The sequence below is a fragment of the Neomonachus schauinslandi genome, chromosome 1 (assembly GCF_002201575.2).
Source record: "Neomonachus schauinslandi chromosome 1, ASM220157v2, whole genome shotgun sequence".
NCBI classification, from domain to species: domain Eukaryota; kingdom Metazoa; phylum Chordata; class Mammalia; order Carnivora; family Phocidae; genus Neomonachus; species Neomonachus schauinslandi.
In genome coordinates, this window is record NC_058403.1 from 26,087,707 (window position 1) to 26,159,795 (window position 72,089).

The 72,089-nt window shown below is 36.6% G+C and overlaps 1 pseudogene; it reads left to right on the plus strand.

Moving 5' to 3' along the window:
- Positions 1-16,065: 16,065 nt before the first annotated feature.
- LOC110571171 lies at positions 16,066-47,406 on the plus strand (annotated as a pseudogene).
- Positions 47,407-72,089: the final 24,683 nt, after the last annotated feature.

Consider the following 72,089-nt stretch of genomic DNA (forward strand, 5'->3'; position numbering starts at 1 on the left):
AATCCTTATTATCATACTACTTTCCCCCAAAGCTAGAGGGGGATTAGAAACAGGGAAAGAGGAGGAGGATGACTAATGAACCATAGAAGTTTCTTAATGGTTTACTTAAATAAAATCTAATCTTATACCCCCAAAATTAAAGTTTCTAGATCTTTGAGGAACACTGTCATTGAAACACATGGCTTAGAGTGACAATATATAGCATGGGAGATAGAAAAAAATCACTGAGATCAAGAAGAAGATGAGAATATATTTTTAAATCTCATTAGGAAAAAGAAAGCAAAGGACATAGAGAAACATCAGCTTATGACTTTAAAAACTGTTATCAAGTAAGGCACACTGCTTCTAGAATTACCGACCTACCAATTTAGCACCAAGATGTTGGTCTGTTGCCTAACAGTCTCCTGAAAGGTGTATATATATTTTTAATGATACCTACTAAAAACAGAAAAAGGGATCAATCTAAAGTAGATTTCCAAACATTGTATAGCTCTAAGCGTGATAAGTTGAATGTCAAAAGTTTGATTTGGGCCAAAAGGAAATAAATTTTTAAAGCTTTGATTTGATAGTTAAATTCAAACCACGGTTGGGTCAACATTAAGCACACAAAATGTAGTTGTAATATAAGGAAAAAATGACTAATGAGATGTGTACATATTTTATTAATTTCAAAATAAGTGGTAATGTTGAACTCCAGAGGTGGTCTTTTATAAATTCTATTCGAATCTGCCTATAAAGCATAGATATAAATTTATCCATATCTGTGTAAGGATGATATTGGGAAAAGTGAAGAAGCAAACTAGTTCCAGAAAACGTAGAAAATCAAGTCAGGAAATGACCACCACTAGTGGTCACACATAATAACCAGTTGGGAAAAGAGTCCAACCATGTGTAGCAAGGTGATGAATTGGCACTTTTATGATGATGGTGGCTATCTATCTATCATCCACTATCCTCAAAGATGAAACTCCTGAATGAACACAATCATTGCAGGGAGATGTTAAGGGAGTTAAATAATGAACTGAAGTGGGCATCATTTGAGCAGCTGTGATAAGTGTGGCAGTGACAAAAGGAGACAGTGGAGAAAGAACCAGGGGCAGCGATGGAGAGAGAAGGGAAGGGTTGCTAGATCTCTGGAAAGGATGAAAGCGGAATTCCTTCCTAACTCCGTGACCTCGGAAAGGCTTTAGGCTCCCTGGTGAGTCATGGAAGGAAGTCAAAGTAGATGCTGCTTCCATGCTTTTGTCTGGTTAGTAGGGAATATAGCTCACTATGTGAGGTATGAGTGCAAAACAATCTTTATGGTAGAATTGATTTGGTTACAGTGGCTTGGAATTTTATAAGGGTTTAATGCTTGGAAAAACATGGAGGAGGGTCAATGAGGTTTTCTTTATAAAACATTTACCTATTTGACTCAATTCCTAGAACATAATAGATAATTAATGTTTAGTTCCCTCCCCTTTTACATATGTATAAATATGTGTATTTTTTGGTTATATTTATTAGTTATATACATAATTAGTTATATATATATGTATAAATATATATATGTATAGTTTTATATATATATTTAGTTCTAAGCAAGTCACTTAATCTTATGATCCCTAAATTTCCTCATCTATAAAATGTTTACTTATGGTGCCTTTTCTATGAATGAAATATGTGGCAATTTTTGAGTCATCTGTACTGTAGTTAGAAATCACGAATGAAAACACTTTGTGTTCCTCCTAGGAAAGATTCACTTTAAAGTTAGCATTGCTTCTATTGTATCTTTAAAGTGTCTTCTTGCCTCTGCAGGGTTTTATATAATCCAAAGTGCAAGCAAAAAGGAAAAAATTATGACCTAACCAGCAAAACAACGTTTAAGCTTAGCTCCATTTCATTACATTAAGGATTCTCTAAGAATAACAGACACCACAATAGTACAAAACTACCTCGACATTAAGAGATAATACAATATTCATTACCCTAGCTAAAATAATGCATAATAGACGCATTCAGCACTTTCTGTACTGGTTCACTTTCAATTTGGCTTATGGCTTTTGAACCATTGTTTATGTAAGTATACCAACTTGGAGGGAGATAATACATATTATTAAATCATTATCAGTGTGTCAGTGTAAGCCATCCACTTTTGAAAGGTCTAGTAGTGTTAGGCTTAGACATTTCAATTGAATTAATCATTTTGAGTTCTATCCTATAACATAGTAATTATTTGAAATATCAAAAACTGAAAGTTAGCTTTATTTTAAATTACCCTTTTACTTTAAAAACAAAGAAACCAATTGGGGAAATTTCTGTTATCAACATCCTTTGGATCACTAGTTGAATAACAACCAGGATCCAGCTCTATTCAGATACTGTGTCATCTGATATCAAACATAAGGGGAAAAAACCCTCCAAATGATTTGATCTTTACTTCTCTCTCTAGCATACCAAAAGAAAGAAAGCCATAATAGAATAAATAAGCATAGTCAAATGCATAAAACATGTTATTTTGCACAAATTGTGTCATTACAGACAGTAAATAATGATAACTCCTTCCTTACTAAAATTAGAAAACTAGAGAATGAGCTGCCATAGTTTTTATAATTGTCACTCACAGAATACATTTCTTCAGTGACTACACAGATTCTGAAGCTTTAGATTGTTTTGAATGGGTTCTGAAATATCAAATACATCTAGATCTGGATCCTATTTCTCAGCTGGGGAGAATAAAGAGGACGATAATAGGGATTTTCCGTTCTGAATTTGATGTAACCCACTCGTTATCTGAGCATCGCATAGTGAAATGGAAGCAGGGAAGGGAGTTAAGATAAAGAGAATGGTCATCATGGCCACGCTGGCAGGATAAGTGAGAATATAAATGGAAATGTTAGTGATTTTGACAACCAACAGTGCTTCGAAGAAAGACCCAGGAGTAAGGAGCAAAGCAGTTGAGATCAGGCATTTCAGGACCCAAATCTATGACTCTCGGCTTTCTCTCTATGCTCAACCCAGTGCATCTTGCCAGGGATATGGTAGCTCCTTTTTAAAATATTATTAAATCTGACTAGAGCTAGGGAAATTAAAATTTTTGAAAATATATAGAATTTAATATTCAGTGACATCTTGGAGAGTGTATTGCGCTCAGTTTATGAAAAAAAAGGGGGAAGGTGAAATTTAGAGGACATAGCCTAATGGAGGAAAATAAATTTAAGTAAAAATAGACAACATAACATAAAAGGTTTCATGAATGTTCTAGTGTCAGTATGAGTTTGATTCTAAAATTGGCAAGATGTTGCTGCCCATTCAAAACATATGGATAAAAGATAGAGTCATATAAATAACTTTTCAAGGAAAGGATAGTAGAAGATAATGTATATATGTTTAAATAAAACACTGAAAACTCTGGCAAGATTATATTTGATTCTAAAGTTTTGATTCTTAATTTTTCTTTCTTTTATTGCAAAATTAATATCAGTCCCTGGACTTCCACAAGGCCTGTTTGTTTTTGTTCAGGAAACCTCAAATTCAGGCCTGCTAATATGGCATATAATTGTCCACATATAATGGAATAAAGCATTATTGAAATGTTTAAATGATCCTTCAGAAGCTTAATGAGAAATACTGCTTAGCCATTAATGTCAGAGAATAGAAGTTCAAAACTCTTGGCTGAATTCAGCTGAATCTCAGCAAAAGTGTTTGTTGGACAATCTTCATTTATCTGCTTAAGTGATTCCTTTTTTTGCATACTGACCTTTATATTCATGACTAAGCAAAATTGAGCATGATAAAATGGTATTGGCCTCCAGAGTTTGTTTTTCAGTTTCCAAACCTCAAATATTAAATCGATGAATGCTCTGGCCCACTGCAAGGCATTACATTTCAGAGACAACTTATGAAAATCCATTTTGTGTCTAACAATTCTGTTGCCACTCAAATTAAACATTCTTTGGAAGATTTTATACTATGTAGTAAAAAAAATGTTTTAAATTATTTCCTGAAAGAGAGTTAAGGTAGCACTCTGTTTATTAGCACAATGTTGGTTTAGGTAATTTAATAAAATAATCTGGATACCATTGAATTTTGCTTCTGTATTCACAATTTTGTATAGAAAAGCAAAGTTATGTATATGTATGTATATGTAAATATATATATAAATGGATATGTAATATGTATATACATACACACACAAAGTTATGTCTATACATATATATACACATACATATACATATCCACATACGTACACACTCAGATATATGATAGATAGAGTTCTATTTAAGTGATTTTTGTTATATGTGTATCCTTTTTTTTAAATAACAGATGATGCTTCTGTCTATATATACCATTAGGATGTTGGAGAAATCTTAAGTTACCTAGTGTACTGTCACCTACCAGCATTGTATCATTTATCCTAGGTAGTTATCTACGATATCATAGACGATCAGAATTGAAAGTAATCCTTGAGCCCTTTTCTCCTTTATAAACATTGAATGATCACTGTAACATTCTGAACAAAGTTTAATCAAGTCTCTGTTTGAACATAACCAGTTTCGTTTTGAGGAGAATGCTCTGTCCAGGAGTCTGAGGTCCCATCTTCAAGCCCCCAGCCTTTGGCCCTTTTCCTCCTCTGGAGAAAGAGTGTGCTGGAGAGACAATTACTAAGATCTTGTCTGACTTGGATTTTATCAATATTTCACTCTCTGAGAGCCAGAGAATCTGTTCAAACCCTGTACTGGTCTTGCTGTTAGAAGGGTATTCCTTGCGTTCAGCTAAAACTTAGCCCTGTGTCCTGTCAGCATCCATTCTCTGAGTTATCCTTAGTCTTCAGAGTCTCAGAATCTAAATCCTTAACACTACTCAAGAACAAGTACTAAATTCTAAAACTCCTTAAGAGCCAGGGCATTCTTATCTATGTGTAACAATACTCTTTTGATGAAAGTGAGGCCAATCTTTGGCTCTCTTCTTAAAGAAGCTAAAACAAAAGAGGCCATCAAATACACTCTCTGCTGGATTACACAAACTATTATGTATGATGGAGTAGACCCCCATCAGTAGGCATGGAGATCACCTGGAATGTCCAGATGGTTCCTCAGAATGGGGGTTTTCAAAAGACCACTGCTAGACATATGTGTCTGGTTAGAATGTTTAACCTTCATGGTCTTTAATCATGTAGCATTATGTGAAATGCCACTGGCTGAATGGCTTGATGGAGTGTTTTGAGATTGTAGAGTTTCCAATCTCTTGACTGCCACCAGAGGCCCTGCCGCCACTGGGGGTGTGGTCCCTGCAGTCTGAATGCCTCACTATTGGTCTATGAGAAAAGAGGGCAGATGGGAGTCAGCCTTCACATTGTGTAGCATGGGCATAGGAGTGCTGTGATCAAAAAACAAATGAATTAGAGAAGGGGAGGGAGAGAAAGAGAGAGAGAGAGGGAGAGGGGAGGGAAAGAGAGGGAGGGAGGGAGAGAGGAAGGGGGAAGGAGAAAAAGAGAGAGGGAAGGAGGGAGGTTGATCGACTGCCGGGGAGGACAAGGGAATACCTGAAGTGCTGAGTTTATGTTCCAGTTCTTCCCTAATTGTTGATAATCTCAAAGATATTTTCTCCCCCAAATTAAATTCATGTATAGAAGATCCACTTTGGGATTTTTAACTCTCTGAGGGCAAAAAAAAAAAAAAAAAAGATCTGTTATGGAAGTTTATTACTCTACATACCATAAGTACTGATAAAACCAATGAAGATCAAAGCCACAGTTAATGATTTTCAGGGCAGCTGAAGTGTATGGGAACTGGTTTACAGTAAAGACATCTGCATCAGCCTGTTCTGAGCTCAAGTACTGACTCCACCACTATTATTAGCTGGAGCAAGTATCTGAACTTCTCTGAACTTCAGTATTCTCAGCTGTAAGGTTGGAATAATTTCAGGGTTGGGGTAAGAATAAGATAAGCCATGCAAAGGGCTTATCATGGTGCCTGAAAGTTGGTCAACTCATAAAGGGTAGCTATTATTAATTATTTATTAGGATTATAATGATCATATTATGCTTGTGAGTAATGATAATGCTTTAGCAGCAGAACTTGACCTACGACGCTTCTGTGTATGTAAATGCCTTGTCCTCTATGTGGTGACAACTTAGGCCATTTCAGTATTCATCTACCTATCTGACTCACAGTTCAGGCTTTATATTTTTTTCTGTTTCCATTTTTGTTGTTGTTTTTAAATATTGGTTACCAGACCTCACTGTGATACTTCTGAAGAGCACGGAAGCTTGATGGCAACATCTCTTGCTTGCTTTATAGGGCCCTGATTCTGTCCAAATAGAAGCATATGAGTTCTCTCTTTCATTTCTTGGGGGTCAGCATCTTTGTTGTTGTTGCTGAAACTCTGGAAAGAGACCGATCTGTGGGACTGTGCTAGCCAATTTGGCAGCGTGCTTTTTCAGCCCACTTGGCTGTGCACAATATTCTGTCTGAGTTTGGGAAGATCTGTCTGCTTTTTTCCTTTGTAGAGAGGCTATGAGGAATGAGGCAATGGATTTGTCTTATACAACAGCCTGGAAAAATAGGCCACGGCCTAACAAATAATGAGAGTTACATGGCTTCCTTCCAGGGAGCTCCTGGCTGGAGACTGGAGGACAGGTTGAGATGCCTTCTGATAGATTTTGCACTAATTGCCCTCTTTCCTGAAAGAAGTCCTGTTTAAAATAACAGGTGGGGGGGGGGGGTGGGGGGAGGTGTGGATTCTTATATAGTATGAGATCCTTTTAAGAAGACTCAATATTGTGCAGATTCAGAGGTCACAGGTCAAATTGTATATCCCAAAGCATAGCAGTAAAGCATATAATCCTCCATATATGGCAGTGAGGTGTGCTAAGGGACAGGTTTGACCTAGCCCCAGATGCTCTTCATTTGAGACTGGCCTAAACTGTTTCCTTGTCATAGGTCCTCAAAAAACCATACACTATCCCTTTTTGCTATATTTATCTATGCAAAGCCCTTTGTCCTCGTTGGGTCCCCCTGTTCCAGATGACTTGCTGTATTTTTCTTGTTTTTCAATCCAGGAGGAAGCCTCAGACGTGAACTCTAACTGGTGCTTCTCATTCTGTACTCCACCCACCTCTGTACACACACTGTCATTTTAATTACCTTTTCAGTGACGACTGAGTGATGTCTTTCCTATCGGGCACTCTTGGTCATTTTGGTTTAGAATTCGAAGAATGGGAGAGAGGCTGGTGGATCATCAGTCTCCAGAGGCAGCTGATCTGACTCAGCGTCTGCACCAAAAAATATTGCTCTGAAAAAGATGCATTCCCCTCATCCCTGCTAACACCCAGAGTTTCCGCACTCCTTGGGCGTTGTTCACTTAACTCCTTGACTGCCTGCCTTTATTATGATGGCCATGGACAGAATCTCCGTCTCTCCGTCTCAGAATTACGCTCCCTAGAGCTGCTTTATGGAGCTGTTCATAGATAAGAGCAATAACGAGTCCAACGGCATGGATTCCTTTTCTGTATTCTGTGACATTCTCATCTCAGCCGACTGTGTCTGGCAGCCACACAATGAGGCCCTGCATGTGTCAGGGAGATGGATGATATCTGCAGTGGCTGCATCTCAACACTGACTCCATGAGCTCCTGCTGAACCTTACCTCAGGGATGCTAGATTCTGTGCCATTGAATTAGAAAGACAAACCGCCCCCTTCCAAGAAATGTCTTATTTTCTCCCAATACAAAATAGTTTAATGGAAATAATGACACGCATTAGGTACTTTGATGGATAGCACGTTGTGCTTTCATCCTCAATATTCCTGATTATAGGACTCTTTTTGTCTTGTTGTTCCGTTATTATTTTTTTCAAAGCTAAAACAAAGAGTAGAGGTGGTAGTTCTTTATGTGCTTTTCACACACATCTTTGCTTTCTTCCACTGAATGGAATTGGGAAAAAGAAATTACAAATTATATTAATGAGCCCCCTTTCCTTATCAGAGAAGTAGCCAGTTAATTTGGGGGAAGTTGGTTCTGATCTGAATTGACTGGTTTTTGTTTCAGCGTGAAATCAGCTCTGAACCATGCACAAATGTGCCGCAGTGGGGTCTTTGGTAATGGATTACCAATAAAGTCCCAGTGCTGCTAGGACCATTTACGCACATCTGAGCAGAGTGGGATTATTTGGGATATGAACCAAAGGACTAACAGGACTATTTCTGCCACCTGTTTTCTAGGGTTGACTTCATGGACATGAAACGTGCACTGTCACACAGAGCCTTATGCTCAGATGGGTGGTTTAATGCTTTGCTAGCATCATCTTGAAATTCTTAATAATTTGTGAACAAGAGGAGCTGAATATCCATTTGTACTGGCCCAGCAAATTTGGTAGCCGATCCCAGTGCTATGAGTCCACCCCCCTTTTGTGGTTGGGAAGATAAGGACTCAAGGGGGACACGAAGGACGGATCTCTGACTCATGCCTGAGGAAGCTGCACTGGACTATGGCTTATATCCAACTCCTACTTCTGTAAGCTAAGAGAGAGGCTAAACAGAGGATCAAGGGAGGTGATCTAGTTTGTTGGAACAAGAAATGATGCTGTAGAGGTGGCCACGGGCCATCTGGAAGGGAGCCCTGGTATAGAATTATCTTAGGTCTTCCAAGATCTGTCTTGGGGCTTCTGGAGGCATGAGAAGATGCCAGGGGAAGGATGTTCAGTTGGTAAGTAGTAGCGGAGGCGGGAGCCAAGGCCCTACAATAGAAATGTATCCGCTGAGACCGAGAGAATCATGAGAGAGATTGGCCAAAGAGAAGATTTAAATAACTCCCTAAAGGGACCATGAGGATAAGGGTCAGCTGTAAACATTTGCATGGCCTTCCACTGATTGCTGCCAGACCAGAAAGCACAAAGACCTCAGATGTTACTTCTTTTCACTCTCTTCAACTTGCATTCCAGAACGCAGCTGAGGACTGGGAGAGAGGGTGAACCCAAAGCGAGACATACCAGAGCCCTTGCACTGTTGTGAGTTCCAGCCTGAAACAGGTGTCAGATAGTTGAGGGGTTAAGTTGCATGTTAAATCATATTTGGAGTTTCCACTCTTATATCAGACTAAACATTCTGGTGACTGAACTGAGCCTGTGTTTTCAATTTATAGTAATGGTCGAATACCCTTTAATGGGAGGAAAAGCAGGAGAAGCTGTCTGAGTGTTCCCTCCAGGGACAAGAGAAGGTGTATTGTCTCCCACTATCCCATGAAATTTACTCAGTGATCACAGTGCGCATACATCATGCTTGTCAACATATTGGTCACATCTTTATTACCCATTCAATCTTCCCAGTGTTTTGAGGAAAGTACTACCCAAATGTTCAAAAGAAAAAAAAAATAAGGAACACAGAAGTTAAGAAACCTTAGCAAATTAATAGATGACGGTGCTAGAATTTGAAGCTAGGTTTGTGTTTCTTATGGTTTATTCTTTTAGTCATTAGACTGATTTTCTCTCGTAAATTAGAAAAAAAGGACACCATTTATTGAGTACTGACTCTATGTCAGGAATAGTGCTAATGTCCTCACATTTATTATATTATTTACTTCTCACATGAACCAGGAGTTAGATGCTATTCTTGTTATCTACAGGAGGAAATGGGTTTTGATAATTTGTCAGTAACTAGTGGGAAACTACATGAGTAGTTCTTGTCTGCCTCACCCAAATCTGTGCAGTGTGTCTAGAGAGAGAGAGGTAAAGAGAGATTTTCTCTCTACTTTTCTTCTTGAATAAGTAATATCTTTGCTAAAACAAAATACGTACAGAGGTCCTTCTAATTAGATAGCCAGTGGTAAACACCCAAAGCAACAACAACATGATTATTCGCTAGACATAGTCCCACGAATAGGTTACCATAAGTACAGAAAGAGAAAATGAATGGTCAGGACAACCTTAGTCAAAAATGAAGTGACCAACCATGTGTCACTCACTCTAAGTGAAATTGTAACAGAGAGAGGGGTTCCCTCTCAGGTTTCCAGGAATATTCAGAGAAGTCTTCATAGAAGAGGTGAGTCATTAATAATAGTTTTATTTAGTTCAAGAACAAAAAGAAAAGCATCTAGGTTGGGGAGTGGCAGCAAAAGCTAAATCACAGAACTGGGAATAAATATAACTGATAAGGGGGAGAAGGCGAGGAACGTTTTTCTTTCAGAAAGACAGCCGTTTGTTCTAGAAGAGTGGGACATATGTTGTGGCTACATTATTTATGCAGAAAGCTGAAGTCAGACTGATGTATGTGAACATGCTGTGGTAGGAAATTAGAGTCCAGTGTAGGTTCTTCATCAAGTGATTAAGCAACGAAAGTGAAGTTTTTGAAATATCTGTCTGACAATGGTATGCTGGATGGACCGGAATTAAAAAAAAAAAATAGAGAATAGAGCCAGTGAGAATGACTGAAATTTGTTCAAGTTGTCCTAGTATGATATGGCATCTCATTCAAGTCTTTCCAGAATGGACTTTTGGAATTTCTCAGCTTTCTTTCCTGAATGAAAGGAGAAAGGAAGGGCCTGGGAGCAGAGCTATATAGAATAGAGATATGTAGATACGTAGATTCCAGATATGTCTATGTCTGCCAACCCTGAGGAGAGCCATGGCACTAAATTAAAATGGGGAGTCTTTATCATTCTATATTAAATAATGCATATATAAAGCTCCTAGCTCAATGAACCAAAAGAACAAGGTAGATGGCACATTTCCAATATTGATAATAGTGTAGAGAAAACTCATACTTGTGGTACGGGGAAGCATGATGCAGTGGAAATAGCAGGGACTTAAACAGAATATGTGTTTCCTTTAGAAGTACAGTATGGTTATCCGAAGAAAATTTCTCTTTCCTCTTTTCTTCATGTTTTAAAATCAGTGTACAATTGCAGTTTCTTACCTTCTGCACTTGTAGACAGAAGAACATTCAAAGAAAATGAATGCACTGAACTCTTATGGGCAAATGACTTCTATTTAAAATTCCCTAACATGCTGGCTCAGTCAGCAGAGCATGCGACTCTTGATCTCAGGGTTGTGAGTTTGAGCCCCATGTTGTGTGTAGAGATTACTTTAAATAATTAAAAACCTTTTAAAAAATAAAAAATAAAATTCCCTAACATGCTTTCTGGAGTTGGAATGCGAAGTCAAAACTTATCATCAAAGGCTTTGTTGCAAAAGGCCAGGATGCCATTGAATGAGGTAACAATGAGGCAAGGAGGGGACTCTTCATTTGTCCGGCAACTTCTCTTACAGTATCCTGATAATGAGGTTTGATGTTCTCTTGGGGGGAGGCTAGCAGGTGTTGGAGGGGCAGGAGAGTAAGTCATTGATGTGGTGCATTTTCCAAATCTCTCACTGGTGATATTCATATTATGGTTTCTGTTTGAAGTGTTGACAATGGAGGAAGCATCGCAAAGAATGGTTGTGGTGGATCAGCCCAGAAAGCCCGAATCGCCCTTCCCTTTCACATCCACTTGTCTAGTGTGTCTGTGACATGAAACAAAATCAACTCAGAAGGGGCAGAGTAGGGTTACCTAGGATCCCAGACAAATTTCTCTAAAGTTTGGCTTATTCTTTGAATGATTTCTTAAAAATTGACCTTTCCGTTGAGGCATTTTCTAGAACAGTAGGATGTCTTATTGAAGCATGCCTGTTGAGAGTCTTTGAACGCCCCCCCCCTTTTTTCTTTTTTTTCCACAGCTGCACAAGTATACTTTGGCTTTGGACCAGAAAAAACAATGTGATAACTATTTTTCCTCTTCTGGAATCCTCAGTTTCCATTCTCATGAATTATAATTTATTTGAAGTAATGAAATATAAATATCTTTGAAATCAGATGTTAATTTTTATTCTCACTTTCAAAAACACTTTTTGTCTATTTCCTTGCGAGTTATCAATCAGTTACATCCTTGTGGGCATAATGCACACATGACTGATTTCCTCAGGGATTTATATCTGGAATAAAGGCATGCTGCCCTCACAAACCTGCTCCTCAACTGGTAACAGATATATTCAATGATTTGGTCAAAATCAAAAAGCTCTCAGGAACATCATATAAAGTACTTGAAAGGCAGTTTTCCTTAGGTTGAAATGATGAATCTTTATGAAAACCCTCTAGCTGGCTCAAACATTTTGTTCAAAACATAGGGTCTTAGAGGTTTGATATTTCATAATTTTTATTTTTTTAATTGAAACAAGTCAAGGTTATTGAAATAAATATCATTTGAGAAACCTAACGGTGCAAATAAATATAAGTAGCTAGTGGAAGAAGATAAGCTGGAGTAGTAGCAAAGGAAGTAAAAGCATAAAGTGTTTTGATGAAAAACCATGTTAGAAGAAATCCAGACCTAAATGTAACTCTTGACAATAAGCTTTCTTACTGTCACTATCTACATTCATTCTTAGTACCTTTAAACACTTATGTCACCGTTAGTAACCTGTTACACCACAAAAATGTTCCATCTTGTTTTCTGTAATTATTCCTGAGCTAAACAGAAACCATGGAAAAACTAAACAAGATCCATACGAATAGCAGAATTATAATTCTCTTCCTATCACAGTTTTCCTATACTTTTTCATATTCAACTACTGTTCTCTTTCCAAGATTATTGCTAATGGAATATTTGACACTAATAATAGTCATTAGGAGTAACTAATTATATGCCTCTTTACACAAGTGGGAAAAAAATCATGAGTCACCCAAAATTATAATGGCAGAGGTAAAACAACTTTGGAAATTATTTTCAAGTCAAGATGACTCATTCTAATATTATGAGATACTATTTTATATTTGTCAAGTACTTTGTAATTATCTGGTTATGTGTTATGTGTATAAACATGCTGTTTTACAGAAATGTCCAATAAATATTTATTGAATATTTACCATATATCAGCACTATACTTGGTGATGAGCATATAATGATGGATATGAACCGTCCAATCTGGATATTGTTATCTCCTTAACCCTCTTCATGAAACAGGCAGGAGTAGTATTATTAGCTGAAGTCCAGAAATCAGATAACTTGCAGTCTTCAGAATTAGTGAGCTGGGAATAAGGTGTCCTTATTCCCAGCTCATAGTTATATTCAATACATGTACTCAAATACATGTTCTCAAATCATGTTCCACCATGGATATTCCACAAAGATAAGTTTGTACTGCCAAACAACATTAGAGATGTTTTAGGCTTTATCTTCTTAGGGGAGATTCAAAACACACATTAGCACATTAAACATTTTGAGAAACAATTCAGTGGAAAGGCATTATTTAGTGAGTCCCGAACTATTAATATCTCACTGTATATAGTTTTTGGATGCAATGTGTCACATTTGTGTTTTCAGAGACTAAGCTCATGAATACATTTGCTTAGTCCATTAAGTGAGAGAATTGTCAAACCCGGTTGGCTTCCTTGCTTGGCAAACCTTTGCCGTAGTAGCACTCACAGTCTTCACATGGTAACTCGATATTGAATAAATTTCAGAATGGTGTAATACATAAAGTACTGTGCCTCTTGTCAACCTTCTTCATCTCTTTGGAAAAGAAGAGAAAGTCTTTAAGGATTAGATATAACATTTTTAATATTTTAAATATTTTACAAGGAGCTTAATTCTTCAAATAGTAGGTGATGACGCAATATTTTATAATTTACACAATGAATAGTCAACGTAGAAAGGGCTGCCTCAAACTAATTGCATTTGGTTTCTTCGCCATTTGAGTGGTTGGGTGGGTAAGAGGAACCCACACCTTTGTGGAATAGTGCTATGCCTTACTATACATAACTTGATCCCACAAACCCATCCTAATGTTTGTGTTACGCAATCTCTGTAATAAAGAACCTCTCATGACAGCTTGTATCATAGTTTTCCATGAAGATGATAATGAGCCATACCAAATGAGGTTCCCTGTAGCAAAATTTCAGTATAGTGCAATATTTACTAGATTTATTAAATTGCATTATTTATTTATTTAAAGATTGTATTTGTTTATTTGAGAGAGAGCATAAGCTAGGGGGGAGGAGAGGAGGGAGAGGGAGAAGCAGACTACCCGCTGAGCAGGGAGCCTGACCCCGAGATCATGATCTGAGCCTAAAGCAGACGTTTAACCTACTGAGCCACCCAGGCACCCTTGCATAATTTATTTTTTGAAAATCACTTTATGGATGTATGATGGACATACAAAAACCTGCCATATTTAAGGTATATAACTTGATGGATTTGGAGATAAGTATACACTTGTGAAGCCATCACCACCATCAAGACCACAAACAATATATCCATTATCTCCCAAAATTTCCTTCCACCCTCTTTATTATTATTATTATTATTATTATTATTATTATTATTGCGTGTAATAAGAACACTTAACAAAAGATCTCCTCTCTTAGCAAATTTTAAATATACAATACAGTACTGTTGGTTAAAGGCGCAATGCTGTATTACTATAGAAATCTCCAGAATTTATTTATCTTGTGTAACAAACTTACTATGTTTTGACTGTCACCTCCCCTTTTTCCCCTCCTCAACTCCTGGCAACCACCATTCTATTCTCCCCTTCTATGAGTTTGACTATTTTAGATTCCACATGTAAGTGACATTATATAGTATTTGTCTTTCTGTGTCTGGCTTATTTCACTTAGCATAATGTCTTCCATGTCTATTCAGGTTGTCCCAAATGGCAGGATTCCCTTCTTTTTTAAGGCTTGATAATATTCTATTGTGTATATATACCACATTTTCTTTTTTTCTTTCGTTTTTTAAATTTTTATTATTAAAGAATAGTTGACATACAATGTTATATTAGTTTCAGGTGCATATCATAGTGATTCAACAATTCTACATTATGCAATGCTCACCACAATAAGTGTAGTTACCATACATTATTACAATATTATTGACTGTATTCCCTATGCTGTACTTTTCATCCCTGTGACTTATTTGTTTTATAACTGGGAGTTTGTACCTCTTATCTCCTTTACCTATTTTGCCCATTCTTCCAACCCTTTCCCCTCTGGCAAACACCAGTTTTTTCTCTGCATTTATGAATCTTTTTCTGGTGTTTTGTTGTTGTTGTTTGTCTTTGAGATTCCACATATAAGTGAAATCATATGGTATTTGTCTTTCTCTGTCTGATTTATTTCACTTAGCATAATTATACCACATTTTCTTTACCAATCATCTGCCTATGAATATAGGCATAGCTCCTATGTCTTGGCTATTCTGGATAATGTTTCCGTGAACATGGAAGTGCAGGTATCCCTTTGAGATTCTGATTTTAATTCTTTTGGATACTCAGAAGTGGCATTGCTGGATCATGTTGTAATTCTGTTTTTAATTTTTGAGGAACCTCCTTATTGTTTTCCATAATGACTGTCCTAATTTACATTCCCACCAAAAGTGTACCAGTGTTCCCTCTTCTCCAAATCCTTGCCAATACTTACTATCTTTAAAAAAAAAAATAACCATTCTAAAAGTTGTGAGGTGATCTCATTGTGGTTTTGATGTTCATTTCCCTGATGATTAGTGATGTTGAGCATCTTTTCATATACCTCTTGGACATCAGTATGTCATTGGAAAATGTCTATTCAGATTCTTTGCCATTTTTTAAAATCTGGTTACTTTTGCTATTGAGTTGTAGCAGTTTCTTATATATTTTGCATAATAATGCATTATCAGATACGTGGTTTGCAAATATTTTATCCTATTCTGTTGGGCGTCTTTTCATTTTGTTGATTGTTTTCTTTGCTGCACAGAAGTTCTTTAGTTTAATGTAGTCCCACATTATTTTTTGTTTATTTTTGCTTTTGTCGCCTTTGCTTTTGGTATCCTTTCCAAAAAATCATTGCCAAGACTAATATCAAGGAGATTTTTCCTGTTTTTTCTTCCAGAAGTTTTAGTTTCAGGTCTTATACTTAAGTCTTTAATCCATTTTGAATTGGTTTTTGTGTATAGTGTAAGATAAGGTTTCAATTTCATTCTTCTTAACGTGGATATCCAGTTTTTCCAACACTATTTACTGAAGAAACTACTCTTTACCCATTTTGTATTTGCGGACCCTTATTGAAGATTAGTTGACCGAATATGCGTAAGTTTATTTCTGGGCTCTCTGTTCTGTTCCATTGGTATGTTTTTATGCGTGTACCATGTGGCTTTGATTACTGTAGCTTCGTGGTATAGTTTGAAATAAGGAAGTATGATGCCTCCAGCTTTGATCTGCTAGCTCAAGATTGCTTTAGATATCTGGGGTCATTTGTGGGTCTACATGAATTTTATGATTGTTTTTTCTAGTCTGTGAAAAATGCCATTGGAATTTTGAAAAGGATTGCATTGAATCTGTAAATTACTTTGGATAGCATAGACATTTTGATAATATTAATTCCTCCAATCCATGAACATGAAATATCTTTCCATTTGTGTCTTCTCCAATTTCTTTCATCAATATTTTATAGTTTTCAGTGTAGAGATCTTTCACCTCCTTGGTTAAATTTATTCCTAAGTATTATATTGTTTTTGATGCTATTGTAAATGGGACTGTTTTCTTAATTCATTGGTAGTGTATTGAAATGCAACTGATTTTTGTATGATGATTTTATATTCTGTTACTTTACTGAATTTATTAGTTTTAACAGTCTTTTAGTGGAGTTTTTAGGGTTTTCTATATATAAGATCATGTCATCTGCGAACAGAGAAAATTTTAATTCTTCCTTTCCAACTTGGATGCTTCTAATTTCTTGGACCAGTGTACCAAAACGTATGAGATACAGCAGAAGCAGTTCTAACCTTCAGAGGGAAGTTTATAGTCATAAATACCTACATTAAAATAAAGGAAAGATCTCAAGTAAACAATCTAACCTTACACCTCAAGGAACTAGAAAATGAACAAACTAAACCCCAACCTAGCAGAAGAAAGGAAATAATGAAGATTAGAGCAAAAATAAATGATACACAGGGGTGCTTGGGTGGCTCATTCGGTTAAGCACCCCACTCTTGATTTCAGCTAAGGTCATGATCTCAGGGTCCTGAGATACAGCCTCACATCAGGCTGTGGATAAGGCGCTGTGCGGGGTATGGAGTCTGCTTGGAATTCTCTCTCTTTCCCTCCCTCTGCCCCTCCCCGGGCTCATGAACACTCTCTCTCACTCTCAAATACATACATAAATAAAATCTTTATAAATAAATAAATAAATAACTGACATACAGACTAGAAAACAATTCACAAGGTCAACGAAAATAAGAGTTGGTGTTTTGAAAAGACCAACAAAATTGACAATTTTTTATCTAGACTAAGAAGAAAAAAGACCTAAATAAAATTAGCAGTGAAAGAGGAGACCTTACAACTCATACCACAGAAATGCAAAGGACTATAAGAAATTCCTGTGAACAATTACATGCCAACAAATTGGATAACTTAAAAGAATGGATAAATTCCTAAAAACATACACGCTACCAAGATTGAATCATGAAGAGATAGAAAATATGAACAGAAAAATAATGAGTAAGGAGATTGAATGAGTCATGAAATATGTCCTAACAAAAGAAAGTCCAGGACCAGATGGCTTCACTAGTGATTCTATAGAACATTTAAAAAAGAATTAACCCAATCCTTCTCAAACTCCTCCAAAAAATTGAAGAGAAGGGAACACTTTCAAACTCATTTTACAAGGCCAGCATTAGCTTGATACCAAAACCAGACAAGGACACTGAAAGAAATGAAATTACATAATTTCTATATATAAGAAAAAAACTGTCTTGAATAATGATAACCAACCTGTGGCCCATGATCACATTTGATTCTTTGACTTCACATATAACCTTGGAAAAACACTTGAGGATAACCTAATCATTACCTATTGGACCGATAGTGTGATTGACTATATTATTTGTTTGAAATATGCTAAATGATCAAACAACATGGAAAATCAATTTATTCAGAAACAGAAAATTATAAGTAAACTTTTTAGAAAGAGAGATCCTAGAAGTCCTGAAAACCCCAGGGTTTCAAAAAGTATATTGACCAGGAGGAAATAGACCGAGATTTGTAGGGCAAATCTGCTGCTGGCTAGGCATGCAATGTTAAGTGGTTAATTTCCTTAACCATTTTAAGCCCAAGTTTCCTTATCAGTAAAGTGTACATATGAATACAACTCTGCTTAACTCAGGAATACCAGGAAGAAAACTTATGTTACTTATGTAAGAAATTTTGTAACTTAAAAATTACCATACTCTTAAGGTCATTCTGTTAAATAAGCAGAGGCAAGCAGTTTCACCGAATTACTCCATGAAAGCTGTTCTATCTCTTGATAGTTGAAAGCTAATGGAAAATTATTAGTAAAATGACCTATGTTAGGATAGGCTACAATATTCTGTGACAGCCAAAACAAATAAAACTAAACTAAACACAAACTATGGTTTAACACAGTAGAAGTGTAGTTATTGTTCATACTATATATCTAACATAGGTCAGCAAAGGCCTCTATGCACATAATCACTCAGGGACTGGGCTGATGGCCAGTATGACATCTCAGGAAAGATCTTCTGAAGTCTCAACAGCAGGGGAGAGAGACTGGGAAACTGTAGATGGGCTTTTCATTGCCTGAACTGCTCACTGATCCATTGGCCCTTAATTGCACTGGGGCTAGGAAGTAGAGGAGAGCAAATGGATTTTGTTAAGCATTATAGTTTTTATTATGGTACTTAATTTACTTTTGTGAGAGAGAGAGAGAGAGAGGGAGGGGGAGTGAGAGAGAGAGAGAAGGAGGGAAGGAAATTTCTAATAACAGTCAAAACAACATTGCAGGGGCACCTGGATGGCTCAGGTGGTTAAGCATCTGACTCTTGATTTTGGTTCAGGTCATGATCTCTGGGTCCTGGGATCATGCCCTGCCTTGGACTCCACACCAGGCATGGAGCCTGCTTAGGATTCTCTTTCCGTCACTCTCTGCCCCTCCCCGACTCACTCTCTCAAAAAAGGAAAAAAGAATTAAAAAGGAAACAACATTGCAGTTCTGTGATTCTTTGATTCTCTGACATTAGCTGAGGGTCCAACAATTCAACTGAATTCTGAAACTTAGTATCTGGAATTAGTGCAGTCCCCACTAGCTAAGGCCTTAGTCCCACAAGACTACCTGCACTTCATACACCAGAGTCAGAAGTTCCAGGGGCCACTTGTACCTCTCACCAATCAGCTATGAATTTGACGGTTCCCACAGCCTCATCCTTAAGTCCAATAATTTGCTAGAATTCAAAACAATATACTTATGTTTACTGGTTTATTATAAAGGATACAACTCAAGAACAACGAATGGAAGAGATGCATAAGGCAATGTATGGGGGAGTGTGTGGGTGCATGGAGCTTCTATGTCCTCTCATGCACATGACCTTCAAAAAATGTCAATATGTCACCAACCCAAGAGCTCTCTAAACACCATCACTTAGAGGTTTTTATGGAGGTTTCATAACACAAGATGATTGAATCGATCATTGACCATTAGTGATTGAATTGAATCTCCAACCCCTCTCCCCTTCCTGGAGGTTGTGAGGCGGGGCTGAAAATTACAACTCTCTAATCATGCCTTGGTCCTTCTGGAGACCAGTCCTGATTCTAAAGTTACTCAGGGGACCCCAGTTACTAGTCATATTATAAGCATACAAAAGGCACTCCTATCACTCAGGAGATTTTAAGACTTAGGAGATATGTTCCAGGAACCAGGGACAAAGACCAAATATATTTTTAATTATACTACATATTTTAAAACAAATAGAACTCACCCTGTATACAAAAACTAACTCAAAATGGATCAAAGACCAAACTATTGGACCTAAAACTATAAAACTCTTAGAAGAAAACTTAGGTATAGATCTTTGTGACCTTGGATTAGACAATGGTTTCTTAAATACGACACCAAAAGTACAAGCAACAAAAGAAAAAAATTGATGTTGGATATCAGCAAAAGTAAAAATTTACTTGCTTCATATTCAAATAACACTATCAAGGAAGTGAATGAAAACCCACAGAATAGCAGAAATTTTGCAAATCATATATCTGATAAAGGACTGGTATCTGTAACACATAAAGAACTCTTACAACTTAATAATCAGAACACAAGCATTCCAATTTAAAAAGGGCAAAGAATCTGAATAGGCATTTCTACAAAGAAGATACCCTAATAAGCAACTGGCACCTGAAGAGATGCTCAACACCATTAGCCATTAGGGAAATACAAATCAAAACCAGGGTGCGATATGTCTTCACACCTGCCAAGATGACTATAATAAAAGAAGAAAATAATAACAAATGTTGGTGAGTATGTGAAGAAATTGGAACATGTAAACATTGCTGGTGGGAAAAAATGTAGAAAAAGGTAAATGGTACAGTCTAACCGTTCCTCCAAAGGTTAAACATATGTTACCATATAACCTAGTTATTCCATTCCTAGGTATATACCCAAGAGAAATGAAAATATATGCCCATACAAATACTGGTACATGAATGTTCATAGCAGCATTAGTCATAATAGCTAAAATGTGTAAAGGACCCAAATATCCATTAACTGCTGCATAAATGGTGTATCCATACAATGGAATATTATTAGGCTAAAAAGGAATGAAGTACAGATACATATTACAATATGGATGAACCTTGAAAACATGTTAACTAAAAGAAACTCATGTAAGACCACATATTTAAGATTCCATTTATATGGAATGTCATATGGAATGTAGATTTTTGGCTGCCTAGGGTTGGAACAGGGAAGAGGAGAAGTTGGGGGGAAATGGGGAATGGCTATTAATGGGTACAGGGTTTCTCTGTAGGATGATGATAATGTTCTAAAATCGATTGTGATGATGGTTGAACAACTCTATAAATATACTAAAAACCATCAAATTGTACACTTTAAATTAGTAAATCATATAATTATATCTCAAATAAAGCTGTTTTAAAAAATAGCCACAAGAGAGTAAAAACTAAACACTGGGGAAAATTGTGTTTGCTCTGAATTCTCTTCCATTCTATTTTCTTATACTTTAGTATAAGTGTGTTTTTCAACATAGCCCTATCATATTCTTTGTAGAGCATAATGCAGATACTAAAAGAGAACATTTTTAACTAATGGTTTCTAATGTGATGATATAACAAAATAAAACTTTTGTTTATATTCATTTTACGTTAAGATAAAAAAGAAAGAAGTCAAGTTTTATGGAAATTTAACATGCACATTGGCATGGACATCCCTACTTGTCCAAGGTGGGCTGAAGGTCTCAGGCACTGATTGACCGATGACATTCAGGATATTTTGGAGGAAGAGAGTGGAAGTTCAGCAACTCAGTGGCACCTTTAGATTCACCCACCTTTCTTTCCTTGGAATATATATGGTAAAATATATATCTGAATTTGTAGTTTAGATTATAGCCTCTTAAAAATAGGTTTATTGCCTTTTTTAAAACTGTCTTATTGGAAACTTTAAACAGTAAGCTAGATTTTGTACAGAATTTTGTACCTGAGATTGATTGATTGATTGATTGATTTTAAGGATTTTATTTATTTATTTGACAGAGAGAAAGAGAGCGCAAGGAGGGGGAGCAGCAAAGGGGGAGGGAGAAGCAGACTCCCCGCTGAGCAGGGAACCCGATGCAGGGCTCAATCCCAGGACCCTGGGACCATGACCTGAGTGGAAGGCAGACGAAGGCAGATGCTTAAGCCACTGAGTCACCCAGGGGCCCCTCTAACTGAGTTTTAAAAAAATCTTCCAAGTGGACATCTTTTTTTAAAAATTTTTAAAAATTTTTTATTGTGATGTTAATCACCATACATTACATCATTAGTTTTTGATGTAGTGTTCCATGATTCATTGTTTGTGCATAACACCCAGTGCTCCATGCAGAACGTGCCCTCTTTTTTTTTTTTTTTAAAGATTTTATTTATTTATTTGACAGAGAGAGACAGTGAGAGAGGGAACACAAGCAGGCAGAGTGGGAGAGGGAGAAGCAGGCTCCCCGCTGAACAGAGAGCCCGATGCGGGGCTCGATCCCAGGACCCTGGGTTCATGACCTAAGCCGAAGGCAGATGCATAACAACTGAGCCACCCAGGCGCCCCATAACGTGCCCTCTTTAATACCCATCACCAGGCTAACCCATTCTCCCACCCCCCTCCCCTCTAGAACCCTCAGTTTGTTTTTCAGAGTCCATCGTCTCTCATGGTTCATCTCCCCCTCCGATTTCCCCCCCTTCATTCTTCCCCTCCTGCTATCTTCTTCTTTTTTTTTTCTTAACATATAATGTATTATTTGTTTCAGAGGTACAGGTCTGTGATTCAACAGTCTTACACAGTTCACAGCGCTCACCATAGCACACACCCTCCCCAATGTCAATCACCCAGCCATCCCATCCCTCCCACCCCAAACCCCACTCCAGCAACCCTCAGTTTGTTTCCTGAGATTAAGAATTCCTCATATCAGTGAGATCATATGATACATGTCTTTCTCTGATTGACTTATTTAGCTCAGCATAACACCCTCCAGTTCCATCCACGTCGTTGCAAATGGCAAGATCTCCAAGTGGACATCTTAATGTGAGTTTGTGAACTAAGAGTCACATCCAGTGGTGGCATTGGTAAAGTTGTGGATGGAAAGCTAGGAAAGGAGAGAGAAGAGTGGGAACGTGGGGGACACAGACAGAGAAATGGATTGATGAAGAGACACAGCACAGCAATGATTCAACAGATGGGATTCGAGAACATTACATACAAATACATTGTGAACATTTTGAGGATGTAAGAAAGAACACAAATGCTTTCTGTAGTCATAGGATACATGGTTTGACATTGAGCTTTGGGGTTTTGAATAATTATGAAGTATGATAAAAATGAATTTAATACCTGTAATTAAATAATTATAAGATAATGGAATCTAACTAATGGAAAAGTGAATTCACTTTGCCTGGAGAAGTCAAGGTAGGATTCAAACAGTGGTGATGCTGGGTTTACTGTTGCTGGCTGAGAAGACCTTTTGTAGGCTGAAAAAAAAAGAGGAAATGGGACTACAAGCCCAGGGCTACTGTGTGCAAAGGTATAGAAGAAGATATTTGGTGGGTATTTTCAGTGTAGCCGGAACTCTTAGTATTTGATGGAGTGGCTAGAGATTCTGGGACATTCCACAGTCTCTGGATTAGAAAATACTTTGCATTTATCATACATTGAAAATGACAACATAAATAATCTATCACAGTTGAGTAAACTGTCATATTCTACAAACGCCTTATAAATAAACCTGCTCTTTGGCCCCAGCAGCATATTCCTTCCAGTGCTTTGCCCTTTGCCTTGCCTCCTCTTTTACAGCTGAGTTCAATGAAACATCTTGATTTCAGCCGATTTCTTCTAAAATATTTTCATTTGCAAATTTCTAGGTATTAACTTGCATTCCAAATATTTGACAGCCATTTAATTTCACCACTTGACTTTAAAAGCCATTTGACCTTAGCAGGAGATTGCCAGCTCTCAAAAAAATGTGTTCTTGTAAAGAACAAGCCACTTCTAAGACGTAGAACCATAACCTGTTTGTCTGCAGTCATTTTCCTCGCAGATAAAGGGATCACTTTAGATAACTGCAATAATAGCTGTTTAAGGTAAATATTATTAACATTAGAAGTTAAGCTATCTTATGACTTAAAAATAAATTAGATGTATAGAGTAGCAGCAATGGGCGCGCGTGCACACACACACACACACACACACACTTCCACTACTCTAAAGCTTTCCAAAGAAATTAATTAATTTCAAATATTCTGATTATTTGTAGCTCGAGGAGGTCAAGTGAGTGTCACAAGTCGTCATGATTATGAGCATCAATCTGTCTTGGAGCAAGAAATTTCTATATGCCTCTGGCACCAAAGAGGATTTTGTAAGAAATACGATGTCTGGATGTCATGACTTCTTACTCAACTTTCAAATAATTATAGTTCAAGTATGAGTTCTAGAACTAACTCAGCCAGAAGGGTGAGGGACTCCCTGCCCTCACCAGTGTGCTTGTCCTCCCAGCTGTCCCGGTGATTCCATTTGGCTCAGGACAAGTTCATTAGAACATCTTCTGAGACATAGAGTTGCTTGGAATTGAGAAATCTGCCATGCTTGGACACCTGATTTCCCTCCTGTGTCATGATTTAATGTTAAGACTACATCTGTGCATCACGAAAAGTAGAGCAGATTTTTTAATAAATATTTAATTACTATGCCAATCTTTTGTCTCATTTGCATGGATACTTGAGAGTGACTATTTGGATTATTTTTAAAATACTTTAGCCTATTAATGGCTTTGCTATCTCATTTGAATGAACCTACATTATGCTAAACGTCTGATAGAAGACTTCAGAGAATATATTAAAGACTGTATTTACATTTCTGAACTTAACTTAGAATATAATAAATTGATAGCCTGTAAGTGAAAACAGAGTTTTTGAATAACCAAATATTATTTTGCAAGAACCAAAAAGAAATAGGTTTTATTATAGTTTTTATATATAAAAGATCAAAAATAAAAAGATCTTTATCATACAGAAATACAGAATATCTAAATTTACATCATGGGAGATTTCTTTGATGGAGTCAGGGATGAAAATATGATTGTTAGGAAAAACAAAAATACATTTAAATTACTTCTGTGTTTTAAGATAAGCTTATTATCATAAGAATACTCTCTCAAGATGGTTATATAGCAGTCATGTCTTCCCTTTTGGCCTTCATAGGGAGATTAAGAATGGGATATTTTATAATCTTTGAATTTTTGTTGAGTTTAACATGCCAAAATTGTAATTATGGAGGAAAAACATAAAAACAACAACTTGGTATCAACAGTGTCTCTTTGAAAAGTCTCTGTGACTTTATCAGGCAAAAGTAGAGATGGGATAGCATTTGAGGTAAAAGTGATACAACTTTTAATTACCTCTGCCTCCCCAGAAGCTCCTTACTGGAAATCAATTCAAAAGAGAATATATAAAAACCAGTGAAATGATAACCCTTTAGAAATATTTTTAGCACTACCCAATAAAATTTCTACAGGTCCAGAAAACATTTTGTCTAACACAAAAATAACATAGTAAGCAGATGCCTTATGAAATTTACCTGAGGCAATTTACATGAGTTATTCAGGCAGTGAGGGAAGAAGAAAAGCAGGGTTCCACCCTGCAGGAGGAATTAAATAAGATGACTTAAATGAAATCCTATGAGGGGACTGAGGAGATGACTGATGATTGAACAGGATTTTCCTCAAGAGCTAAAAATATTACGGGGGTACCGTACTAGAAGTTGGAATATTTAGTACTTACCATCTGTAATTATTTTCATATTTATATGTGGATGGTTAAATATAATCTATTTAAATATAGTATCAATAGTTTAACTGCAGTAAATTGTTGTCTTAGTTTTGTCAATTTAATAACTATTTAACTAGAATGAATTGCTCAATTGGGCCAATCTCTAAGACACTAGAGAAGCAGTTTAGTATCAGAGTAGAGTAGATAGAGTTATGTCCCATCCTGGGTGGAGTGGGGCAGAGCATGGTAGAACGGAGTACAGACATTTATTATAAACATGGGCTGAACCACCCCCAATATCTGTGAAGTCTGGGGGAAGGGTACAAATGGGGGCACATATACATTATATCTAAATATTTAAAAAATTATATTTCTAGTTAACCAACTGTGAAGTAAAATGTTTTATCATATACAACTGAATAATAACAAACCAGAAAACATGTTTAAATCTATGGTTTTTGAATGATTGGGCCAAATACCAGAGATTGCTAAATTTAATTATTAATGTATATGGCTGAATATTCTGCTGATTGAGGATATCTGGATAAATATAAAATAACACATAATTCATAAATTTTTATATATGTATTCCAAACATTTATTTATGCCTTTGTTTCAGCAAAATCATGAATTGTGATATTATTACCAAGATTTTCACATAATTTGTATTCTAATGATATCTAATGATGTAAAGAACTAAAATAATAACACTTAATTATATTCAGAGTTCATAATAGTCGAATTATCTTCATCAAGAAGCATACATTAAAGCAAATTTAAAAATTAAATTACTTTAATTGCCTTTCCTATGTACTTCAAAAAGTTATTTTTTCTCTAAAACATCTGATATTATCTACTAAAATTATGGGCAAATACAAATTATACTGGATGGATATAATGATTTCAAGTCCAGATTTTATATACAGCTGAGTTTTTAAATTTAATTAAAAAATTTTAATTGAATCCTCCTAAATTAGTTTATAAAAATAAAACTATTTAGAATTCTAACATTCAGTAGTAACCCAGATGGCCGGGTAGAGAATAACTTTACATGCCACATAAAATTATTGCAAATATACTCCTTCATGAATACCCCTCTCCATATTACAAATTAGAACACTGAGAAATATTTTACTAGGTAAGAATTTGTTGGCGCCACGCTCTCTGAGAGAAGGACTTGGCAAGTTTCTTTGTCTTTTTTGCTTGCCTAGGGGTTTCAGCACATTACCTTCCCTCCCCCAATACTCTGAGTCAGTCAGTGTCTGTCTTCTGTGTCAGCAGCCCACCAACCCTCAAGCATGGCTTTGGATAAAGGACTCTGAAAAAATGATGTGGAGAAGTATTTTCTCAGGACCCAAGCAGTATACAGTCAAGAGAGCAGATGGTTTGGCTTGTAGATGGTGCTGTGCCAGAAATAGAAGCATCCATGTGTTCTTTAATAATTTTGTTTCTGGTGTATCTTTGTGACGTATGTCCTGCCAAAGCACTGGGTGAGAGTCACTGTTGCCCAGATTGAAGGGTGACACTGACTACAAGATCTAGAGTCGGATCGCTAGCATCTGAATTAGGATTTCACCATTTATTTGAGGGACATATCAAACTTCTCTTATGCACCTCTGCAGATCCTTTCAGCCATACCTTCTCCAGGGCTTTTGACTGTCATTCCATCCACCCTGCTGCCACAGTCTATGCACAGGCTTCAAAATGGCTCCAGAGGGAAATGAATCAACTGTACCTTGAATCATTCCCCTGCCTCCTCTAGTGTATCCCTGTTGATGAAAGGACGTAAAATGCCCGGGGATCCTTTCAACAGCTGTGCTTGACCAGTCCAAAAATAAATGCGGCAAAAACATTTAACTGATTGGACACATGAACCCATGGATGATTCTTCCCCTTTACTCTTCTTCAACAGATAGACAGTTCTGAAATGCATTCATTATAAAGCCCCTCAGAAGATGGTCCTGAGAGATTCAGAACGGTTGATACCAAGTGGTGATCAGCTCAGTAATGCGACCTTATATTGACTCTCCCCTCCATAGTCTCAGTCCCTTTTCCCTAACTCCTGCTTCCTTGGTTTTGTACTCTCTAATAACATTTTAGCACATAACCCTTTGCCTCAGGCTCTGCTTTCAGAGGAAACCAGACGAAGAAAATGTATGATTTTAGGTACCTAAACTTCTCTATGTTTCAAATTTCTTAACATGGAAATGGATACTAGTAGTATTCATCTCTTAGGATAATTGCACTGACCAAATGTATTCATACATGAAAAATGCCTAGAACATAGCCTGACACACAGAAGGCAGAATCCAAGGAAAAATTTTAAGTACCAATCACTTTTACATCTCTTTTCCCAGCTGCAGAATTTTTTCATTCATCTACATATGTTAAACATAAATGTTGGGCCACACACTACTCTATATACCAGAGATTTAGATAGGAAGGAAGCACTTACCTGAAATGAGAGGCTTGAAAATTCGTTTTAGGTGAAATTATAGCTTAGCTAAATTTTGAAGGGTACTGGGATAAGTAAAGCATTGAGGTCTTTTTAGAGAGAAAGCAATGAATGAACAAGCATTCAGGAGACATGGAAAAGAAGGGTACATTCAGGTGTTGCTATCCTAAACTGCTAAAGCTGCTCTATCTACATTTTTGTACGTAAAGCTCAAAGTGGGGAGAAAGAAAAAAATAACACTAACAGGGAGCAAGGATAATCATGAAGAGTTGTGTATATTATCTTAAGATGTTAGTTTTTATCCTGAAGTCATTCAAGAACCATAGTGGGAATTTAGACAGAAGGGATGGACGTTTAGAAAAAAATCACTCTGTCGTGGTAGAATGAACTGGAAGGGGCAATGCAAGAGGTTGAATTCAGTAACTCAGACCAAAAAATGACCCAAACCCCGGCAGTGGCAAAGGTGATGGGGATAGAGAGGAAGGAACTGATTCGAATTTTATTAAAGAGAAAAATAGACCTATAGGTAAACAAATACATGATAGATAGATATTATCTATAGGTGGTATACATGGTAGCTATTACAGATAGTTAAGTATTTGCATCTACATAAATATATAGAGAGATGTCTGGTGACTTATGGAGTGGCAGATTGAGAGAGAATTCCACAACATTCTCAGATCTTGGGTCAGAAGTGGTGGAAGATGGCACCAATAATCCATATAAGGCACAGTAGAGGAGGACTCAGTAGGCATAGGGTTTGGAGAGTAGAGGAGGGGTTCAGTTTTGAATATGCTGGATTTGAGAGGTCTGTATGACGATCAAGAGCAGAGACCCAGAGTTCCGGAGCAGAGAAGGTAGGCAGTTGCACTGAGTTTCTGGTGAGAGAAGGGGGAAAAAAAAAAGACAGTGCTTATAAAACACTCTTAGAGCATTTGAAGATTTGTTCTTTTGAAAATCTTCTTATAAAGTTTAATATATAACTAAGTATAAAGAAATGCTAGCTGTTTAAGCCCTTTGACCTTATATATTCAGCTAAGAAAATTGGAACGAATTTGCTTTGTTTTCATTAATCTTTCCTAACATTCTACAGAGTCAGGAAAGGGAAACAACTTCAAAATGCTAATAGACAATTAGCTGAAGTCCTCAGAGCAAAAACAATAAGAGCAGTTGACAGTTTCCATGTACTTGGGGCATTTAGAAATATGTTAATGTTAGACATCATATATGAAAATCTGTTACGACTTAAAATAATTTAAGGTGCAAAATGTGGTGGAAGCTACATAGATCCTTCGGGAAAGGTCTCTTATGAAGTAATATTTAAGCCAAAATCTGGAAGACAAAGAACCAGTCGTGCAAAGGCAAAGGAATGTCATGTAGCGAGAATCATGTTATATAGAACATTGAACTGAAATATCTTTAAAAAAACATATTATTTTATGGAAATGATTCCTTCTACAAGGAAATGCTCAGAGACCAAATTATTTCAGTAGCATGGCTTCAAGGAACTGAAGCCAAGGACTCAAAAATAAAATTCAGCTTCTTAATCATATTCAAGAATTGAATGCTTGGGCAAAAGACCAACTTAGAACTGAATCCCCAGACTTTGGTTAATTATGAAATGTCAGAGTTCCGTAGACTATGGCATGGAAGTCACCCACAGGCTTCATTAGAACTAACTTGTGGTATCTATTAGGGTATTGAAATGTCTCAACAGTATGGGAAAACACAAATTAAATATATTTTAAGACATATAATTCTATATCCCAGAGTATATGCCAAGGATTTCATTTAATCTGTATCAAAAACAGAGGGCTATTATCAAATGAAAAAACTCACTGCCCTGTATAAATTCTGACTCTTACATATGTGGGAGAAGAAATTAGAAAAATTTAGATAAGTTTGTTACAGCCGCAAGTTCGCGGCAGCCAAATGAACCCGCTGTTTGGAAATGTGAAGTTTCAGCACTGCCATTTTCCTTGGCAGGGACGGGATCGGTTCTAAAATAAATACCAGTAAACAGTCTTCCCCGTTAATTACATGCGCAACCACCAGCTGTTAGTCTAAATTAAGGTCCATTTTCTTTTAGTTTTCTATGCCCCAATCCCACGATCCCTGAAATAATTGGAAATAATTGAGGAAAGATAACAGCAGTAAAAGACTCAAATACAAAACCCATCAACGTAACTCCGTACCGCAGTATGGTGTGACCTACATTCTTCTAACACCTATTCCCCATCTAGCTCCAGGTTCGTCTCGAAATGCATATAATATAATAACTAGCACCTTGTGGGCATTTGTTGAATGGGCTACCACGATGAAAAACATACAATAGTAGCCCTCAAAGAGCTTTCAACCAACAAGCTTCATTTGAAGTTCTTGGGGCCAATTCTTACAAATTTAACAAAAGACGGTCTAGTCTCTTAATGGTTTATTGGTGATCACAGGCATATTTAGAAGCAAAGTTAGTATATTTACTTAGATACTGGCCAGCATCTGAAAGTCTCTGATTAAGTTAATTAGGGAATCTGAAGTTTGGAGGCAGGGTAAAGATCTATTGTAAAGATAGGGGGTTAGTGAACATTAATTAGTCAGTGCCTTAGATTTTCCCATTATAAGAGCCAGCTGCAATAAACATTAGTACATATACTGAAAAAAAAACCTTGATCCCCACACAAATATCCACCCCCCCCAACAAAATTAGTTTTAAGTTTTTATGCATTTCTATTTATTTATGCATACATGCTGAAAAATGACTTCTATGACTTATTTTATTTTATTTTTTAAAAGATTTTATTTATTTATTTGAGAGAGAGAGAACAAAGGGTGGGGAGGGACAGAGAGAGAGAGAGAGAAGAGAGAAAGGCAGACTTCCTGCTGAGCAGGAAGCCTGGTGCAAGGCTCCATCCCAGGACCTGGAACATGACCTGAGCTGAAGGCAGATGCCTAACCAACTGAGGCACCCAGGCCTCCCTGACCTGGAATAATTTTAGATAAGATTCTCATTCTTACCAGTTCCCAATCATCTTTGAAATCCTCCTTGGTTAAACCTTGCCGGACAAATTCCTCCCAGCAAGCAACATCCTCTCCTTTCCTCATGCACTGCTACTTAGGTATTTGTGTGTGTGTGTGTGTGTGTGTGTGTGTGTGTGTGTGTGTGTGTGGCTTTAGCGAACACTTACATAATGCCTAACACACACCAGCTCTTCTTTACCTATCTTGACTTATATATGTGCGAATCATATTGATTCATTTAACGTTCACTTAGGTTATAAAAGGCAAATGCATTATTATTGTCCCCATTTTATAGATGAGGAAACTGAGAAGTAGTTTAAATCAGCCCAAAGATACCCAAATTGTAAGAGAATGGTAAAACAAGCGTTGAACAGAGGCAAATGGCTCCAGAGTCCATTCCCTTTGCTACTACACTCTGCCGCTTTTTTCTGACCCTTGTGTTTTATACAGCACTGAAATATTATCTTTTCCATCATGCTTTCCTCTTCTCGCTGGCGTTCACAACAAAAGGTTCCATCTTTTTCATCTTTGTCTTCAGAGCCAATTACTGCATCTGTTACCTTGCAGATGAGCAAAAGTATTCATTGAATAAATGAATTCACTTGCTTGGAAGGGGCATTCTTGTCAAAAGTACATAGTTTTTAAGGTTTCCATAAAGAAGTGAAATTAGCCAACACAATAAAACTCTCAAGATAAAGTATTGATTCTTGAAACATTTCTTTTTTTTAAATTTTTTTAAAAAGATTTTGTTTATTTATTTATTTGACAGAGAGAGAGAAACAGCATGAGAGGGGATAGGGTCAGAGGGAGAAGCAGGCTCCCCGCTGAGCCGGGAGCCCGATGTGGGACTCGATCCCAGGACTCCGGGATCATGACCTGAGCCAAAGGCAGTCGCTTAACTAACTGAGCCACCCAGGCGCCTGATTCTTGAAACATTTCAAAATGCCTATCTTATCCAATGGTGATTTACTAATGGTCAACCTTCTATAACAGTAATAAAATGTAGCAGAAAAAAGTCCATTTGCTATCTGAACACAATTTTCTAAACACTGTTTTCTTTTTTTTATACATTTTTTAAAATTTTATTTTATTATGTTGTTAATCACCATACATTACATCATTAGTTTTTGATGTAGTGTTCCATGATTCATTGTTTGCGTATAACACCCAGTGCTCCATTCAGTACGTGCCCTCTTTAATACCCATCACCAGGCTAACCCATCCCCCCACCCCCTCCCCTCTAGAACCCTCAGTTTGTTTTCTCAGAGTCCATAGTCTCTCATAGTTCGTCTCCCCCTCCGATTTTCTCCCCTTCATTTTTCCCTTCCTACTATCTTCTCTCTCTCTCTTTTTTTTAACATATAATGTATTATTCGTTTCAGAGGTACAGGTCTGTGATTCAACAGTCTTGCACAATCCACAACACTCACCATAGCACATATCCTCCCCAATGTCTATCACCCAGCCACCCCATCCCTCCCACCCCCCACCACTCCAGCAACCCTCAGTTTGTGTCCTGAGATTAAGAATTCCTCATATCAGTGAGATCACATGATACATGTCTTTCTCTGCTTGACTTATTTCGCTTAGCATATTACCCTCTAGATCCAACCACGTCGTTGCAAATGGCAAGATTTCAGGGTTTTTTTTTTGATGGCTGCATAATATTCCATTGTATATATATACCACATCTTCTTTATCGATTCATCTGTCGATGGACATCTTGGCTCTTTCCATAGTTTGGCTATTATGGACATTGCTGCTATAAACATCAGGGTGCACGTACCCCTTTGGATCCCTACATTTAAACACAGTTTTCTATCAAATATTTGAAGACAATTTTTTGAGTTATATTTTCAATCTGGCACAAACTCTAATTCTTTTTTTTCCCTTAAATTCACCATCAGTCTAAACTCTGATGAAGAAAAGCCATTCTATTTCCAATGACTACAAGCCAGGCCAGTTTTTTTTTTCTTTCCTGCCATTATTTTCTGAGCCGGTTAAGCTGGCATTTTGTTGCTTTCAGCTGTGAAGTTATCTGCTTCCCAAATTGTCATTCATGCCTTAAATATAACCTGTTCAATAAACTGTGTATATTCTCGACTCTCAATTCTTTTGTTTTTTTAAAGATCTATCTATTTATTTGTATTTTATTTTTTTAATTATTTATTTGAGAGAGAGAGGGTGTGGGGGGAGGGGCAGAGGGAGAGAGAGAAGGAGAAAGAATACTAAGTGACAGGACACCAGTTCTTTCTCAGGAAATAGGTAATTCTGTAAGTATTTTTTCGCACTCAAAATATATTGAATGACTGCCTAATTTTTCTCAGCACTTTTTGAAATTTCTGACTTTCCTGTTTCTACTGGCTGTATCAAGGAGTAATAATTCAATTAAGTGAATATGTTTTTACCTACACTGAAACTTCTGATGGGGTCCAAGCATAGGGTTGCTTTGTAGCGGCAAGTCAGTGAGAGATGGGAAGGCTTGAACTGTGGCTACATCACCAAGTCAAAGACAGTGAAATCTGTAATGGGCCTTTCAGGCATACAGTTAATATTTGGTGGAGAGAAAGATTTTAGAGTGAAACCTGGATGGACTCCTGGACAGTGGGACTATAGAATAAATTCTGTGTGATGGGATTTTTTTTTGCATTGATTTTTTAGTTATAAAATAGTACTGTGCTCTTTATAAAACATTTAGAAAATATGGAAAAGTACAAAAGGGAAAATGAAGATAACCTGTAATCCTACTACACACAAATACCCACTGTTAATACGATATATTCTTTAAAGTTATTTTATGCATAAAATAAGACCTATAAATATCTTTTATTATCTATTTTGTTCACTTAATACTGTGAACAATTTCCCAAAACATTAAATATTCTCCTAAAACATATTTAAGTGGCTGCAAAATATTTTGTCATATAGGCTATACACTATAATAACCAAACTCCATTTTTGTGAATATTTGGTTTATTTGGTTATTTCTCAATTTTTGAACATTATTTAAAAATAACCACCATAATTAGTGCCTCAAATGCTTCTGATGTCCCACCAGCATGCTCTGGACCTCACCATTGATTCTAGCAACAACCGTAGTAGACACTACTGTTTGGGCTTTAATTCACTGTAGGCCAACAGCATCTCTCCTAAAGCAATATCCTTCTCTCACTATGAGGCCAAGAGTGCCCAGGAATTGGCACTAATCCATGCAGAGTGTAGGGGGATGGAGAACAAAGATAATGCCTGCAGAGCAGCCCTCAACCAATGGGAGATGAGCCCTTATGGATGAATGCTTCTTCCAGTTGATTGTCAATAGTAAAACTCTGAGAGGCATGTTATAGGCTCTTGAGGAGATCCCAGGTGGGATGAAGCCCCAATTGGTGACCCTGACAACAGGTACTTTTTATGTTTTTTTTCTTCCATCCTTCAGCATCTCCTGCCCTTCATTCCTGCTGGCTCGTATTACCACAGAAATGCAAGTCCTTGTCTCAGACTGTGCCTTGGGGAGTGGGGAGAGCCAGGCAGCACAGTTAGTAGCCTTTCTATAATTCTTTGTGCATATTTCTAATGATTTCCATTGGATTTATTGCTACAGGTAGAATTGGTGAGGTGAAAGCCAGAAATTAAACAAGGATTTTGATACATGTTGCACCCTGGTACATTTTAGTTAAACAGAAAAATACCCATGCCTAATTGCCATGCTTCTTCTAAATTGACTTATTTTTATTTTTTAGCTTAAAATTTTTTCTATATTTATTCAGAAGACAGCAATTTTATTATCTTTGGGATTATCTTTAATCTTAGAAAAGCCATCCAAGGAAGAGATATTTGTTGTTCAAACTCCATGACGGTGCCTCTGGTTTCTATGAAATCTTTTGTCAACCAAGAATTTCACTGACCTTTCTTTCAGACTTTAACACAACTAATTCCTCAGAAAGAATAAAATGCTATAATAAAAGCTGTCAGCATTCCATTTTGACTCTTTTGGAAAATCAGTAGAATTTACCTTAATTCAGAGACATCTCTTGGTAAAATTTTCCATTTGCCAATTCTCAATCGCTTACTATTTAGTTTATAATATAATCTCTCTCTGAAATGTATTCAAGAGCAAGATATTTGTTTGACTAACTATGTAAGTGCTGTGCTTCCTTTGCCTGCAGAGGCCTAGCCTAATCATCCCCTAGACAGCTAAGGTGCAACACCATAATTTTTAATCCACCTCCTCTGGCTCACATCCAGTGATTCTATGATTATATCACATCCCCATCCTGCTAAACTGTTCCATGTATTCTGGTTAGAAATGTTTTATAACAACTGCTGCTGGGTCCCAAGGTTAATGAAGGCCTTTCCCTAAGAAAATTGGCTCTTTTTACTGGAGAGAGAATTCAACTGTATATAGTCCCTTAGAATTTTTTGAGCCTGGTTTTCATTGTTGCCCTCATTGTGTGTTTTAATAAGAATTATGTGTGGCATTAGGTAGTCCATATATAAAAACAAATGCTCTCTATTTGACGTTGTTGAAAGTGGATATCTTTTTAGATAACATATTTGGACATACAGTTTTATTTCACTAGGTCCATGGTTATGTATTCTTTGAATTCTTTATTGCATCCTTTAACTATAAGATAGCCCATATTGTTGATTGCATGTTTAATTTTATCTTAATTATATATATTCTCTTTCCCTCAAGGACTTAAGGTATTTCACAAACAAGGCATGGTATCAGTGGAAATGGAAAAGGAAAATTAAAATGATGGTAAAGAGCAAAATGTAAATTTACCACTCACAATGTTTATTATGGGTGCTATGATCACTGGGGTGTCATTAAAGCCAAGAAAAAAAAAAACTGTTTCAAGAAGGAAGTAACGGTAAATCTTGTCAAATGCTGCTAGGAGACTTAATAAGATGAGGACAGAAAATATCCTTTGGATTTAGCATTTTGTAGATTGTAAGTTGACCTGGGCAAGAGTAGGCTAAATGGCATTGTGTGGACTGTGCTTGGGAATGAAGCCAGATTGGTGTGTGAATAATGGTTGAGAAAGGAGAGACAACAAATGTAGATAACTTTTGAGGTTTGCTTTGAACAGGGTTAGAGACAGATGGGAGTATAGTGGAAAGATGGTGGGGATCAGGGGCACTGAGCATTCATTTTTAATTTGGAAGAGACTAGAGTGTGCTTGTATGAGTGTCTATCATAAGATAGTTTTCTTAATGACCTTCGATAAAGGTCAAACACATACCTTTCAAAAATTATTGAAGCAAACAAAAATATCATCGGATTCTCCTTTTAAGAAATTTAGTATGCAGTTTTAAAGTCAAGTAAAACATTTCATTGCAGTTAGCTTGAGGATACCCAGTAGAACATTTAGGACATACTGGGGTAGACAAAAGAGGAAATAACCCAAAAGGAGATATCATTTGACTTTTTCCCCCACCATAAACATACTCCTGATCCATGCTATCCCCTGTGGCCCTTCAAGTGGACAGAAGTTATCAACCCAGGAGTCTTCTAACTCCAAATGCCTTTCTTTAAATCCATCTTTCACTCTCTCATGGTCCATTGACCCAGTTGTATGTTAACCATCCTCCACCTCTGTGTCCTGGCATCCTTGTATAAGAAACCAAAGATTTCTGTACTTCAGAGGCTGAACTTTCAATGAAAATATCCACAATCTGGCCTGTGATTGTCTATCTTACCGTCTTCTCTCATACTCTATGCTGGAGATGTCTATGCAGCAGTGGAATACAATTACCTTTGTGCATTCAGTACAATCTTATTTACAAATACATATAAATAGATATTCTTTTTTTTTTTAAAGATTTTATTTATTTATTTGACAGAGAGAGACACAGCGAGAGCAGGAACACAAGCAGGGGGAGTGGGAGAGGGAGAAGCAGGCCTCCCGCTGAGCAGGGAGCCCGATGTGGGACTCGATCCCAGGACCCTGGGATCACGACCTGAGCCGAAGGCAGATGCTTAACGACTGAGCCACCCAGGCGCCCATGAATAGATCTTCTTATCCCTGAATCATTTTCTCTTATCCTAAGGATAACTGACTTCTCAACCAAGCTTTCTTTGCATTCCCATTGTACTTATTATGATTTCCATCATAGACATGCAGTAAAAGAGAGAAAACAAAGCCTTAATAAACTATCTCTCATTCTAAGATGTAATTTCATTCTTAGCAAAGACTACATGTTATTTATCCCTATGTTCTCTGAACCTGTACCTAGTAACACTCAAAATGTACTAGTTAATGAAATAAAAAGAATTAATGAAAATTAATTTGAAGCATTTTTCAGTGTTTATAAAATGGTTATTTTCTTATCTTCTTTAGTCATCCAATATCTTCTTTTAAAAAAAATTTATTTATTTGACAGACAGAGACACAGTGAGAGAGAGAACACAAGCAGGGGGAGTGGGAGAGGGAGAAGCAGGCTTCCTGCCGAGCAGAGAGCCCTATGCGGGGCTTGATATCAGGATCCTGGAACCATGACCCGAGCCGAAGGCAGACGCTTAACGACTGAGCCACCCAGGCGTCCCCAATATCTTCTTGTTTAATCCATTAAATAGATTCAGCTATTCATTTAACTCTTCCATAGGCTCTCACCAAATCTTTTATCACTTTTTTCTTTCTAATAAAAATGAATTGAAGATTTTTATTCTTTTTCTATCACGGTTATTTGCTTACTTTCTCTAATGTTTTATATTCAATGAACAGTGACATTTATATGTTTCAATGACCATGACATAATACATTTAAAATATCTCTTCATCTGTTACATTTCTATATTATTTTGTGAGGAAATAATCATACAACTATTCAAATATGGTCTGATGTGACTTTTGAATGAAGGAATTAATTATGAGTCTATGGAGGCACCATAGCAGGGCCAAAGAAAAGATGCTATTAAAATACCTGACAAGTAGTAGAATAGCCCTTGGAACTGGAGGACTGGCTTAGGAAAGAGAGAGCATTCATAATTATTTTTGAAATTAAAGCTTTCATTAACTCAGAAAAAAGGTATAGTAATGAGATTATTTGGAAAAAATACTGCATTAGAGTCAACATGATAAGAACACATAAAATAACTACATTCTAAATCTAATATAACTTGTGTAAACCACTAAACAAGGAAAGAAGTTTAATAAGGTTTTCTTTAGTCAACCGATAGTGATTTTAAAGATAAGGGTTGACAGGTACATATCAAAATGAGAATACTCAATGATAGAGTAGTTTGGAAGCAATGAGATCTCCATAGAATGGTCTCCTGTGATGAAGGTAACATTTTCCAGGGCAGACATCAGGTCTGATACTTGCTCATAGGGAAAAAATTAGATGGGCTTCTAATAGTAGAAAGAAACCTTAAGGAAACAATCACAAGTTGATGAAATTGAATTCCTTTCCCTAAGGGAATGGAATGGAAATGTCAGCAAGATTAAGAAAACTAACTTCAGGAAGCTAATTGTATCAAGTTTAAAGACTAGTACAGTGAATCTTTGGGTTTCTCTTAGAAAGTGGAGTTCAAGGAAATTGGCTATCAAAAAGAATATACTTCTGCCCATTCAAAACAAATCATACCAGGATATCTGAATACCAAGCAGAGAAACAAGCCAATATGACTAAACCCAGAACTTTGGATGAAGTTGAAGGGCAATTGAGAAGATCACACATAGTTAAGTTTAGAAACAACATTACAAAAGGGAATAATAGAATCAGCATAAATTAAATACCTAATAATTTGATATAAAATATTTAGAGAGAATTCTTTTTTCAGAGAGGCATAAAAAATCACAACTAAGATAACATACATATTTTCCTCATTTATTCATTTCATAGATATTTATTGAGAGCCTACTGTGTATAAGGTATTGTTTTAGGCACTGGATATTCACCAGTGAACTGAACAAACAATATCCCTCCCTTCTGGACTTAAATTCTTAAAATATTATATCATAAAAATTCATTAAAACATCTTCCAATATATTTTGTGATATTGTAGTAGTTCAGTTCTCTACACTTTTACATTATTTTTTGTAATGATGATTCATGCTAATGCAAATTGATAACCCTGGGGATGAAATCCTTTACAAATTCTATTTACTCAAGTAAGAAGAAGTAATACATTTTAGAATAATATTCAACAATAAAGGTTGAGATCCAAACTATTGTTACTGTTCTTTATTCACTTAACCATATCATCATGATACAACAGACATTACTTTTTCCACTCATGATAACCTTTCTTTTCTTACTTTCCTGATTTTTTTTTTTTTCAGGTAACTACTACTGTACACCCAAGACCCAATGGCTAGATATCTTGATGAGGTAAATCCCACTCTCCCTCCAGGAATAGAATGATGGTCCAAGAGGGAATCCCATTCCCCTTGCCAATGATTAGCTCAAGAATGGACATGTGACCCTACTTAGGTTTTTGAGGCATTTACTCACCAAGGCACCCAATTATTCTTCAATATTTAAGTGAAACTATTGACAATGACATACTTGTCATCACTTAACAAATACATGAAAGGGAAAATAAACCTTCCTTTAATTTTGTCCCTGAAAATAAAGCAAGGCATATTTTAGAACCTCGCTTGAATGGGTTTGTTGATGTTTCTTTTTTCTCATATATCAGTTAAATTAAAAAAAAATACAGCTAGTATAAGAAGGTCATGATTGCTCAGTGGAACTGTGTTCCTAGGTGATTTACAGTTGATTGATGTTCCATTGGATAGTCCTTTTCTAACTGATTTTACTCACACTTCCCAAATAGTTCCCAGGAGACCTATGACCCAAACCCTGGACCCTCTTAAGTTTCAGATTTACACCGTCAACCATTTCTCTGAATGTAAAAAGCGTGTCTTGTTCATACAGCAAACCTAAAATGTCTCAAACTGAGCTTATTAATTTCTTCCCCTCAGTCAGCCTGTCTGCCTTTGTTTTCTACTCTGCTTTATACAGCACCACTATCCTCTAGATTAATCAACCAGAAAGCACTCCTTCAATTTCCTCTGTCTCATTTATTCCTGAAAACAGATAGACTATTATGACCTGTTATTTCTAAATCTAATTCTTCTCTCAAATTAATCCACCCCATTTCCCTCTCTATAACCAATGTGCTATTTAGGAACTCATCCACTTTCCTGGACTTCACAGTGGTGATATAGCTGGTCTCTCTCCCTCCTTTCTCTCCCTCAAGCTACCATCAAGTTATTTTCTTACCGTGTGTGTGTGTGTGTGTGTGTGTGTGTGTGTGTGTGTGTCTATGTGCATGTGTCTGTGTGTATCAGTACCAAAAGCTTGGCAGAACATCAAGGTCATCCAAGATGTGAACCTTACAACTTTTTCCAGACTTGTCCTCTGTTTTATTCTTCTTCATAAAACCTTGTATTACAGTCAACCCAGGACATTCATCATTTCCATAACATGGCTTTTATTCTTTTCCTTGGTTCACAGTATTCTCTGAGATGCCATTTCCTTAGATCTCTACCTATTGAAATACTACATTCATTCCTAAAATCTCAAAGCAAACTTTGCCCACACTGAGGAATTTTGTTTTAGATTTCTGAGATCAATCATTCTCTTCCTCCAGGTTTTACCACCAGGTTTTCTTTGGGCTCTATCAGGCACTTACCTGCTTTCTCTGCAACTCATATGAATATGAATCATTAATGTATTGTTATTAGGTAAAAAGCCAGCTTGTTTCTAGAAATATCACATTCAAGAGCCAGATAATAATACTTGTTCCATATACTATTTTAATATAATAATAATTTTAATCCCACTTTGTCAGTACATTTTACTTGAGTACATTGAGCTTACCAATAAATCAAAAAGGGCATGGAAATGAAAAGACAAAAACATTTATTAAAAAGGTAGAAAACACAAGAGAAAGACAATATTTTTTTTTAAGATTTTATTTATTTATTCATAAGAGACAGAGAGAGAGGCAGAGGGAGAAGCAGGCTCCCCGCTGAGCAGAGAGCCCGATGCGGGAATCGATCCCAGAACCCTGGGATCATGACCTGAGCCGAAGGCAGACCCTTAACCATCTGAGCCACCCAGGCACCCGAGAAAGACAATATTAAAAAGCCAGGGATTTAGCAGGACCCATTGCACCCCGCCCCCCCCTTTGCAGGTCTGTAAATTGACTAGGCTACTAGAAAAACATTTTCACAAAATCTGTGCCTTCCCTTCCCACTGCCCTTGTGTGGGCCTATATCTAAGAGTTTGGTAGCGTTCAGTTCTTTCCATTCCCGGAACCAAGATTCCCTTGATAGGTGTGACCCTCTGAATATATGGCATAACTCAGAAGAAGACATACAAAGACCTGACTCAAGGAACTTAAGATAAATATTTATTAATTTCAGATGGTGCTTGTCACCTTCCTTCCTGCTGGTTTGGAGCAGACAAGGGCGGAGTTCTTAGCCCTTCGGGGCTTGTAGACAGAATTCAGAGGATTCATGAACTTGGATGGGAACAAATTATATCCTTTAGCTAGCCTCTAACTGAAAGCATTTCTTTCACTTGTGATGGCAATCAAATAACCCCACTAGTACTAGTAATACTTGTGATTTGGTTGCCAGTCAAAATCACAGATATTTTATATCACATTTCTACTGCTACAGATATCTTGAAATATTATTTACCCTCATCACTACCTCAAAACTATGGTGGTTATTAAAACTGTAGTGCTAGATCTAGTTAATGCTAATTAAAAAGCGCATATATTTACTGTGTCATAAATTCATTGTACACACATTTTAATAAATTATGTCAATATAATTGCTTTCCTTTATAATCCCATATCTTTTATGTACTTAAAAATGTTATACTTAGGGGTGCCTGGGTGGCTCAGTCGTTAAGCCTCTGCCTTCAGCTCAGGTCATGATCCCAGGGTCCTGGGATAGAGCCCCGCATCGGACTCCCTGCTCGGCAGGAAGCCTGCTTCTCCCTCTCCCACTCCCCCTGCTTGTGTTCCCTCTCTAGCTGTCTCTCTCTCTCTGTCAAATAAATAAAATCTTAAAAAAAAATGTTATATTTAGGCTTTACCAGAGTGCAAGATGGGTCCATGGCAACACACACAAAATGAAGGACCCTGCATCGGAATTGGCATCAGAAGAAGTAAGGAGTGTGGGTCCTTGAATTACCACACGAGGAGAGCTGCCAACTAAAAAGTAGCCCCTTCCTTCAACTATTAAGGGTATGAGAAAAAGATTTCTATTGTTTTTGATCCTTTGTTTATTTGGAGGACTATTTCTTAATGCCGTCTATACTACCAAACTAATACTACAGTATTATCTTCAGTCTTCAATCCCTATGTCATAAAACACTATAAACCAGAACGAAGTGGGAAATAGCAAAAATGTTCCAAAGAATTATATGGCATGAACAACAACAACAAAAAAGAAATATACTCATCTAAGTATTTTAGCTCTTCAAGGCTATTTGGCTTAGGCCTGATTTATTATAACCCCATTTGTATAATAAGGTTTCTTCTTATTATTGAGGGCTTCCATCATATCAAGTCTCTGAGAACATTGCTTGCTAATTCTCCTTCATAGTTAGAATGGAGAATTCTATTTTTGTTACAAGGGAGAAAAAATGGTTCTTCCCACTATGTGCCTGAAACAGCTCTGCCACGTGGTGACATGTATCCAAATGTCAGCTTTCGTATTTTTTGCTGGTATTAAAACTGCAAAAACAATGGGGTAATGTCCATAATATCAAAAGTGCATCTCCTTTCCTATCCTTTCTTCTGTACCAAGCCAGCTAAGGCATTTTTACTTCTCTTTTTATATTGAATGTTTTAAACTGGCCACAATTTCCAGAAAACCAGATGTGATTCATTTTGGACAAGATATAAACATATAAATTTCATATGAGTTTAGAGGCCACTGAAGTCATGGAAGAAGCATCTTATGACTTGTAAACATGACCCATTCTGGGCGAGTGACCAGTTAAGGCGATAAGGGCAAGAGAACTATCTGAGAGCACTTAAGGTGAACTATTCTTGACTAAACTGTAAACTAAATTCATGGTTATTTCAGATTGTTATAAAATTGCTTTTTTAATTTAATACAGCAAAATTTGATTGATTATTATACTCTCTCTTACTATAGCCTCTTTTGTAGGTGTCACCCTATGTGTTTGCACAAAGTCCAAATATCAGTCACATTCCAGGCATTTCTTTTGGCTTTGTGTGTTGCTCTTCTCTCTCCACCCATCTGCCCAAGCCTGTTTTACCCTACAAGAGTCAGACTTTTACAATTTAAAAATGATAAAGCTCTTTAGAAGCTAGGTCCTTAATAATTTTAATATCAAAACAGGTTTCATCATGTGGGGGTTTGAGAAATTATTTGAAACTAAATGTGTGTGTGTGTGTGTTTCTTTAAAGAAACAATCTTATAACCGAGCGATTTATTTTTAAAAAGAATTATTGTTATAAAATTCCCCAAACTGTACATTCAGGAAAAAAAAATTGACTCTACCTAAGACTCTATCAAATTACATCACTATTCACTGTCTTTAAAAATAATGGAGATACATATTTTAGATTTTTGATTGGGAATTTTTTTTTTACTTCTTAGCTGCATGGGGTAAGTTCAGTGTGTTAATTAGAAAGTTCTTATTGTGAGAGAAATTACTTACAACTAGATCATTTACTCATACAGTTGGATGGTAAAGTCATGTGTAGGAATAAATTTTTTAGAGACATTAAATATATCAAATTATTAGTACTTTAAGTGTAATAGGACACTTATGAGTGCAAGGGTATGACCCATGATGATGGAAATTTTATCCGTAACAGTCTTCTATATTGTGCAAGGCTATTTCCTGAGGATAAAAATGTGAATTTTGGGTTGTGTTTGTCTTACAGTGTGGATGACATTTGCTTTTGTGAAAGTTTTTTTTTTCCTTGATTCTGAGTTTTTTGTGACTCAGAACAAGATACATGTGGGACATGGTTGAAGAGGAGTTTAATTACCACAAGCATACTATGACTCATGAACTGATTTACCTCTAATGGTCCTGCGGTATGTACCCCAAGAGTGAGGCTTCATTGTAATAGCTGTAATTGCCATTCCTTTGTGTAATTAAAGCACAAATAAAGATCTGATATGCCAATTAAATGAAAAATAGAACATAGTAGGGTTGTTTCTAAGATTAAAATCTCATCTAATTAGTGTGAAGAAAAATTAGAACTGAAACACTGAAGGATTTCTTGGTATTTTTAGAGCTGGGAGGATATTCTCATTTAGAATTATTTGGCAGTCATAGCTCTCGTCACATATTTCGAAAATCTTCCTTGTAAAGAATCTGGTTAGTCCACAGATTCACATGAATGTTGTGTACATTCTAAGAATGAAAAATTGTTCATTATAATTTGAAAATTTCTGAAGTAAGATTTGTCCTTGCTTGTCCTCTCATATTCTCCTCCACTTCACTGCCAGAAATAATAGCAAACACTTCCACAAGTTTAGAGTTCATTATTCCAGTATGGCACCAAGTAGCATACATTTAAATGTGAATGAAGGGTAAGGACAAGGCACTGGACTTTGGTCTAGTTCACCAAGTTAAAAGTATTGGTTCAAAAATATTTAAGTAACTTATATATATAAATAAATGTCTATGAATAAAATTAAATTTATCTCACATAAAGCTACTGTATGACATGAGGATGTCTGGGAAATCTGTTCTGTTGATTTGGGAAAAATATGTTAAAGTCTTTATTTAATAATTGTTGAGTTTTAAATTTCTCTTGAGTATTTGTCAGTGTAACTTTTTTACCAAAAAATTCTCTTCGATTTGAATCTTTGAATCTTACACAGTATTACTGATATTAATATTGCTCAATGTATAGTAGTTTGATAAATATTTGCCTGGCCTATTGTTTCCCATCCTTTTTTTTTTAAAGATCTAAATTTATGTATATTTTAGAGGCAGGGGAGGGCCACTTAATGGACTGAGCCACCCATGCTTTTATTTTCAATATTTTTATTATATTTGTCTCCCTTGTTTCTTTGCTTTCAACTGATGATTTGGAAATTATAAATCCTATTTCCTTTCTTCCTATTTCCCTTTTGAGTATAAATATTTAACAATAACAAATATTTAACAACAGATAAATCAATATCTGAAGTTCACCAAGAACTATAATTTCTGCCCAGATAAAGCAAGAAATTCATCATGCTTTCATTTGCCTCCTATGTCACTTCATTCTTACCAACACCCATGTCCAGATCAACTGGCTTTTTAGTTTTAGTTTAGTTAGTTAATCAGTGTTATACATCAGCATTTAGATGGTTCTGTCTTTATTTGCCATTTTCCTTTGTATTCCAAGTCATCTTGAAATTTCTTATTGTTTATTTTGTTTTGTTTTGCTTTAGAAATGTTTTTAGAGAAGACTTGCTATGGTTTTTCTCCTCACACTCCTTTATCTGTTGATTCTGAACTTAGAATGTCCAGGAGCTATTCCTCTATCTAATAGTAGTAAACATTCTTAGGACTTAAAAAAAAATGTTTTTTAAACTAAACCCAATGTCAAAACGCATGAGTATACCTTAAAACTATCTAGGTAGATTCAAATGCTAGCAAAACTTTCATAATCATTAGAAAAATCTTCCAAAAAGCAAGTTGAGTTTGTGAGTTAGAAGCAAGAACCCTGTGCTAAAAAGAGACAGAAAACTTCATTCTGGTGCTCAATCTACTAGTTAGTTCTGTGAGGTTGAGAAAATTGATAGATTTTTATGAATCTAAATTTCCTCATTTGAAAAATGAGTGACTTCTGACTTAATATTTTCTAATGTTCTTTGCAAATATAAATTAGATATGCACGATATTAGGCAAGTTGCTGCATTGCATTAAAATATTACTTTACTTGGATATCTAGGACTGGGTCTGCTCTAATTTAATGTTTCTATGTTTTGATATCTTAAATTTTAAAGAGCACAATAGTGAAGAATAAAAAAGATATTGTGGTAGTTAATATATTTACATAACATGGATATATGATAGGTAGTCTAAAAGTTTATAAAGATTTGTTCTAAACACCTTTTTTTCTGTAAATATATCATAAAGTCAATTGAAGCCTATATTAAATGTCCAGGTTTTTTTTTTTAAGATTTTATTTATTTGCGAGAGAGAGAATGAGAGACAGAGAGCATGAGAGGGAGGAGGGTCAGAGGGAGAAGCAGACTCCCTGCTGAGCAGGGAGCCTGGTGTAGGACTCGATCCCGGGACTCCAGGATCATGACCTGAGCCGAAGGCAGTCGCTTAACCAACTGAGCCACCCAGGCGCCCTGTCCATTGTTTTACATATATTAAAATATCAGGCTTTGACTATAAATGGGGCAAAAATAAGTCATGAATTTTTAATAAACTTAAAGCAAAATATAATTGCACTGCAAGTCTTTCATTCACTTTAAGCTATTTGCAATATTTACTTTTTTCCTTCAAAATGGCAAGAGGCATTGTGCTTAATAACAAAAAAACAAACAAAACCGACAGAAACTTTATTAACCAAAGAATCCTTGATCTGCAAATAGCGCTGAAGTAAACTCACTTATCATCAGGAATACTTCTAACAGCATCTGCAGAAACCAAAGGCAGGATGATGTGACAGTTCCTTTGAAAACATCCGTCAGTGTCATCTGCTTCCTCTTGTTATGTCTTTCTTTTTCAAATGTTTCTTTCGGCTTGTACATTTGGAGGGTCTCCAGCTCTGGACTAAATTATCTTCATTTCATGAAATCCATGCAATTTTTACAACACTCTCAGTCGTCATTAAAATAGACAACACCCTGTCTGGGTCACATAGATTGGGCCACTGAGTGAACACTTATCATTCATTATTAGCCCTTTTGATAATGGATAATGCCACTGCCACAAACCTTTCAGCTTATTTCAAATAGGTAATACATCATATGGTTCACAAATAAAAATGACATAAAAAGAAATTTTGTTCCTACCTGTTTCCACACCTTGCCTTGTTTCTCGTCTATTCTTCTGGCTCCTGATAGCAAACATTTCAGTTCTGCATTTTTATAATTAATTCTTGAATCATTACAATGCCAGAGCTATTTTTTAATGCCTGATAATTTTTTAAAAATATTTAAAATATATATATATTTGGAGGCCTTTCGCCTCTGCCCGCGGTCTTGAGAAACCAGTAACTCAGGCTTTCTCGGTATGGGGGTGGGGGTGGGTACGGCTCCCCATCCCAAGACTCAGTGTGTAGATCTTTCAAGATGGTGGTGACGAAGTCCGAGGCCGGCAGGGCTGCTTCCGCCTACTTCTTCCGGCCAGATGTTTGCCTTCGCTGGTCACCATCCTGGCACTGGGCTATTTTGCGTGGGTTGTCTTCTGGCCTCAGAGTATCCCTTATCAGAGCCTCCGGCCGCTGGGCCTCTTCACTCAGTACTTGGTGGCCCATCATCATACCCTCCTGCACAATGGGTATTGGCTTGCCTGGCTGATTCCACCTGGGAGAGTCCTTGTACGCCATGGTTTTGTGCAAGTCTAAAGGCATCACGGATGGTTGGGCTCAACTACTCTGGTTCCTACAAACTTACATCTTTGGGATAGCATCTCTCTCCATCTTGATAGCTTACAGACCAAAACGCCAAAAACAAACTTAAAGAAGATATCCAAAAGCTTTCTTTACACTTTTGACATTCAACTTCACTGTTTTGGGGGTGGGGGAGATGCTGGGGGATGCTGAGTTTACTTGATTTCTACTTTCCAGAATTTTAAGGCCCTCTAGTTATTCATTATTCTTTCATACGCTCTGGTTGAGCTTGACTAGATGATAGGAAAGGATTTAAGCTTCCCAGTTCTACAGACTGATCTATTTGTCCAAGGGCTTCCAAGCTACCTACTTGAGGACCTTGGCCATGTTGGTGCTCCTTGTATCATCTGGTTTAAGCTGTGTACTAAAACTGCTTTTTGGTATAACTTTGCTCCCACCTTCTGACTAAGACATCTTATCCTTACCACCACATCTTAGCTCTCCTTTCCCCCAATTTTTTCCATCTTTCTGAACCAAGACAAAGTGACATTTCTGCAACACATCAATTCCACATACACTAGGCACCTGGGAAGCAGGATCTTATCCTCTCAAACTTCCATTTCTCGCACACCAAGAAAGATAAGGAAGATAAGCAAGTGCCTGGAATGGGCCAGGACGATCAGTAACCTAGAGGCACAGAGGACACGCTGAGTACCTAGAGGAGAAGATCGGTAATGCCTTCCCGGATAGAGCCAGCCAGAAGCCATCCTTCTCTCCACTCAGCCCCAAGGACACAGCACTCTGGTGTGCAGGGGTCTGATAGCCACTGCTAGATGGCTCCTTCTGGTCAGGACCACATCTTAGACAACTTGATTTTTTTTTTTTTTCAGCACCTGTCCCATTGCCTTGCACACAGGTGTTCTGTCAGTGTTTTCTGAACCACAGACCAAAACTGAATTAACTTTCCATTTGTTCGGTATCATTCCAGTTGTTATCTGAAAACTGCAGAACCCACTCAGTGTATTCTCTTCTCAAAGAAAAGCACAGAACTGCCCTTGACTTGTGGTAGCCCCTTTCTGTGGGTCCCCTGGTAGGAAACCTGTGTCTTTTTCACACTTGCCTATTCTTAGTCATTTTCTCTAGACTCAGTAACATCTCCCTCCAGCTCCAGCTTACTTAAACACAGACGTTCCTGAGCTGGAGATTCTAACTGGAAGCTAGTGACTACCTCTCCCATTCACCTGACTAGACCTTTTTACTACTGACTGGTCAGGGCAGGAGGGTCACTGACTCTGTCCCCTGACCTTGGCAGAATGACTGTCACCTAGGAGCCATTAGGATTCCTTTCTCGGAGGACCACCTAGGGAGTCCCTAGTTGTCTAGGGACTAGACCTTATTTTCCTTCTATGATGCAGTAGGGCATGTTCTCTATTTTAAGCAAACATTTATGAGAGATAGCCCCTTCGCCCCAAAAAGAGACCCCAAGTAAAAGTACAACCCTGAAAGATTATGGACTATGAATTGTTTCTGGTGGAGATGACTTTCTACAACTATATCTCAGTTTTTCCTGTTTCTCTTGTCATGAAGGGGTTGCCTTTTAGTAGAGAAAAAAATTTTTAAATCATCAAATTAAACATCATGGAAATCCAACCCAGATTTTTTAAAAGCATGGTCCTCTCAAAAGAGAAATAGTAATGACAGTAATATTAACGGTGACAGCAACAATATGGCAGATTATTGAATGAAATGAATTAACTTGAATAAATGCTGTGAATTGTCTTCTTCATTAAATATATATATATATATATATATATACACATATTTGGATACTTCTAATCTTTAGAATCCTGAAAATGAACTTCTACTGCCATTTATTTATAGGCTGAACCAAAATAAAATAACTGGTCTTGACTTTTTTATTTTTTAGATTTATTTACTTATTTGAGAGAGAGAGAAAAAGAGTGGGAGCAGGGGAAGGGGCAGAAGTAGTGAGAGAATCTCAAGCAGACTCCATGCTGAGCCTGGAGCCTGATGCAGGGTTTGATCTCATGACCCTGAGATCATGACCCAAGCCAAAATCAAGAGTTGGACGCCTAACCGACTGAGCCACCCAAGTGCCCCCTGGTCTTGACTTTCAAATGTTATAGATAAATATCAAACAAATGGTTAGTTTTCCTTATAATCCATAGTAAAAATAAGAATGTATTATTGGAAACTAAAAATGTCAGCATAAACTTTTATCACAGTTGGCCAGGTCCTTTTAAAAGAAGATGGCAAATGTTTGGGTCCATTTATGCTGATTTGCTTGCATTGGCTTCAGAATGATAAAGGTATAAGAATATGTGTTCATACACACACACACATACACCCCACATCTTATTTATCCATTCAATCATCAGTGAACACTTAGGTTGTTTCCATTTCTTGGTTATTGTAAATAATGCTTCAATGAATATAAGGGTGTATAGTGCATACAGATGTTGAATTATAATGTACAGCTGAAAAATAATGTTATATACTAATTTTACATCAATAAAAAAAGAATATGTGTTGCTAAGAATGAACATTAAAAAAATACAATAAATACAACTATTTATTATGTGGAAGAGAAGTCTCAGGGTCAGAAATAGAGTGACCACCCAGTATGTGAGCTTATAAAAAAAAATTAGTATAAAAGAGAAGGCACAATATCACTATATCAAGTCATAAGGTCTGACCACTAAGATGTACTGTTTGTTAGAACTACAGGGAGAAAATGGCTCAGGATGAACTATCCATCCTCCTTTGACTATTTGAAGTAATACAACACCAGTAATATTTCAAAATGAAGTTATAGTACAGATAGTCCAAGTCCTGTCTCTTTTAAACTAAACAGAATCAATTACCACATGTGCTTCTTAGTTACTTAACCTGGGTCTTTGGAAGCAAGTAAATTCAGAGTGAACAGTTAAGTTCATCAACTAAATCTTCAACCTTTCCCTGTGTCTCTGTATAGTTAATAATACAAATCTGCCTCTTTAACCGGAGCATAATTTTCTTCAAGGTCTGTAATAGCAGGTCTCCAAATAGCAGGTAGAGAATCAACTGCTATGTTGACAGCCTTAATTGAATATTCTCAACATTAGATTAAAAAATTAAAAGTATCATTTTCTTCACCTTGCAGGGATGTTTTAAATTTAATTACATAAACTGAATAAGAAAAAACAGTCAGCCTCATCATACATTAGGAATTGTTTTCATCATTGCCCATCATTCAATAAGAATCATGTCATATAATTTATTCCCTAAGTATTTAAAAAATTTTCTTTTTTGTCACAGTCCATTACTAAACAGACTATCTAAAAGATGCTAAGATTGTCTCCTTGCCATGGAATTTAATTTGGCCTATACGTTTGAATGAAGAAACCAGAAGTGATTTATTTTATGCTATACTACTGTGGAAGGAGAAAGAGTAGACATTAAGTGAAGAAAAAAATATCCCCTCCTTTTGTGCCATCATATGGCTCAAGTTCAACACTCTAGAGTGCTTTGTATTTCCCCATGGGGCCAGGACCCTAATTTCACTTGGGATGTGTTTGCTTTTCAAGGCAGGAGATGAGATTTTCCTTTTTTATTGTTCATTTTTAATGTCTTTAAAATTCTTTTCGTTGAGATGAAAATACTTATTGTTTTCTTTATTCATAGTCCACCATGAGTGCTTTTAAGATTCTATAAAAGTAATCAATGTATATGTATTTTTCCAGATATTAAAATCTGTATAATGAAATTCAGCAATCTCCTGCCCATCCTATCCTTACTTTCTGGTTTTGATTCTCAATGGTAATTGCCTTCATCAATATATTTGATGAAGAAAGTTGATGAATTGAATTTGTCTAAGTGGAAGTGTCCAGAAAACTGTTGGATGTATGGATCTGAAATTTATGAGATAAGCTTTGGACACACATATTGCATTGGGAATTTTCAATATATAGGTGGTATTTGAGGCTATGAAAATAACATGTATGTCGGAGTTTGCTTTTTCAAAAGTGTGTATAAGAACCATTTGCAAAAGTATGCTACAAATGTAGACTATTCTTACAGAATAAATAGGTGTAAGTGTGGCACCAGGGAAGCTTAGTAGTAATAAACCTTGGCAGGCTATTGTACATCTTGAATGCAAGGAGCTAGAGGCAACAAGAACTGAGAGATGAAGCACCCAACAGTGTGAAGATACATAGCTCAAAAAAGAGCAGCAGGAGAGGGATGGAAAAGAAACTGGAACCCAATCTTACGTTTCCTCAAAGCTAAATAAACCCAGACTTCCTGTCTTGCAGCAGTTCAGAAGTTGGAAAGAAGAACACGGGGATAATGATTCTTTACAGAGCTTTGCTGAATGCTGCATAGAATTTTTCATGGAGATGGACATAACCAAAATAGAATATTCTTACAAATTGGGCAGTAAGTAAAATTTATCTTTGCTTCTTTCATCCATAAATGCCTTTTATTGTTATACTTGGCTTTCCCAGAATTCTCTGCTTCGGTTGTCTACTTAGTTTTACCCCTTAGGGCGATGTTCCTTTTTCTAGAAGTCTTATCATCACTTTCATCAACACTCACATGAAATTCCACTACTATGCATGAAAGTTTAACTGCTGTGGGAATTATCTTTCTGTCAAAACATTTATAAAATGAGACAAAATATTTATTTAAAAAAAAAACAATATCAGGCATTGGACAATAGGCAGTACCCAACTGTGATCTCTGAGATTAGGAAAATAAGTGAGGTGAATCCTAAAGTTTCCCTACCTTATATTCCCTGGGACAGTTTGTGGATCAGAGTACATGGAGGGGGAATTCAAACAGGACTGAACAAGCTAGCTGAGTTGAAGACAGAGATTACAGCTAAGGGAGGAAGTTGGTTAAATTCTGTGGGGCAGAATACCCAAAAGGAAGGGGTTACACACACACACACACACACACACACACACACACACACACACACACGAAATCTACAGAAGTATCTTCTTGAGTCTTTGATTGAATAGAAATCTAGAATGCATGGAGTAAATTTTCATGAAGCCAAGTTAAACACCAACTAGAAAGTAGTACATTGAAAATTCTCTGGAGCTCATCTAGGGAAGAATTTGTGTTCCCGCCAGCCAGAGTTGATAAATGTCATGATACATGCAGCACTGGCTAGAGTATTTAGAAGAGTCATGCCTATGTAGTATCCTTAGAGTAAAGGCTGTTCTAAAACTTTAATAAAAAAGTGAAAAAGCATGCCTCAAAAGGATCAAACTTATTCTAGGTAACTTCATACCAGCGAAATTCAAAACTATTTAAGAAAGAAAATCACCATTCAAAACCACACAATTCACTATTTCTTGCATCTAAAAAAACAATAACCAGCCTCCAAAAGTGCAGGACTAAATGACCCATAGCCAGTAGAAAAAAATAATCAATAAAACAGACCCAGGTATGACAAAAATGTTGGAATAATCAGACAAAAATGCCTTAAGCACCTAGTACAAAGTTTATAAATAGATTCAAGGATATTAGGAAAACATGATGAGATAAGAAACAGAAGATCTGAAAATGAAAACTTTAGAATTTATAGAGATTAAAAATATAATATCTGAATGAAAACTTGGAAGGAATTGCAGATAAAACTTACAGAAGGATGGGGCAGCTGGGGGGGCTCAGTCAGTTAAGCATCTGACTTTTGATCTCAACTCAGGTCTGGATCTCAGGGTCATGAGTTCAGGCCCCACATTGGACTCCATGCTGGGGGTGGAGCATATTAAAAAGAAAAAAAAAAAGGAAAGAAAAGAAGAAAACATCAGTGGGTGGACTTGAAGGCTTACAAATACAAAGAGAAACTATCCAAAATAAAGCACAAAGAGAGAAAAGAATGAAAACATAGACTGGCCCACTAGGGACCTTTACGACAATACCAAGTTGTTAAATAAAATAAAATTGGAGTCCAGTGTATGAGGGGTGATATTTGAAGAAAGAATGAACAAAATCTTTCAAATAAAAAAAGGTTGCATTCAAAAATAGCACCCAAGCTGAATAAATACAAACAATACTACACCATGACACATTATAATCAAATTATTGAAAACCACTGATTAAAAAGTAAAGAGAAGACAGAGAAATAGCTCACACACAAAGAATCACATGCAAAGAGATAACTTTTTCAGGTGAGGGAAGGAAAGGTTCTGTACTTGATTGGAGTGACAATGAAAATTCCGTTCACATAATCTTATGCAAACTGTTCTTCAATAAAGCTGATTATTTACAAATGTTCAAGTGATCTGTGTTCTATTCTTTATCTAATTGACGAAGTATAATTTTATTAAGGTTCATAAAAGATAAATAAACTTCTTTTCTAGGGTACTTTAATTTCAAAACAGAAATTTTGGAGTAAAGGTTTTAACCTCAAAGAAGAACTTTTAATGTTGCTCCTTTTAAGGGCTGTGATGAAAGTATTTGGGAGCAGGATAGATTTTCTAGAACTTATCAGATCTCACCATAGGACCACGTGAATAGATCCAGTCCCACACAAACAAACTGGCCTAATTTTAAAATGTCAGTTCAGGCAACAATAGGAAGAAAAACCTTAAGCTATTAGTTTCAGCAATTCAGTCACTTCTCAATAATTTGTTCTAATGAAGAAGAACAGTGGTGCTAACATTCCACAATAGCCTCAAGTCATGAGAACATTTCTATTTGGCATTATAGTGTATCATATGACTTTTAGCAAAAATTTTCCAAAAACTCAATTTTCCATGACAATGTAGTAATATCAAGCATAGAGCAATTTATTTTCACAGAAGGGAGGGAAATCAATATGACAACAAACATTTTAAGCATCCTCCATGATAGGGCTCTGTGAAGGACACTGGAAGTAAAAAGACCTATTGCCTTAATTTTAGTAATTAGCAGAATGCTTAACACATGTCAATTACTCAATGTCATTTATGGAATAAATAAATATAATAAAAGCAATATATGTCTTGTCTTCCACGGAACCACACAGTCATGCTGGTTTGGGGTATTACAAAGAGGAGACATTTCTTTGGATAACCCATCACAGATTTTGGATGTCCATTTTTTCATTTAAATAAATATTCTCCTTGAGAATGTCTGCTTCCCTTTGATGCTCATCCAAATCAGCCTGGTATGAAACATTTAGTTTATAAAATCTACAAAGTATAAAATATGCATGTGAATTCTCAAAAATAACTCAAACAACAAAATAAATTCTGAATAAATAATGTACATCTATTATCACTATCGATCCCCACAGCTATTAAAGAGAAAATTGATTCTGTTTGAGATCCAGTCAACTTTTATTTGTATTTTATAAGTTTAGGATTAATTTATAAATAGTACCAACCTTACTGAAAGGACATGGCTTACTAAATTAAAATAGAAATTTTAGGAGATAGATGCTTTAAGGAGATAGATGCTTTATAGACTTTAGGTGAAAGAAGTTTAAGATAAAAGTTGGCACTTGTTTCTTTCAATAGGCTGTATTTCCAAGAAAACAAATGAAAGAGAAAGTACATGACATTCTTGGGAAGCAACATACAAGATGAACTTCTCTAGATAGACTAAGTCAAAGAAATGCTATAGAGAAAGAATTCAGTCAGGTTACCAAAGTAACTTGGTTTGTAACACGTTTCTACTAAATTAGCAATCCAAGTGCAAGACTGTGAGCCTAAACCTCCACAACACTCTTTCATAACCATAGCCACAAAATTAGAAGTCCTATGACAAAACCCTTTATCAGAAACTTGACAATCACTTTGAGTTGAACATGCTGTGCCATAATATACCTAAGGACTTAACCATGACTTTTGACCCAAGTCATTTCCTTCAAAAATGAAAGGGAATCTGATGGTGTAGACTGAACAGATATCACTAAAAAATTTCATTTGTACTCTCTAGCCTAAAAATACTGTAAATCTAGCTTTTTTTTCTACTTATGACATAGGCAGCAGTAAAATTATTTAGATATTCAGAGTAAATATTGGTAATACAATGAAAAAGCTGCAGTTTTCGTCTTTTCTTATTACTTGTCTATTCAAATGGCCTGGCCATACCTTTTGATGGTTTTAGCTGGATTTCATTTGGACAAAGTAAGTTGTAATTTAACCCACTGATGCCATAAACCTCACTGCAATGCACGCCCATAACATGTACTCATGGGCATAATACATTCTCTTTGCGTACTTGCTCTGCACACTCATTGATATAAAATGCATTCACTGGAATTAAAATTATTGACCCAATGGGTATATATAGTATGAATTGGTTTTGTAAAATGCATACTCAAATTCAGAACCATTCCTGGGCCAAATGGTGGCCTAAGTATCCCCTGATACCCACTTTCCTAAAACCTTTGCCAAAATTTTCCTCCTTATCATGGTCAAGAAGAAAAATGCAAGCAATAAAAGGCCAATTTATGATCCTATTTTTTTTATTAAGTTCAGTTAGCCAGCGTATAGTACATCATAAGTTTTTGATGTAGTGTTCAACGATTCATTAGTTGCATATAACACCCAGGGCTCATCACAATGCATGCCCTCCTTAATACCCATCACCCCACTTGCCTCTCCTCTGTAACCTTCAGTTTGTTTCCCAGAGTCCAGAGTCTCTCATGGTTTATCTCCCTCTCTGATTTCTTCCCATTCAATTTTCCCTCCCTTCCCCTGTGGTCCTCCACTCTATTCCTTATGTTCCACATATGAGTGAAACCATATGATAATTGTCTTTCTCTGTTTGACTTATTTCAGTTAACATAATCCCCTCCAGTTCCATCCATGTCGATGCAAATGGTGGGTATTCATCCTTTCTGATGGCTGAGTAATATTGCATTGTATATGTGAACCACATCTTCTTTATCCATTCATCCATTGAAGGACATCTTGGCTCCTTCAACAGTTTGGCTATTGTGGACACTGCTGCTATGAACCATTGGGGTGCATGTGCCCTATTTTTTTATACCTGTGAAGAAAATTATTCATGTCCCAGTTTAATATGACTTTTTTTCTACCCATCAGTTTTCCTCTTCTCTTTTTAACCCTTCTCCCTTTCTTCTCCCTTCCTCCCTCCTTCCCTTCCTCCCTCCTTCCCTCACTCCCTCCTTCCCTCCTTCCTTCCTTCCTTCCTTCCTTCCTTCCTTCCTTCCTTCCTTCCTTCCTTCCCTCTCTCCCCTTCTTTCTCGCTCTCTCTCTGGCTCTTTTTATTAACTCCTTTCCTTCCTTTCTATACTGTTGTCTCATCCACAGTGAGTACATTCTTAATTTTAGCACACAAATTGAATCTTCTTGTGTTACTATTTTCTTGGCAAACAGTTTTTTTTTTTCCGTATCTCTAAGTAAAATCTACCAAGTTTGTGTTGAGACTCTTCAGTAGTCACCTGGAAGGTGAAGGGATTAATAATATATAAGCTAAAGTCTGGGTTACCAGAGATACTGATGCTTGCTGTTTAAGATTCTGCAGTTTCTCCTTGGCATAGATAGTCTGGTTCCCTGGCTTCATACATGTGAATCTGAAACCTTTAGACCAGATGCATCTTTCCTGCAGCTGAGCTACTGAACTATTACTGAAACTGCCAACCTGACCACACAGTGTTTTTTACTGCTCTTTACCCTGTGCTTTAATTGTGACCCCCTCTTTTGGATCTGCAGGTATTTCCCTGACTTGCTGGGTTTGGTTTATATTCTACTACATAAGCTGACCCTAAATATAATTACCTCACCATTAAGAGTCATCAGGAATTTTGAGTTCCTATTGCTCTAAGAAGTGTTTCCACATCTTATAATAACTGGCTATCAGGTGACAAATTCTTTTCATTTTTCCTCTGGCATTGATACCAGGTATCAGGGCTGGGTGACTCCAATGTGAGGCCAAAGTTGAGACCAAATACTACCTTGTCCCATCCTTCTCCAGTATCATCATTTGTACCTTCTAGAATCCCAACCCAAAATGGCTACCAACAAATGATAACTTTTGGTAGATGCCAGTATTATTTTTAAAAGTAATAAGAGAAAAAAGATATAAAATGTACAAAATACTGGGAGTGCATAAGTGGGAGCTCTGTTTCTGCTCAATTCACTTTTATTTTTTTATTAAAGTATCGTTGAGAAAAAATATTTATAATTTAAAAAAGATTGTTTCTAAACTATATCTGATGCTATATATCACATCATAATGATTACGCAGGAGATAATGATGCTAGTACATTGGATGTGTTGATTTGTTTTAAGGATTTTATTCATTTATTTGAGAGAGAGAGCACAAGAGGCAGCACAAGAGAGAGCACGGAAGAGAGCATGAGCAGTGGGGAGGGGCCAGGAATATCATTCTGTCTTCCATGATTTGGGGCCTGGTCTGAGAGAAATTCTCATACCCCTTTCTTTGTATTTTCATGTAGAATGACATTCATTAGCATGAAACTCATAGTTTTCTTCATTACTTCACTCACTTCTGAATCCCAACTGGGAAATCTTTTAGTAAAATCTGGTCATATACAGTCAGTATATGATAGGCTTCTTTGCTTAACTTTTGACAGGGCATGAGAGTACATATTTATTCACTCTGAATATGAACAGAAGGACTGGATAATTCTGAGATTCATTATTTGGAAATCCACTGTTGCTATTCATATAAGCAACATGGTCTAATAAAGATGACATTAGAGCTCCATTTACCCATCTTCTTTACTCTCTCAGATGGGGAAAAGGTTTCTCTCCCTTTCTGTCAAATCTCACTAACTTCCATCCTACTCTTAGCACCAATGACCCTTGCCTGTCATGCATGATATTCTCTTGTGGGCTGTAATTTCCCCAGATGCTAACAACAGCAGTGCAAAATGCGGAATCATATATAATCAATGGTTTAAGCCTAAGACCAGTCGATTAATTTGGGCTTTTGCTTTCCTTCTTTCAATTATCAAAATTTACTGAGCACCTACTGAGAGCCAGACAATGAATGAGATAATAGGGATGACAATACACAATAGTCTTGACCTCTGCCGTTAAATCTGAGTTGATCATCTAACTCACCAATGTTGTAAGTTGACAAATTTGTTTACATGAAAGAAACCCCCAGTCATCATTTAATAGACCACAAACTAGCACTTTTTTTTAATTTAAGTCTGTTTGATATCAGAATTTAGCTACTTGTTCAGCAAATATTTGCTTATCACCATCCTCTGCTAAGTGTTAGCCGCTTCCTCACTAGAAATGAGGAAGAGTCATGAACCACATAATTTCCACACCCTCTTGCAGCTTTCATTCTCATAAAGGAGAATGTGACCAATTCATACATAAACAAATAAGCACTATAATTTCCAGTAATCACTGGTGCTGTGCAGAAAAAGAAAACAGGCTAGAGAAAGAGGTAATGAGGAGCATAGGCACTGTATTTTAGTGAGGGTAGTCAGGGGAGACTTCTCTGAAAAGATTTTTGAGCAAATACCTGAAAGATATGAAAAAGGAAACCATCTGATAGTCTGCTGGAAAAGCAAGAGTGAAGTCATGGCGGGAACAGCAAGATGAACTCCAGTGGCAGGAGGTGAGTCAGAGAAGAATGTTGAAATCTGATTTTATAAAAATTAAGGAAAACTAGGACATTTTAATCTAAGTTTCATAAGAAAATTGGGGAGCTGGAGGGGCATGTTGTGCCAAGAATGTTTTCTTTTTTGCTTTTGTTTTGAAAAATGGATAGCTGGCATTTTTAGGTGCTTACTAGATGTCAGGCACTGATGTAAGAGTTTTATAAGTATTAAATCACTTAATAATCTCAACAACCCTATTAAGAAAGTAGATAAAACTATTTTCTTCATTTACAGGTTAGGAAATTTAGAGAGGGTAAAGCAATTTCACAAAGGATACCCAGTTAATAATCAGCAGATCTAGGAATTGAATCCAGTCTATCCTGTCTGGTTCCAATGATCATCGGTGCAATGTTATACTATCTTTATATATATATATAAATATATAAAATTTCTGAACTTATCCTAAAGATACAGCACAAAGAAAAAAATAGATGCTTTAGGAAAGATAAATAATGATTAAGATTAAAGTCCTCATATAGGAAAAAGGGAGTGGAGTCAGATGCACAAGTGGAGGGACTGGCCTCAGATAGGAGCTGGGCAGTTCATGCACTAGGGAGACAAGAGTGCACAGGTATGGGGATTTTGCTAGATTTGGTGATAGAGAAATAAAAGAGTTCTCTACTGGTTGCTTCTATTTTCAAGGAAACAAGAACTGAAGTTATCTGCTGAAATAAAAGCAGGTGTTTGAGATTTGAGGAGAGAAAAAAGAATTTGAATGAATCATTTAAGAGATAGGGAAAGTAAGAGAAACATGATTTCTAGGCTCTAAAGAAGAACCACCTTAGAGTTGTAAGGTAAATTAAGAGAAAGACCAATCAGTTCTGTTGTGTTTTTCTCCAGTTTTGAGTGCAGGTGTACTAGAGCAGAAAGTTGGATTTAACCTTGGTTGGGATTTGTCCAACTAATATAACAGAGGAAAGTATGTGTAAGGGACTTGAGGGTAGAAGCTAGAGAGTGATCATAAGTGATCGACCAATGACTTAAATTGGGTAAAGAGGACAGTAATGACAAGGTGCACGATGAAAAAGTAATAAGATAGTAGATGGATTGGCAGTTCTATCGGGCTCAAAAAAAATTGGGGGGATGGGATACGAGAGTAAGAGATTGATAAAATGATAAAAATATGTAGTCAGAGAGTGGTGGCTGAAACCACAAATATTGTTATAGTTAATGCTAAGCTTCAGGCTATGGCCACAGAGTTGTGTGACTGAAATGAATTTTAGGAAAAAAATATTATTGAAAGTGAGGTCAAGAAACTAAGCAGTCTAGATGTTAGATTAATTTCATATATGAAATTTGATATTTTCGAGAATTTTAACAGAAGTAGATTGGAAAGGAAGACCATGAATCAGTTGCTAAATCTTCAATGAATGAGGGAAAGTAGGCAATTGAAAAATGGCTCAGTCGTTGAGCGTCTGCCTTTGGCTCAGGTCGTGTGTGATCCCAGCGTCCTGGGATCGAGCCCACGTTGGGCTCCCTGCTCCACGGGAAGCCTGCTTCTCCCTCTCCCACTCCCCCGCTTTTGTTCCCTCTCTCGCTGTGTTTCCCTCTGTCAAATAAATAAATAAAATCTTAAAAAAAAAAAAAGAAAAATGCCTATACATAGAGGGATAGCAGTTGGTGTAGCATGAAACCTGATGGCAGGTGCTTCAAAGTAGCTGGTTTGACTGAGGGACAAAGATAAATATTCTGAAGGCAGCAATGAGAAGTAAGAAGCACACACCTCCAGGCAGTCTCATTTGTGCAAGAAGCACACAGGAAAAACATTCTCTGCTTGAGAGACCTGCATCGAAAGCAGTGACCTCAGACATACACAAGTTTTCAATTAGAGCAAGAAAATGAAGGGATTGCTCAGAAAAATACTGGGTGTCCAGAGAATTTTCCTGATAACATGAACAGAATAGAATTGTTTGCAGCATGTGGGAGGGATGGAATATTGGGTCAAATTAGTGGGGAGAGGGACACTGATTAGGTGTAAGTGTTTAGATGATGAAGATGGATGACCTGGGAGGATTAAACTTTTGGTGGCCAATGATATAAACATGAATATAAGCTTACTGAGATTATTCCTAATGGTTTCATATGGCAAGATGAATAATCAGTAGTTTTATAACCTGCTTCTTGGGCTCAGTGTCCTAGGCAATTTTAGCGTAGTTGGTGGAAAACTACATGGTAGAAATTATCCTCACCTGATTCATCTTTCTCTGGATTATAGCTCAGATTGTTAAGTGCTTGCACCTGTAGAGAAACCCTTGCCAATAGCCAATTCCTGTTCTTTATGCTTTATTAACTTAAGTGGATAAGAATTGTAAAGAAGGATAACAGTGATATCCTTGCAAAAGAACTCCAACTCACAAATCTAAAAACTGTGGCTGCCAAGGCATTGGTATCAAAAAAAAGTTTAGCCTAAATGGGGTTCATCACAGTGTACTATGCATAATGCCAGTCATAAAATCAGATCAGAAAAGTAGAGACAAAAAAAATAAGTTCTCTACCTCATGGGTCAAATCTACCTTTTGTTTATTTCTTTTATAGGTGTGCTTCTCTCAGTTCTCTGTTTTAAAGATCACATTTAAACTAAAAGAAAGATTTTAAGGAGAAGATCAAATTTGGGTAGTAAGCTCATAGGAAGAGGGAAGCATGTGCTTGTTTTTTCTAGTTTACCTTTAGCCATACTCATAACTCCTACCCAATTTTCAGGATGAAGCCTAAATGTCTTCTCTAGAATGTTGCCCAAACCTTTATTGTAACATTTATCACGAGGTATTTTAATCATCTTTTAAAATATATATGTCTATCCACTGGACGGCAAATTCCCCAAAAGGCAGGCAGGGAATATTATTTTCCATTAGCTTTGATTCTGTGACACCTGGTATAACCTGGCAGCATGGTGTATAAAGTATATGTTGTAATCGAAGCTCTTAACACATTCTCATTTAACCTAATTACCAGATTAATCAGCAGTCTTCATTCTCTTTGTAAAGTATGTTGAATAATGCAACAACCTGTTGAACTTACTGCTCTGCCCACACAATTCTGCTTCCTAAACTACTTAATGACAGTTGGATTGATTCATTTATTTATTCATCAGGTATTTATGTGCTGGACACAGTTCCATGGGAGATAAAGTAGTAAACAAAAAAGACAAAAATCCCTGTCTCAGGAAGTTTACATTCTACTATACTTATATATTTATACAGTTTTTATAAATATTACATAAACCAATAACACATGAGTTCAAAAAAAGTGAGCTGTTTCTATTAAAAGCATGAAAACTGTAAATGAATGGGGGCATTTTTATAATAAAACAGAATAATTCCACATTCCTTGTGGTGCAGGTATCTTTGAAATGGAGCACATACCCAAACAGGGAGTGGGAAATCTTGGATGATTCAATATGGGTATGATTTATGCAAGGAAGATGACTTAGAACTCCATTAAAATACCTATATTGAAAGACTTGGCCTTGGCCTTGCATCAAAACCTTGATGAATGGATATGTATTCATAAGCTTAAGTTAAAATAAAACATTTAAGATACAGATAGATATATATCTCTATATATAATTCCATGATGTTCTACTTTACGTATAGAATGACTATTGATATTGATTGCATCAGATGAGGGTATTTCTGTTCAGTTAGTAATAGTTAATATTGACTTCGTATCCACCATGTGCCAGGTCCAACGATTAGCACCTCATATACATATCTCTTGAGTCTTCTCATAATCCTATTAATCGCTCCACTTTTTAACGCAAAGAACCTGATTTTTAAAAAGCATCAAGGAATTTTCTCAAAGTCATACAGGTGTTACTGATAAAGCCAGGTAAGTTCCAAAGCCACCACTTCCTAAGACTACTCCTTTAAGTTGGAGGTCAAGCATTATTCCATCTTGAGAAGCTTCCCTGATTCTTTCCCTACTGAGTCTAGGTTAATTAATCATGTAATAGTTTAATGCCATTTTTGTTATATATACAAGCTATATATCAGAAAGGGATGTCCCAAGATTGGGAAAAGGGCCAGAACAATATCCTATGAGGATAGAGATTGGGACTCCAGTTTCATATAGTACCTCCGAGGTCATAGAGTGGCCCACAAGAGTAGAAGATGTATCTGCCTTCAGTGTGGACCCTACAGACCTGAACAGTCTACCCTGGGAATAGCAGACATAGTAAGATAAAGTCATACACGCTTCTTCATTTTCCTGGGATGTCACAGGATTCTCCTGTGATCCCACCATATTAGGGAGAGTCTTGAAAAATAATGAAGGCTTGACATTTCATTAATCTTGGTAAGTAGGTGCTAAGATGAATTAAACATTAGATAGAAAAAATAAAGAAATGTGGCACCTGAGTGTCTTGAGTAATTCCTACCTGTAACGTATTTACATGTGCACAAACATATATATTTGAATATGCACATGTGAGATTTTGTGTGTATTTTCTGCAAGTGACAGAAATCTAATGTCAAATAACCAAAGACAAAAGAAGGCTTATTGGGAAAGTAGGGGCAGTTGAGGGGATTAAAAGAACAGCTGAAAGGACCAGGGCAGTTGTGGGAAAATCTGTTAATACTTAGAACCTGGATCTTGAATGCTGTCACTGCTGCTTCTGTCACTCCTTCCTTCATCTTTTCTCCTCTACAGGTAGGTCTCATTCTCTCGTGTTCTACGAAACAGGAGATAAGGTCAGCAGCAGCCTTAGGATGCTTCCTTCCAAGTTCAAGCCCGGAAAGTGAACAGAATTTCACCTCTAACCCCAGCTGAGCACTTCTCAGGCAAAGACCCCGAATGGCCTGCTAGCGACCGCTTGAAGTGACTTTAGGGGCAGGGCATTCAGGACTGGTGTCAGCTCACAGGAAGCACTTCCCCATGTGCTGATGAGTTTTGTGCAAGATGCAAGTTGAGCTGGGGTATGAAGGGGTGAGTGAGTGGTATGGGTCAGGAGGGACCGTGCTAGGGCAGCGGCAGGAAAGCAGCAATGCAAGGGATACAGGGAAGGTGACTTGGTTCAAGAGGACGGCAGGGGAAGGAGCTGTCATGTACTGAGCATCTGCGGTCTCCCGGGTGATGACTGGTATTTCATGGATCGTTCTCGTTTAATTCTCATGGATAAGTGTGGGTGCTTTCGGCTACAAGTAATAGAAATTCCAACGAAAACTGGGTTACATAGACAAGGGGTTGGCTCAAATAAGTAACAGAGCTGAGTAGGATTTAGGATTGGTTGATCCAGTAGCTCAAAGATCTGCTCACTGTTCCGTGCGTGAAGAGTCTTTCAGTTCACCGTACTGTGTCCCCGCACTGAAAATGGAATGTCCACAGAATTTTACTTAGGCTTCTGTGTTCAGTTTATGTGCTAACTCCACACTGAATAATTTAAATTGAATAAAATAAAACATTCAGTCCACTCACACTAGCCACATTTCAGGTGCTTGACCGCAAGTGTGGCCAGAGGCTGCGTGTTATATAGCACACAGGATCATTTCCATCATCACAGAAAGTTCTATGGGACAGTGCCGGTAGAGCTCCCTGAAATACTTTCATGAGACTGCTCACTTTTTTTTTTTGCATGTTTACCTCTCAGTGCTAAGAGGTTTTTTTTTTTTTTTTGTATTATCTTTATCCCTTAATTGAACATTGCCCTTGGTTTCTTTTTTTCTCATTTTTTTATTATCATGTTAATCACCATACATTACATCATTAGTTTTTGATGTAGTGTTCCATGATTCATGATTTGCATATAACACCCAGTGCTCCATGCAGAACATGCCCTCTTTAATACCCATCACCAGGCTAACCCATCCTCCCACGCCCATCCCCTCTAGAACCCTCAGTTTGTTTTTCAGAGTCCATCATCTCTCATGGTTCATCTCCCCCTCTGATTTCCCCCCCTTCATTCTTCCCCTCCTGCTATCTTCTTCTTCTTCTTCTTCTTTTTTTTTTTTAACATATAATGTATTATTTGTTTCAGAGGTACGGATCTGTGATTCAACAGTCTTGCACAATTCACAGCGCTCACCATAGCACATACCCTCCCCAACCCAGCCGCCCCATCCCTCCCACCCCCCACCACTCCAGCAACCCTCAGTTTGTTTCCTGAGATTAAGAATTCCTCATATCAGTGAGGTCATATGATACATGTCTTTCTCTGATTGACTTATTTCGCTCAACATAACACTCTCAGTTCCATCCACGTCGTTGCAAATGGCAAGATCTCATTCCTTTTGATGGCTGCATAATATTCCATTGTGAATATATATATATATATATATATATATATATATATATATATACCACATCTTCTTTATCCGTTCATCTGTCGATGGACATCTTAGCTCTTTCCACATTTTGGCTATTGCGGACATTGCTGCTATAAACATCGGGGTGCACGTACCCCTTCAGATCCCTACATTTGTATCTTTGCGGTAAATAGCCCTTGTGTTGTTCTTTTAAATAGTTCCTGCTTATACATATCATCTGCAAAAGATACTACATTTCAAGGACAAGGAAAATTTCCATGCTGTGTGATGAATAACCACTATTGCCTTGAATTTGAGCATATTATAAAGATTTAAAATTGACATCAAATGCCCAACATGAATTACAGAAAGAAGTTTTTAATTATAATTTTATTTTAGATTAGTTTTAGATTTATAGAAAAATTACAAAAAAAAAGTACAGAGAATTCTCATATACTCATCATCTAGTTTCCCCTACTACTAATTTTATTAGTATGGTAGATTTGTTACAATCAATTAAGCAATATCTATACATTATTTTCAACTAACATCCATACTATATTCTGTTTTTTACCTAATCTTCTTTTTATGTTCCAGAATCCCATCCAGGATACCACATTACATTAAGTAGGCATATTGACTTGACTGTGACAGTTTGTTAGACTTTTTGTTTGTTTGTTTTTTTGCTTTGATGTCCTTCATCATCTTAAGGAGTATTGGCCAAGTATTTTATAGAATGTCCCTCAATTGGGATTTGCCTGGTGTTTTTCTCATAATTACAATGAAGCACATTGACCATTTAAAGGCTGATTTACAATATTTTTCAAAATAAAGAGAATGAAAAGAACAGATGTCCAAAAATTGAGATCACAATTAAAGCATTATAATCATGATTGGTGTATAGAACATGGTGTCACAAAAGTATTTCTACAGGCAATAAAGCTGAACAATTAGATAGTACTAATTGAAATCCTCAAAGGCTTGGGGTAAAGAGTGGCCCTAAGTCTTTATACAGGGAACATTCTAAACATAACATGAAGGGAAAAGATGACCAAATCTTCCATTTCAAGAAACTTTCTTCTAAAGCATCCATTTTCAAATTCTTCTGAGCAACAATTTCTAGGAGGGTAAATGAGTTCCTGCCAATATTTATAATGCAAATAAGTTAAATATAATGATATTCTTGAGTCAAATTTTTCCAAGAAAAATGAATATGGTTTTTATTAATCAAATAATTAAAATAGTAGTTATCTTGAAACATCCATAATAGAGTTTCATAATGGGTTACACTGGTAATCATTGAATTTTTTTCCTCCTTGCCACAGATACTTCTGCTTTGAAACAGTGTGGTGTGTGTTTATGGAACCACATCAGAGGCATCAATACATGTCCTTTTAGGTCAGTTAGTACTAGCAGGGTAGTTCTTAATTTTCTCAATATATCACATTTTTGTCGTTACTACTAGGTGGAAAAATACGTACTTCAGAGGCCCACATATCCACAATTATGTGTATATTTTGATCTAAATATAAGGAGAAAATGGGTCAAAGAAGGAAAGTAAATGCAATTATGAAGAAAAGATGAAAAACATTTTAGTTTTACGTGATTTTTGTTTTACTACACATACTATTTTCCTCATTACTCCTCAAGTAAGCCTACTCTCAGAACCCAGACTTCTCTCTCCTTCCACTTATAAAGGAGGAAAGCTGATATTATTTTGGTACCTAATGTTGTGCAACTTCGTCCCTTTTAACTGCCTCTACAAACTCTTGGGTAGTTTTATTAATTCCAAATGAAGAAACCAAAGCTTTAAGAAATTACATAATTTGTCCATTGAGAGCTGGTAAGCGATGAAGCTCATACTAGTGTCTAGGTAATCTCAAAACTCAGGTTCTATCTACTGGTAAAACATTTCTAAAATGATTGGATTGAGTCAGGCTAATTCCTAAAGTATAGATTTAGGGGCAATATAAATAGTTTTGTCTTGGATAGTTATTCTCTTGTTGAAGATTGGGGAGCAGAGAAGTTAAATTTAGGGTTGGTTGATCCAGTAGCTCAAATATCTGATACTCACTGTTCCACAAGCATGGTGTTTTAATCATTTATATTCAGTACGCCTCACAGTTGAGCAAGGATTCAGCTAGGGCTCCACAGCAGACCAGACAGGTTTAAAGTAAGGGTTTCCATTGTCATGAAAAAACTCCTCTCAGTTCATTGAGTCACGTGCTCAACAGGGCTTGAGAAAGTTATCTAGTATAGACAGTTATCTTCAGAAAACTAATTCAACCTGAACAAAGTGTGTGAGTAAATCACCATTAGGAGTCGAAGACACAAGTTGTTTTTGGCTGATCATGTAGAATCTTGGTTAAATGCTTTGACACAGTTATTCTAACCTCTTGAGTCATTTTCAAACTGAGCTCATACATTTGCCCTTGATACAAGTGATAGCTCCAGCAGGGAAAATGATCTTGATTAAAACGTGGATGTGTTTTAATCCTGTTTGTACAATGTTTGATCATGAAATATGGTTAAAATTGAGGGTAGGAATATAATTACTCCCATAATTTCAAAAGTGGGTAGAGAAATTACAAAGAAATTTTTACATGGTGTGTGGGGGTGTGTGTGGGGGTATGTGGGTGTGTGATATAGGAGCCCTGCAGAGGGTATCTGCACTTAGATAATTATAACACCCTTTGAAAGCTAGATGGTGATTTTAATGACACATGTAGAAATAGGAGTTTAAGAACATGAAGGATTTATTTAGTAAAACTCTTATTTTTGTTCCAAATTTTAAAATATAATTTCATAGTCCTTCTTACCGAGGAATAAGAAAACTTATTCAAAATTTAATTGTTCCATATTTTAGAATTTCTGTATCTCTTACATTGTACTGAACTGGCATTTTACTTGCTACAGAAAGAATTACACAAAGGAAATATTGGACCTATCGACCTTTATTATTATGGTTGACTGTGAACTCCATCAAATATTATTTGGACATCTATAGGGACAAACATAATGATTATGGGGGAAAAGTTCATGATTATTTTGGCTTGTTATTCTAGCACATTTTAAGAAATTGACCTGACTGTAACTTTTCTTTGGAAGGCTTGTTGAAAAGCCCAACTGTAAGTTTTAAAACTTGGATTGAAACTTAATCTATATGGTAATAGAACTTAGAAGAATCCAAGCTCAATTCAGATGAAAACGTTAGAACATTTCTTGAAAATGGTACATCTTAATACAACCTAAGCATATAAAGAAATAAACTATCATTTAACAGTTTTCAACAAAGGGCACAATGTATAAGGAAAAGAAATAAATTTTCAATAACAGTTGATTTAGCATACGTTTGTCCCCTTTATGCTATATTTCATCAGTGAAAAATATAAAGGATGGATTACATAATGGTTCACATACTCTTTTCTGATTCTGAGGGAAAACCTTCCAGATCTTCATTAAACACTTTTACTTTTCTTTCATGCCAAAGTCTCTGTTCCTCACGTTTCACCTTCAATATAAGTTAAGTTGTAATTAAACTGCTCTTATACAGAATCTACAAAATAGCATTTGTTAAAATTGCAATGGAATTATTTCCCTTCCCACCATCTTTCCCACCACCTCCTTATCTCATAAAACCAAAACAGCACACTCACACAGAGTACCGATCTCCTTATCTCATAAAACCAAAACAACATGTCAAAGAGGTTATTGCCTATGTTCTCCTCCAGGATTTTGATGGATTCCTGTCTCACATTGAGGTCTTTCATCCATTTTATCTTTGTGTATGGTGTTAGAGAATGGTCAAGTTTCATTCTTCTGTATATAGCTGTCCAATTTTCCCAGCACCATTTATTGAAGAGACTTTTTTCCATTGCATATTTTTTCCTGCTCTGTCGAAAATTATTTGACCATAGAGTTGAGGGTCCATATCTGGGCTCTCTATTTTGTTCCATTGGTCTATAGGTTTGTTTTTGTGCCACTACCATTCTGTCTTAGTGATCACTGCTTTGTAATATAGCTTGAAATCAGGCAACATGATGCCCCCAGCTTTGTTTTTCTTTTTCAACATTTCCTTGGTGATTCAGGGTCTTTTCTGATTCCATACAAATTTTAGGACTGCTTGTTCCAGTACTTTGAAAAATGTCATTGGAGTTTTGATCGGGATGGCATTGGAGTTTTGATCGGGATGGCATTGAAGGTATAGATTGTCCTGGGTAGCATAGACATTTTAACAATGTTTATTCTTCTGATCCATGAGCATGGAATGTTTTTCCATCTTTTTGTGTCTTCTTCAATTCCTTTCATGAGTGTTCTGTAGCTCCTAGACTATAGATCCTTTACCTCTTTGGTTAGGTTTATTCTGAGGTATCTTATGGTTTTTGGCACTATTGTAAATGGAATTGATTCTCTAATTTCTCTTTCTATAGTTGCATTGTTAGTGTATAAGAAAGCAACTGATTTCTGTGCATTGATTTTGTATCCTGCCACATTACTGAATTGCTGTATGAGTTCTAGTAATTTGGGGATGGAGTCTTTAGGATTTTCCACATAAAGTATCATGTCATCTGTGAGGAGAGAGAGTTTGACTTCTTCTTTGCCAATTTGAATACATTTTATATCTTTTTGTTGTCTGATTGCTGTTGCTAGGACTTCTAGTACTATGTTGAACAAGAGTGGTGAAAGTGGGCATCCTTGATGTGTTCCTGATCTTAAGGGAAAGGCTCTCATCTTTTCCCCATTGAGGATGATATTTGCTGTGGGTTTTTCATGGATTTTATGAACTTGAGGCATGTTCCCTTTATCCCTACATTCTGAAGCGTTTTAATCAGGAAAGGATGCTGTATTTTGTCAAATGCTTTTTCTGCATCACTTGAGAGGACCATATGGTTCTTCTCTCTCCTCTTATTAATGTGTTCTATCACACTGATTGATTTGTGAATGTTGAACCATGCTTGCATCCCAGGGATAAATCCCACTTGGTCGTGGTGGATGATCCTTTTAATGTACTGTTGGATCCTATTAGCTAGGATCTTGTTGAGAATTTTGGCATCCATATTCGTCAGGGATATCAGTCTGAAATTCTCCTTTTTGATGGGGTCTTTGCCTGGTAATGCTGGCCTCATAGAATGAGTCTGGAAGCTTTCCTTCTGTTTCTATTTTTTGAAACAGCTTCAGGAGAATAGGTATTATTTCTTTTTTGAATGTTTGGTAGAATCCATCAGGCCCTGGACTGTTGTTTTTTGGGAGGTTTTTGATCACTGCTTCAATCTTGTTACTGGTTATTGGCCTATTTAAGTTGTCAATTTCCTCCTGTTTCAGTCTTGGGAGTTTATAGGCTTCCAGGAAGGCATCCATTCCTTCTAGGTTGCTTAATTTATTGGCATATAGTTGTTGATAATAATTTCTAATAATTGTTTCTATTTCCTTGGTGTTAGTCATGATCTCTCCCCTTTCATTCATAATTTTATTAATTTGGATCCTTTCTCTTTTCTTTTGGATAAATCTGGCCAGTGGTTTATCGATCTTACTAATTCTTTCAAAGAACCAGCTTCTAGTTTCGTTGATTTGATTTACTGTGTTTCTGGTTTCTAATTCATTGATCTCTGCTCTAATCTTAATTATTTCTCTTCTAACGTGTGGCTTAGGCATCGCTGTTGCTTTTTCTCTAGTTCTTTAAGGTGTAAAGTTAGTTGGTGAATTCAGGATTTTTCTATTTTTTTGAGTGAGGCTTGGATGGCTATGTATTTCCCCCTTTGTAACCTCTTTGACATTGGCCATGGCAACTTCTTTCAAGACATGTCCCCAAAGGCTAGTGAAACAAAAGCAAAAATGAACTTTTGGGATTTCATCAAGATAAAAAGCTTCTGCACAGCAAAGGAAACAGTCAACAAAACAAAGAGGCAACCCACAGAATTGGAGAAGATATTTGCAAATGACACTACAGACAAAGCGCTGATTTCCAAGATCTATAAAGAACTTCTCAAACTCAACACCCAAAAAACAAATAATCAAGTCAGAAAATGGGCAGAATACATGAACAGACACTTCTCAAAAGAAGATATATAAATGGCTAACAGACACATGAAAAAATGTTCAACATCACTAGCCATCAGGGTAATACAAATCAAAACCACAATGAGATACCATCTTATACCAGTTGGAATGGCAAAAATTAACAAAACAGGAAACAACAAATGTTGGAGAGGTTGTGGAGAAAGGGGAACCCTCTTACACTGTTGGTAGGAATGCAAGTTGGTACAGCCACTTTGGAAAACAGTGTGGAGGTGCCTCAAAAAAATTAAAAATAGAGCTACCCTATGACCCAGCAATTGCACTACTGGATATTTACCCCAATGACACAGATGTAGTGAAAAGAAGGGCCATATGCACCCCAATGTTCATAGCAGCAATGTCTGTAATAGCCAACTGTGGAAAGAGCTGAGATGCCCTTCAACAGATGAATGGATAAAGAAGATGTGGTCCATATATACAATGGAATATTACTCAGCCATCAGAAAGGATGAATACCCAACTTTTACATCAACATGGATGGGACTGGAGGAGATTATGCTAAGTGCAATAAGTCAAGCAGAGAAAGTCAATTATCATATGGTTTCACTTATTTGTGGAACATAGGGAATAGCATGGAGGACATTAGGAGAAGGAAGGGAAAAATGAAGGGGGGGAAATCAGAGGAGGAGACGAACCATGAGAGACTATGGACTTCGAGAAACAAACTGAGGGTTTTAGAGGGGAGGGGGGTGGAGGGATGGGTTAGCCTGGTGATGGGTATTAAGGAGGGCATGTACTGCATGGAGCACTGTTATTTGAAACATGTTATATGCAAACAATGAATCATGGATCACTACATCAAAGACTAATGAGGTGTGGTGACTAACATAACATAATAAAATGAAATTAAATTAAAAAAATCAAAACAACACACTCACACAGAGTACC